Raw genomic sequence first — 51164 nt, forward strand, 5'->3', positions numbered from 1 at the left:
AAAAGCATTTATCTAATGAGGTTCATACAGGTTACTATTTCAACTACACCAAATGAATATTTATGTAGTGAATTCTTTGCAAGCATAATAATTACAGCATCAAATTAAATCTATTAATTACATGCAAAGTTAAAATACGTAACATAGTATTTAAAAGTGTTCTTTAACATGATTATTATATTTTCCATATTAGAATTAAGACTGAAATGTACACAATTTTTATATTTGAATATAACAAAAATTGTAAAAACATTTTACATGTCAGTTTATGAAAAAACACACTTAAGTAAACTTTTGTACAAATTTTGCTCCTTAAGTGAATTACTACAGCAGTTGATTAACATACTTTGCAAAAAATACTAAACATCTATTTGAAAACAAGTATTTGAGAACTACATTCAATTTAATGAAACTTAATTAAAAGTAATTATTACAAGTATATTTACTACAAGTATATTAAATATTAAAAGTATATTTACAAGTATACCTATATAAGGTGGATATTACTACATACATTATTACAGCACTCATTAATAAATATATTAATAAATATATTGGTAACTACTACAAAGAATCAGGTCTAGAAAGACAGGAAATGAATATATTTAAAGTCTATTTTAAAAATATTTTAATGTACTCAAATGTACTCACTTGGAATACTGGTTAAATGTGATTTAATTTTACTTTGAGTGTGAAACATGGAGGTAAATTCATATGCTGTAGTATACTAAAGTTAAATTAAATACTGTATAGTTACAATTGTGTCAATTTAGTACAGTTTAGTTCACTTAATACAACTAATTAATACAACTAAGTTGAGCTTTTGTATTATTTATGTACAAATAAAGAATAATAATAAGCTCCATTTTAGCACATTTTTAGTGTAATGATCATTAGTTTATCAATACCCTGTAGTGCACTGTAGTAAATTAAAGATTAGTATACTCAAGTGTACCTTTTTCATCATGAAAGTAAATTTATGAAAAAAACACACTTAAGTAAACCTTTGCATAACGTGTTAAAAGTGTACCTTAATTACCTGAATTACTACAGCAGTTATTTAAGCTACTTTGCAAAAATATACCAAACATCTACTTAAAAACATGTAGTTAAGAAGTATATTAAATTAAACCAAATTTAATTTAACTTCATGTGTACTTAATGGTAAAGTATTTATTAAAAATATACTTTTTGATAATATTTGAAAAGTATTTTAAAATTGTAATTGCAATTATTTGATTTAAGTATGATATTTTTAAGATGTTTATAAGAAGCACAGACATGCTAGTTCATTTATAGTATATTTAGACAAATCACAGTATATTTTAAATACACTAATGCACTTTTTTTCCACTAGGGTGGTACCGTCGGATACATATTGGTGAGTGCTAACCTTACTGCAAAGTTGTTTTATTGTATGGCCTAGCTGTTCACAGACTATAGTTTGCTGCAGTAAGTATATTGGTAAGCATTATAAATATCTAGGTTATCTGTTTACTCAGTTTAGGTTCTTTGATCCTTTTGCTGTTCTCTGTACCAACGCTCAGAACGTAACCCCTACCAAAATGCCTCGTAAAAACAAAAAAGCCTGTGCAAAAAAAGAACAGTGGAAATCACGTTTTGCTTCAGAAAAACATGTGGTTGATGATGATAGAGCTGTGAGCAGTAACTTTGAATCTGAAGAAACTATTTCAGCGAGCGCCTCAAACAGCAAGTCTAATAACAGGAGCACAGCAGAGGAAGCCAGTGTGTGGTTAAGGAAGCTTCTGACAATGTTAACATGCTGGTTGCATGTTATGAAAGAGGAAGCAATAAGGAAGCAAATGAGATTTCAGTGAGCGCCTCTTTCAGCCAATCTGATTGCAGGTTTTCAGAGTATAGCAGAGGAAGCCAATGTGTGGCTAATTCACTAATGTTTCTAGCCCACCTGCAGGACACAGAACAAATGGACAGTAAAAGTTTAGATTGTGTTTTAACAAAAGGAGACCGATTGTATCGTCTGATACAAAGCAGACTGGAGAAGGAGAAAAGGTTTGTTTCTGTGCATTTGAATTTTGATGAGTTACCGGACACTATTCAATCTGACAGAGGCTCCAACATCGTGAAGAAATCTGATCCTGTGTGGGATGTTACTGCAAGATGCACCTCAAGACTGGGAAGACTTTTTAAATCTATCACTCCAACTTGAAGGTCTTGGAACCAGATATTCACAAGCATTGTTGATTATAGGTGCTTTGTGCGTAAGTGTTTTTCAAGATCGACATGGCCGTTATGGTTTTTTTTATCCACATTCTCGTAATGCCAGTGTTGTGAGGAAAATGGGAAGGCTGTGATGGTTACTTTTCAAACTGTGTCTGATCTGGCAAAGCGACTAATACAGCTCTTCTACTGTTCATTGGAACTAGATGCAGATCAACAATATAATCTCCTACCAGTCTGCTTTGAAACAGTAAGATCTGAAGACCAGGAAGTAAGTGCATCAGAGAGTGAACAAAGTAAGGTTTCGCAACAAGCCTCTTTTCTGTCTAAGGTCACAATTAAACTGAACAAACGTAGACGAGAAAAAATTGCAAAGAAGCTAAAGAGACAGATGTCCAAAGGGAACCAAAAGTCACCCACTGAAACAAGCAAAATAAAACAGCTGAGGAAAAGTGATGCTGGTAAGAATCAATATAGACTATGTTCATCTAAAAAGAGGGCCAGCATCAGAAGCCGATATCTTAATGATCCTGTTTTTCAAATAAGACAAAAACAGTACATTAAGGACCGATACAGAGATGACCCAGTGTTCCAGCAAAAACAAAAAACCCACATGAAGGACCGATACAGAGATGACCCAGCATTCCAGCAAAAACAAAAAAAACCACTTTAAGGACCGATACAGAAATGACCCAGCATTCCAGGAAAAACAAAAAAAAAACACGTTAAGGGTCATTACAGAAATGACCCAGCGTTCCAGGAAAAACAAAAAAAAACACGTTAAGGATCATTACAGAAATGACCCAGCGTTCCAGGAAAAACAAAAAAAACACGTTAAGGATCGTTACAGAAATGACCCAGCGTTCCAGAAAAAACAAAAAAAACAAAAGCTTGACTCAGTCCCAGATGAATTGCAAGGGCTGAATGTACTTGAGAGACACGTCATTGCTAAATTCATACCTTTTGCTAAGATTATCTCACTTCCAAAGGGACAACAGCGTGCAATTCATGGAGCAGTGGTATGTGTTCCATCTGAGGTCGAGTCAACAGTTCAGTGTTTGCCCAGACCATCTTCAGAATCACAATTTCTTAGAGTAAAGCTGAAGCGTCGTTTACAGTACAAAGGACATTTTCAGTTTCAGAATCTGTACATGAACAAGGTAAGAACTGCCTTACTGAAATTAAAAGAAATTCATTCAGAGTACAGAGACATATGTTTAAGAGAGGATGCAGAAGCTGAGTACCTGGAATGTGCACCAGGGGGGCATAATGCAGACAATGTTGACCACAGAAATGAAGATTTCTGTCCAGAGGGTGATTCTGACTCTGGAAACCCACCTGAAGAACAAGAGGTCAGCGTTGCTCAAAACTACGGCATTGCTTTTGATTCCTGTCTGCAGCCAGCCGATGCTGGCCAAGAAATATTGTCATTTGGAGACAATATTTACTCAATTGCCCCAGCAGAAGGAAATCAACCAGTCAGCTTTTTCAAAACTCCCAAATTGGAGTCCATGGCATTTCCTGTGCAGTTTAACACTGGCAGGAACACACTTGATGAATCAGACAGACCCAAAAAGATCTCCCCAAGCAGGTATTTTAATGCAAGGCTGTTCAGTGCTGACAATCGTTTTGCCATGGACACTAATTATATATTCTTTGCACAGTTTGTGACTGAGATGTACCTTGCTATGTCAAGTATGTCCATTCAGCTGCGCAAAGGCAAAGTGTTCACCAAGGATGGATGAAGAATTACAACAAGATTATTGCAAGACCAGCATGAGGTTAAGAAACTCGTTAGACATGGGGAGGCCACAAGATTCATGCAGCCACTAAGAGGGACACCTGCTTTTTGGGAGAAAACAATGAAGGACCTCTTTGCCTGTTTAAGACAATTAGGCTTGCCCACATTTTTTTGCACTTTCAGTGCTGCTGAGATGAGATGGCCAGAAGTTATTGGAGCAATCAAGAGGCAACAGGGAGAAACTGTGAATTTCTCTAAGTTGGACTGGACCACTAAATGTGACATCCTGCGAAGCAACCCCGTGACAGTGATAAGACTATTCGAAAAGAGGGTGGAGGCCCTAATGAAAGATTTGATTTTATCACCTGCTCAACCTATAGGTGAAGTAGTGGACTGGTTTTATAGGGTGGAGTTCCAGGCTAGAGGATCAGGCCATATACATTGCCTTTTTTGGATTAAGGATGCACCAAAGTTTGAGGATGATCCAGATAAAACCGTTGCAGCTTTTATTGATAAGTACATATCCTGTCAGCTGCCTGATGAAAAAACAGACCCTGAATTGTTCAGCATTGTGAAGGAAGTTCAGTCCCACAGCAAAAGTCACACAAAGTCATGCAGAAAAGGAAAGAAACATTGCCGCTTTGGGTTTCCCAAGCCACCAGTGAAGTCTACTTTTATTAGTAGACCAAGGCCATCAGAACATGATGAGCCAAGCCCGAAACAACAGTCAAGAGCCAAGCTTAAACCTGTTTGGGACTTGCTGCATGACCCAGCAGCTTCATTTGGAAGTATTGATGAAATCCTTGCGAAGTGCAATTTAACCTACGACAACTTCCTCCGTTATCTTGAGACGATGACAGATAAAACTGCTGTAATGATGAAACGTGACCCCAAGGACTGTTGGGTCAATGGCTACAATCCGCACTTGTTGAGAGCATGGAATGCAAATATGGACATTCAGTATGTGCTGGATGCCTATAGCTGCATAATGTACATGCTGTCATACATAACTAAGGCAGAGCATGAGATGAGTGACTATCTCAAGCGGATTGTGACAGAATCAAGCCATGACAATTCATCGGACCTTGACCAAATGAAAAAGATCATGCAAGCATACTCCAAAAACCGTGAGGTCAGTGTGCAAGAGGCTGTCACCTGTGTGTGCAGTTTAAAACTCAAGTCTTGCTCACGCAATGTAATCTTCATTCCCACGGACGATGATGCACTGAAGATGAGTCTGCCATTAAAAAATCTGGAAATGAAAGACCCAGATTCAGACCAAGTGTGGATGACTGGCTTGCTAGAAAAGTATAAAGCCAGGCCTCAGACTACTGAATTTGAAATAATGTGCATGGCTGACTTTGCATCAAATTACAGAGTTGTCTATGGAAGAGAAAAGAATAGTAAAAATGTTATCCCGCTTCAAGACAAAATGGGATTTATTCAGAAGAGGACAAGAGGCAAACCTGCAGTCATCAGGTATGCAGGTTTTTCACAGAAGAAGGAGCCTGAAAAGTTTTATGGAACTCTACTGAAGATTTACCTTCCATACAGGAGTGAATGTCAACTTAAGATAGCGCCATTCAATTCTTACCAGTCCTTCTATGTTAGTGCTTGTATCAAGCTCCCTGGTTCAGAGATATTGACATTGTGAAGGATGTTTGATATTGTGAAGGATAACCGGAAACGGCATGAAAATGACAGTGAAGCTATTGACCGTGCAATTGAGGATTTTGTAAAAACTGGACCCATTGAGGACGCATGGGCCAGTTTCGCTCCAAATACAGAGCTCATCCGAATCGAGGCAATTGCAGACCGTCAACCAGTAGATCCAGCTGAAGAAAATGAGCAAGATGATGTGCCAGAGTACAAAAGAAAGGCTGACAAAACAGCTGCACTGCCCAGTAGTAAGCTCTAAGGTCCTTCGACAGATGTATCAATCGCTAAATCAAACACAAGCAGCTGTGTTTTATAAAGTAAGGGACTGGAGCTTACGCCTTGTAAATGGTGAACAGCCTGATCAGTTCTTTTACTTTGTTACTGGTGGAGCTGGCACTGGCAAATCCCATCTCATCAAGTGTATCTACCATGAAGTGACGAAGATTTTGAGAAGATTGCCCACTATAGATGAGCAGGATGGCATATCAAGGCCAACTGTTCTTTTAACGTCTTTCACCGGAACAGCATCGTTTAACATTTCTGGCAACACTTTGCATTCAATATTGAAGCTGCCAAAAAACTTGAAGCCACCATACCAAGGACTTGGAAATTCCTTGGATGAGATGAGGATCATTCTCTCACATGTGCAAATCATGGTTATTGATGAAATATCCATGGTTTCTAAAGAGCTTTTTGCATATGTGGACCTGAGACTTCAACAGGTCAAAGGTAGCAAGAAAACCTTTGGAGGAGTATCAGTGCTTGCCGTTGGAGACTTTTTTCAATTGCCACCAGTGGGAAAGGCTAAGCCATTGTGTGTCTATGAAGACAACACAATGGATATTTGGCAAGATCGCTTTCAGATTATTAGCCTAACAGAAATAATGAGGCAAAAAGAGGACAAAGCATTCGCTGAAATGCTTAATAGGCTTAGAATTAAGAAGAAAGCTGAGCCACTGCTTGATTGTGATAGAGCCCTCCTAGCTTCACGCACTTTTTTCAGCAAGGATGATTGCCCCTCAGATGTGTTACACATCTTTGCCACAAACAAGGAAGTGGATAATCACAACAATAACACCCTGTTTGCCTTTAGTTCTATTGTAATTCGGATTGATGCAGAAAACCATATAAAGGACGATAGAACAGGAAGAATGGTAAGGCAAACAGCTTCATTTCAAGGACGCAAAGGAGATCTACCGGATTCGTTATTGTTGTCAGAGGGTGCACGTGTGGTCATAACACGGAATTTGGATACAGCAGATAGTTTGGTTAATGGGACTTTTGGAAAAGTCTCACGAATCATCAGTAAGACTGACCATAAAGGCAATGCGTATGTGGAGTTAGTTGGATTAGAGCTGGATAACCCTACTGCTGGAGTCAAGAGATGTGGTGCTGACAAAATTGTTTTTATCGAGAGAGTGGAAGAGCGATGCAAGAAAAAGGGACTGGTACGGTGCCAGTTTCCTTTGAAACTTGCATTTGCGTGCACTTCACATAAAGTACAAGGCATGACCTCATCATCAGCCGTGGTATCTCTGAGGCGGGTTTTTGAACCTGGTATGGCTTATGTAGCCCTCAGCAGAACCACCTCATTGCAAGGACTTCACATCATTGACTTCAACAAAAATAAGATTTTCTGTAATGAAGAAGTTTTGTTGTCACTGGAAAACATGGCAAAAGCAAACATTAGCTTTGTCATGCCACTTCTGGTGCATACTAAAAGCACGGTCAATAAAAGCCTAACTGTCATTCATCATAACGTTGAAGGTTTACACTGTCATTTCGATGACATGAGAAAACTGTTATGATTGGGGAAGGAAGGACCCAAGGATGCAGAGGAAGTTGGATAAAGGGTTTTATTTACTAAATAATAAACACAATATACAAGAAAATAAACAGAATAACACAAATAACAAAAAGGGGAAGCGCGAGGCGCGAACCCTGGTCGCTCACCTCCTGGCTGGGAGCTAACGCAGCCTGCCACAGCAGCGCTGAAAGCAAAACCGCTCCCAGCACTAAAGAGGTGAAGCGACCGGGTTCGCGAGGTGGAAAACCTCGCGCTGTTGGCCGGAGAAGGGGGAAAAAACACGGGCTTTTTACAAGCCCGGGTGTTACGGTCGGCAGCAAGGATTGCTGGAACGCAACCGCGTCATTACGCTACAAAACACAGCGGCGCTGTCACCAGCCAAGTTGGCTGGGAAGTGGCCGCTGTAATAGCGCTCCAGACGGCGGAACGCGACGCTGTCACCAGCGGTTTACGCTGGGAGGGGATCGCGTTCCTCTGGGCGCGTTAACAGGATCTCATGGTGGCGGCGGCACGGCGGCTCGACGGCTCGGCGGCAGCGGCCCGACGGCGACCTGAAGGCAGCGACCAGGCGGCGGCGGCGGCACGACAGCGGCGCCTCAAATGGCGGCAGCTTGGTGGCGGCGGCGGCCTGGTGGCGCCCCAATACCGGTGGCCCGGCGGCAGCGGCACAGCGGCGGCGGCACAGTGCGGCGGCACAATCTAGAGATAAAACAAAATAAAAAAACATAAAAGGGCACCGCAGTGCCAAACAAACTGAAAGAAAGAAAAAGGCCAACAAACGCAGAAGATGCGACGGCTGCAGCTCTGCGCCTATCCCTTAAATAGGGGAAGGCACAGGACACAGCTGCAGCGCATTCGCCCTAACGAGCTGGCCAGGTATTTCAGCCAGCTCGTTCACTGCTCTGTAAGGCCTGTGGCGTCAGGGAGAGATGGCACATTCCCCTGACGCCACAGAACCTAACAAAAACATCATGAAATATCTTTGGGAGATATTTTGTGCTTCACTGAAACACACGTTCGGATCAGCTCTTCCACGGGAACTTCAACTGGAAGGATACAGCATGTATAGACGGAACAGGCAAGTGTCTTATAGCAGCTTTCCTCAGTTGGCAAACCAGAAGGGTGGTGGTGTTGCAATATATGCAAAGAACCATCTAAATGCCCAGGTTCTACAATATGTTTTGGGAGTCACTGATATGGAGTTCCTTGCTCTCAAAGTCAGTGATCCAGTACAAGCTGTAGTAGCTGCTATTTATAGACCACCAAGCTACAACAAGGAAAACTTTTTATTAAACCTCAGAAATCTTTTGGATGCCATCGACATGATGGTCGAAGAACTTGTTATCATCTGTGGGGATTTCAATGAAGACTCTACTTCAACCAATGCGAAGCCCATCAATGAATTATTTTCAAGAAGAGGATACACCCAGATGATAAAAGAAGCTACCACAGAAAAAAATACAACTCTGGATCTTATCTTTATCTCACAGCCTGATAAGTGCTTTTCATCAGGATCATTAAAATCATATTACAGCTACCACAGCCCAATATTTGCCATTGTGAAAGATTGTTAAAAATGTTTCACATGTTCCTGATAGGATCTTAAACGGCCACAGCAACGAAAAAACAAAAACTCTTTAAAGTTTAACAACTGAAATTGTTCCTAATGACACTGTAAACGACGCCAGCAACCCAAATAAAAGTGTGAAGAAAAGTTCTGGGAGGGTGGGAAATAGCTTAGGTCAAAATGTTAATACAAAGCTAACCAAAAAAAGAGAAACTCCTGACATGTTGCTGATAGGATCTTAAACGGCCACAGCAACAAAGAATTGCCTCAACAAAATAAGAGAAACTCCTGACATGTTGCTGATAGGATCTTAAACGGCCACAGCAACGTAGAATTGTCTCACTTAAAAAAAAAAAATTTAACCCCGACTCAGGTACAGCATGGGGATTCGAACCCACACCCACCTGCCACGCCCGTATTTTAGCCTCATTCACTTCCATTCATTTTTTGAAAGTTTGAGATATCAACGCTGTTCCAACTCTATATCTTAAAGCCCACTGATGTAACCCAGACTTCGGTACAGCATGGGGATTCGAACCCACGCCCACCTGCCACGCCCGGTTTTCGGCTCCATTCACTTCCATTCATTTTTTGAAAGTTCGAGATATCAACGCCGTTCCAACTCTAAATCATAAAGCCCACTGATGTAACCCCGACTCAGATACAGCATGGGGATTCGAACCCACACCCACCTGCCACGCCCGTATTTTAGCCTCATTCACTTCCATTCATTTTTTGAAAGTTTGAGATATCAACGCTGTTCCAACTCTATATCTTAAAGCCCACTGATGTAACCCCGACTTCGGTACAGCATGGGGATTCGAACCCACGCCCACCTGCCACGCCCGGTTTTCGGCTCCATTCACTTCCATTCATTTTTTGAAAGTTCGAGACATCGACGCCGTTTCAACTCTAAATCGTAAAGCCCACTGATGACACCCCGAGTTGGATAAAGCATTGGGATACGCACAACCGCCCGACCGGCACACGGCAATCACACTCGCATTTTCTCCGGAAATGCACTCTCTAGTTAGTGTGATTGCCTAAAGGCAAGCACACTATTGATATTGTTATTTTCGTTTTCAATAAAATATTACTATTCTGCCCGTTTTTTGTCCGTGCTTCTTCTCCCGCAGTTTTCGAGATATCGACCCCGTTCCAGCGCCAAATCGTCCGGCCCATACAGGAAAAGAGCGCTTGTATACAGCTTTTGGATCGAACCAACACAGTGCCCACAGTGCCCGTTTTAAGGTGCCCGTTTTGCCCCATTGACTCCCATTCATTTTGAAAAAAATTTCGAGCTATCAACGCCGTTCCAACTCTTGATCGACCGGGTCATTAATTAGCGCCCAAATCCAAAAAATCATCTGGATACGCCCATCCGTGTGGCATTTATGCCCGTTTTTGCCCGAATTTTTGGACAAAAATATTGACACCTTTGGCTTTCCACACAACGTCAACGTGATGACGTAGGCGACCTGTTCAGACCGTTCTGAGAGCAGAAAATGGCCGCCGTCAAAAAATCTGACTTATTTTGGTCTGTAACTAAAGTATTAGTGATTTTTAAAATGAAAACACTGCACAGAATGAAATTATAAGCCAGTTAGACTTAGCAGTGAGCGTCATATCGTTCGCGTTGCAACAGAAAAAAAGATATTATATCCGTTAGCTTTAAGGCTAACGAATGCATTAAAATCAATGGGAATGGCTAATATGCTAAAGTAGGGACCGAAGTGTGAGTGCACTCTGCCTGAAAGCTGTAAATGAGACACAGCCGATCATACATTGCGCAATACCATGGCCCCTACAGTGATAATCACATGTAAATGAATGAGTACTGATTTGTAAGCAGTAGAAACGTGCAGAAATGCATTTATTTACAGGTTTGGCTTTTCAAACACACCCAGAGTGAACTTGTGCTCACACCACAGCTTGTGCACAGATACAGTGGCCTGTCTGGGAGAAAGTATTCACACCCCAAGCACCGCACCACTTCTAAACGCATGCGCACCCCCGACCTGCGCACGCCCGCCGACCGCCACACGGCAATCACACTCGCATTTTCTCCGGAAATGCACTCTCTAGTTATTATTATTCTGCCCGTTTTTTGTCCGGCTTTCTTCGTCCGCAATTTTCGAGATATCGACCCCGTTCCAACGCCAAATCGTCCGGCCCATACGGGAATAGACCGCTTGTATACAGGTTTTCGATCCGCCCGCCCGTCCGCCCGTTACGCCCGTTTTTCCGGAAATTTTGTCCCATAGACTTCCATTCATTTTTGAAAAAATGTTGAGATATCGACGCTGTTCCAACTTTAAATCGTCCGGCACGTTATTGAAATAACTTTGTGTTTTTTGCTTTTCGATCCGCCCGCCCGTTCATCCGCCACGCCCGCTTTTTTACAGTTTTTTGGTCCCATTGACTTCCATTCATTTTTTCTGAATGGTTGTTGAATGGTTATTTGTACAACCTTTATTTAACCTATAAGAACCCCATTCACTTCCATTCATTTTTCTAAAGTTTGAGATATCAACGCCGTTCCAACTCTATATCTTAAAGCCCACTGATGTAACCCCGACTTCGGTACAGCATGGGGATTCGAACCCACGCCCACCTGCCACGCCCGGTTTTCGGCTCCATTCACTTCCATTCATTTTTTGAAAGTTCGAGATATCAACGCCGTTCCAACTCTAAATCATAAAGCCCACTGATGTAACCCCGACTCAGATACAGCATGGGGATTCGAACCCACACCCACCTGCCACGCCCGTATTTTAGCCTCATTCACTTCCATTCATTTTTTGAAAGTTTGAGATATCAACGCTGTTCCAACTCTATATCTTAAAGCCCACTGATGTAACCCCGACTTCGGTACAGCATGGGGATTCGAACCCACGCCCACCTGCCACGCCCGGTTTTCGGCTCCATTCACTTCCATTCATTTTTTGAAAGTTCGAGACATCGACGCCGTTTCAACTCTAAATCGTAAAGCCCACTGATGACACCCCGAGTTGGATAAAGCATTGGGATACGCACAACCGCCCGACCGGCACACGGCAATCACACTCGCATTTTCTCCGGAAATGCACTCTCTAGTTAGTGTGATTGCCTAAAGGCAAGCACACTATTGATATTGTTATTTTCGTTTTCAATAAAATATTACTATTCTGCCCGTTTTTTGTCCGTGCTTCTTCTCCCGCAGTTTTCGAGATATCGACCCCGTTCCAGCGCCAAATCGTCCGGCCCATACAGGAAAAGAGCGCTTGTATACAGCTTTTGGATCGAACCAACACAGTGCCCACAGTGCCCGTTTTAAGGTGCCCGTTTTGCCCCATTGACTCCCATTCATTTTGAAAAAATTTTCGAGCTATCAACGCCGTTCCAACTCTTGATCGACCGGGTCATTAATTAGCGCCCAAATCCAAAAAATCATCTGGATACGCCCATCCGTGTGGCATTTATGCCCGTTTTTGCCCGAATTTTTGGACAAAAATATTGACACCTTTGGCTTTCCACACAACGTCAACGTGATGACGTAGGCGACCTGTTCAGACCGTTCTGAGAGCAGAAAATGGCCGCCGTCAAAAAATCTGACTTATTTTGGTCTGTAACTAAAATATTAGTGATTTTTAAGATGAAAACACTGCACTGAATGAAATTATAAGCCAGTTAGACTTAGCAGTGAGCGTCATATCGTTCGCGTTACAACAGAAAAAAAGATATTATATCCGTTAGCTTTAAGGCTAACGAATGCATTAAAATCAATGGGAATGGCTAATATGCTAAAGTAGGGACCGAAGTGTGAGTGCACTCTGCCTGAAAGCTGTAAATGAGACACAGCCGATCATAGATTGCGCAATACCATGGCCCCTACAGTGATAATCACATGTACATGAATGAGTACTGATTTGTAAGCAGTAGAAACGTGCACAAATGCATTTATTTACAGGTTTGGCTTTTCAAACACACCCAGAGTGAACTTGTGCTCACACCACAGCTTGTGCACAGATACAGTGGCCTGTCTGGGAGAAAGTATTCACACCCCACGCACTGCACCACTTCTAAACGCATGCGCCCCCCCGACCTGCGCACGCCCGCCGACCGCCACACGGCAATCACACTCGCATTTTCTCCGGAAATGCACTCTCTAGTTAGTGTGATTGCCTAAAGGCAAGCACACTATTGATATTGTTATTTTCGTTTTCAATAAAATATCACCATTCCACCGGTTTTTTGTCCGGCTTTCTTCGTCCGCAATTTTCGAGATATCGACCCCGTTCCAGCGCCAAATCGTCCGGCCTATACGGGAATGGACTGCTTGTATACAGCTTTTGGATCGAACAAACACTGTGCCCACAGTGCCCGTTTTAAGGTGCCCGTTTTGCCCCCTTGACTCCCATTCATTTTGAAAAAAATTTCGAACTATCAACGCCGTTCCAACTCTTGATCGACCGGGTCATTAATTAGCGCCCAAATCCAAAAAATCATCCGGATACGCCCATCCGTGTGGCATTTATGCCCGTTTTTGCCCGAATTTTTGGACAAAAAATTTGACACCTTTGGCTTTCCACACAACGTCAACGTGATGACGTAGGCGACCTGTTCAGACCGTTCTGAGAGCAGAAAATGGCGGCCGTCAAAAAATCTGACTTATTTTGGTCTGTAACTAAAGTATTAGTGATTTTTAAAATGAAAACACTGCACAGAATGAAATTATAAGCCAGTTAGACTTAGCAGTGAGCGTCATATCGTTCGCGTTGCAACAGAAAAAAAGATATTATATCCGTTAGCTTTAAGGCTAACGAATGCATTAAAATCAATGGGAATGGCTAATATGCTAAAGTAGGGACCGAAGTGTGAGTGCACTCTGCCTGAAAGCTGTAAATGAGACACAGCCGATCATACATTGCGCAATACCATGGCCCCTACAGTGATAATCACATGTAAATGAATGAGTACTGATTTGTAAGCAGTAGAAACGTGCAGAAATGCATTTATTTACAGGTTTGGCTTTTCAAACACACCCAGAGTGAACTTGTGCTCACACCACAGCTTGTGCACAGATACAGTGGCCTGTCTGGGAGAAAGTATTCACACCCCAAGCACCGCACCACTTCTAAACGCATGCGCACCCCCGACCTGCGCACCCCCGACCTGCGCACGCCCGCCGACCGCCACACGGCAATCACACTCGCATTTTCTCCGGAAATGCACTCTCTAGTTATTATTATTCTGCCCGTTTTTTGTCCGGCTTTCTTCGTCCGCAATTTTCGAGATATCGACCCCGTTCCAACGCCAAATCGTCCGGCCCATACGGGAATAGACCGCTTGTATACAGGTTTTCGATCCGCCCGCCCGTCCGCCCGCCACGCCCGTTTTTCCGGAAATTTTGTCCCATAGACTTCCATTCATTTTTGAAAAAATGTTGAGATATCGACGCCGTTCCAACTTTAAATCGTCCGGCACGTTATTGAAATAACTTTGTGTTTTTTGCTTTTCGATCCGCCCGCCCGTTCATCTGCCACGCCCGCTTTTTTACAGTTTTTTGGTCCCATTGACTTCCATTCATTTTTTCTGAATGGTTGTTGAATGGTTATTTGTACAACCTTTATTTAACCTATAAGAACCCCATTCACTTCCATTCATTTTTCTAAAGTTTGAGATATCAACACCGTTCCAACTCTAAATCGTAAAGCCCACTGATGTAACCCCGACATGGGTACAGCATGGGGATTCGAACCCACACCCACCTGCCACGCCCGTTTTTCAGCCCCATTCACTTCCATTCTTTTTTTTAAAGTTCGAGATATCAACGCCGTTCCAACTTTAAATCGTAAAGCCCACTTATGTAACCCCGACATTGGTACAGCATGGGGATTCGAACCCACGCCCACCTGCCACGCCCGTTTTTCGGCTCCATTCACTTCCATTTTTTTTTTGAAAGTTCGAGATATTGACGCCGTTCCAAAAGTAAATCGTAAAGCCCACTGGTGACACCCCGACTTGGGTACAGCATGGGGATTCGAACCCACGCCCACCTGCCACGCCCGTTTTTCTGCTCCATTCACTTCCATTCATTTTTTGAAAGTTCGAGATATCGACGCCGTTCCAACTCGAAATCGTAAAGCCCACTGATGACACCTCGATTTGGGTACAGCATGGGGATTCGAACCCACGCCCACCTGCCACGCCCGTTTTTCGGCTTTATTCACTTCCATTCATTTTTTGAAAATTTGAGATATCGACGCCGTTCCAACTCTATATCGTAAAGCCCACTGATGTAACCCCGACTCAGATACAGCATGGGGATTCGAACCCACGTCCACCTGCCACGCCCGTTTTTCGGCTTCATTCACTTCCATTCATTTTTTAAAAGTTTGAGATATCAACATCGTTCCAACTCTAAATCGTAAAGCCCACTGATGACACACTGACTCAGATACAGCATGGGGATTCGAACCCACACCCACCTGCCACGCCCGTTTTTCGGCTTTATTCACTTCCATTCATTTTTTGAAAATTTGAGATATCAACGCCGTTCCAACTCTATATCGTAAAGCCCACTGATGTAACCCCGACTCAGATACAGCATGGGGATTTGAACCCACGTCCACCTGCCACGCCCGTTTTTCGGCTTCATTCACTTCCATTCATTTTTTAAAAGTTTGAGATATCAACATCGTTCCAACTCTAAATCGTAAAGTCCACTGATGACACCCTGACTCAGATACAGCATGGGGATTCGAACCCACGCCCATCTGCCACGCCCATTTTTGGTCTCATTCAATTCCATTCATTTTTTGAAAGTTCGAGATATCGACGCTGTTCCAATTCTAAATCGTAAATCCCACTGATGACACCCCAAGTTGGATAAAGCATTGGGATACGCGCGCCCGCCAGACGGGCACACGGCAATCACACTCGCATTTTCTCCGGAAATGCACTCTCTAGTTATTTTTATTATTCTGCCCGTTTTTGTCCGGCTTTCTTCTCCCGCAGTTTTCGAGATATCGACCCCGTTCCAACGCCAAATCGTCCGGCCCATACGGGAATAGAGCGCTTGTATACAGGTTTTCGATCCGCCAGCCCGTTCGCCCACCACGCCCGTTTTTCCGAAGATTTTTTCTTATAGACTTCCATTCGTTTTCGAAAAATTGAGATATCGACGCCGTTCCAACTCTAAATCGTCCGGCACGTTATTGACGTCACTTCTTGAAGAAAGGTTTTCGATCGGCCCGCCCGTTCACCGGCCACGCCCACTTTTTTAAGTTTTTTGCCCTTTTTTGCCCCCATTGACTTCCATTCATTTTTTTGAATGGGAATTTCCTATACCGGCCTTCAGCTCAAAACGAGAGCTAGGATTCAGATACAGATAAAGTATTTACACCCCCCAAAAAACCCACTGCAGCTCTATACAGCATTTAGATACGCTCACTTCCCACTGAGGTAACCCCATTCACATACAGCATGGGGATTCGAACCCACGCCCACCTGCCACGCCCATTTTCCGGCTCCATTCACTTCCATTCATTTTTTGAAAGTTTGAGATATCGACGCCGTTCCAACTCTAAATTGTAAAGCCCACTGATGTAACCCCGACATGGGTACAGCATGGGGATTCGAACCAACGCCCACCTGCCACGCCCGTTTTTCTGCTCCATTCACTTCCATTCATTTTTTGAAAGTTCGAGATATCAACATCGTTCCAACTCTAAATTGTAAAGCCCACTGATGTTACCCCGACTTGGGTACAGCATGGGGATTCGAACCCACACCCACCTGCCACGCCCGGTTTTCGGCTCTATTCACTTCCATTCATTTTTTGAAAGTTCGAGATATCAACACCGTTCCAACTCTATATCGTAAAGCCCACTGATGTAACCCCGACTTGGGTAAAGCATGGGGATTCGAACCCACGCCCACCTGCCACGCCCGGTTTTTGGTCCCATTCACTTCTATTCATTTTTTGAAAGTTCGAGATATCGACGCCGTTCCAACTCTAAATCGTGAAGCCCACTGATGTAACCCCGACTCAGATACAGCATGGGGATTCGAACCCACACCAATCTGCCACGCCCGGTTTTTGGTCCCATTCACTTCCATTCATTTTTTTAAAGTTTGAGATATCGACGCCGTTCCAACTCTAAATCGTGAAGCCCACTGATGTAACCCCGACTCAGATACAGCATGGGGATTCGAACCCACGCCCACCTGCCACGCCCGTTTTTCGGCTCCATTCACTTCCATTCATTTTTTGAAAGTTTGAGATGTCGACGCCGTTTCCATATTAAATCTGAAAGTCCACTGATGACACCGTGAGTTGGATAAAACATTGGGATACGCACGCCCGCCCGACCGGCACACGGCAATCACACTCGCATTTTCTTCGGAAATGCACTCTCTAGTTACAAATTGTTCGTTTTTAAAATAACATACATTTCAAAGTTAAAAGAACCATTTGTATCATGATTTAAAATAATATTTATTTATTTATTTTATTAAAACTAGTGCAGAATGAAGCTGCATTTATGTGCATAAATTCAAAATCTTGTTGTGTATGTGTTTATTGTCAAGAGCAGAAAAATAAAGTGCATCTGATAAAAGATGATGAGGAGACTGTCAGCACTACAGAGGAGTAAGAAAAAAATCATAAACATAAACTTAAATCACCTGTATGGAGAATGAACAACAAATCAGTGTAGAAGTGAAATGATTGAAACTGTAGTGTCCATTGTAGAGGTCGATATGCATTTGAAGCATGGAAACCTGTGCTTGTAAAAAAAAATAAACAGCTATTAAATAGCCGCCACCGTAGTGACCACTATGTGTCAGAGGGTTAATATTATTATTAATCATTAACAGAACTGCTACACTTACTGCATCTTTTATCAAATATTTACATTATCATCATCTTCTATATTTAACATCATTAATAATTAATAACTAATTCAATCTATTTTATTGTTAGTTGGTTAAAATGTATGGTGCAAAAATGGGATTATGTACCCCTCAACCCAGGACCTCTACTGTTTGATGTCTTTTTAGGTCTTTTCTGACCATTCAACAAAGTTTCTTTCAAAGCATCTTGTGGTTATGTAGGAAGACGTTCTAACCTTAAGATCTCACTACCGTCTGTAATTTCCCAGTGAAGATCCTTGGAGGTTATCTGGGCTCTTGAGTAATCCTCCTCATGTTCTCCAGGCAGAATCATAACATCTCCAGCTTTAAATTTCTTTCATTACATGTCAGATTTCATTACATGTCATTACTTCTTTCATTACATGTCAGGGGCCTGTGGTAGCCTAGTGGGTAGGGCTTTGGGCTATCAACCGGAAGATTGGCGGTTCAAATCCAGGCTCTGCTATGTAGCCACTGTTGGGTCCTTGAGCAAGACCCTTAACCCTGTCTGCTCCAGGGGCGCCGTAAGTTGGCTGACCCTGCGCTCTGACCCCAGCTTCCAACACCAGCTGGGATATGCGAAGAAAGAATTTCATTGTACTGTACATCTGTATATGTATATATGACAAATAAAGGATATCTTTCTAGATAGTGAACAGCATGCTAATGCATCAAGCTAATACAGGGTTTTCTAAAGAAAAGTCCTCATTGACCCTCACCCTGTTTTGCAGCTCTTAACTCAATCTATCAGATTAATTCAGCTGGTACCAGAATGGACTCTCCAATTTCATTGCTTCAGTACTGACGTATAGAAGGAGGAGATGAAGGTCTATCAGCAGTTAAGGTTTGAGAGTGTTGATCTTGTACAGGAAGTGATGTCATGAGAGAAGATCATAGTTATACAGAAAGCATGTTTACAGATTTGAGCAGTAAGAAGCTGAACAAAGCGTCATATAGAATCCCAGTGTGAAGAGTAGATGGTGTTTATCTCCACTGCTCTTCATCTTCTTCTTCTCATAATTCAACATTTATTAAAATCAGAAGCTGTAGAAGACATCAGACATGATCAGATGTTTCAGTCACCTATCAGACTCAACACAATCAGAACCAGTATACACACTAGCACACACGCATGCATGCACACACACACACACACACACACACACACACACACACACACACACACACACACACAGAGACCACCTGGAACAATGATAGAACATTTTACATGATTCATTGTTCACTAAAGAACCCTGATACAGATGAAGTTTTGCAAATGAGCAGTTCTGATTCCACAATAAGACAGAAATACCACTGCATGTGTGTGTAATGTGTGTGTAATGTGTATGTAATGTGTATGTAATGTGTGCATGTGTATGTAATGTGTATGTAATGTGTGCATGTGTGTGTAATGTGTGTGTAATGTGTATGTAATGTGTATGTAATGTGTGCATGTGTGTGTAATGTGTGTGTAATGTGTATGTAATGTGTATGTAATGTGTGCATGTGTATGTAATGTGTACATGTGTATGTAATGTGTGCAAGTGTGTGTAATGTGTGCATGTGTGTGTAATGTGTACATGTGTATGTAATGTGTGCATGTGTATGTAATGTTTGTGTAATGTGTATGTAATGTGTGCATGTGTATGTAATGTGTGTGTAATGTGTATGTAATGTGTATGTAATGTGTGCATGTGTATGTAATGTGTGTGTAATGTGTATGTAATGTGTGTGTAATGTGTGCATGTGTATGTAATGTTTGTGTAATGTGTATGTAATGTGTGCATGTGTATGTAATGTTTGTGTAATGTGTATGTAATGTGTGCATGTGTATGTAATGTGTGTGTAATGTGTATGTAATGTGTATGTAATGTGTGCATGTGTATGTAATGTGTATGTAATGTGTATGTAATATGTGCATGTGTATGTAATGTTTGTGTAATGTGTATGTAATGTGTGCATGTGTATGTAATGTGTGTGTAATGTGTATGTAATGTGTATGTAATGTGTGCATGTGTATGTAATGTGTGCATGTGTATGTAATGTGTGTGCATGTGTGTGTAATGTGTGCATGTGTGTGTAATGTGTGTGTAATGTGTGCATGTGTGTGTAATGTGTGCATGTGTGTGCAATGTGTGCATGTGTGTGCAATGTGTGCATGTGTGCAATGTGTACAAGTGTGTGTAATGTGTGCATGTGTATGTAATGTGTGAATGTGTGTGTAATGTGTGTGTAATGTGTGCATGTGTGTGTGAATGTGTGTGTAATGTGTATATAATGTGTGCATGTGTATGTAATGTGTGCATGTGTGTGTAATGTGTGCATGTGTATGTAATGTGTAATGTGTGAGTAATGTGTGCATGTGTGTGTAATGTGTACATGTGTATGTAATGTGTGCATGTGTATGTAATGTTTGTGTAATGTGTATGTAATGTGTGCATGTGTATGTAATGTGTGTGTAATGTGTATGTAATGTGTATGTAATGTGTGCATGTGTATGTAATGTGTGTGTAATGTGTATGTAATGTGTGTGTAATGTGTGCATGTGTATGTAATGTTTGTGTAATGTGTATGTAATGTGTGCATGTGTATGTAATGTTTGTGTAATGTGTATGTAATGTGTGCATGTGTATGTAATGTGTGTGTAATGTGTATGTAATGTGTATGTAATGTGTGCATGTGTATGTAATGTGTATGTAATGTGTATGTAATATGTGCATGTGTATGTAATGTTTGTGTAATGTGTATGTAATGTGTGCATGTGTATGTAATGTGTGTGTAATGTGTATGTAATGTGTATGTAATGTGTGCATGTGTATGTAATGTGTGCATGTGTATGTAATGTGTGTGCATGTGTGTGTAATGTGTGCATGTGTGTGTAATGTGTGTGTAATGTGTGCATGTGTGTGTAATGTGTGCATGTGTGTGCAATGTGTGCATGTGTGTGCAATGTGTGCATGTGTGCAATGTGTACAAGTGTGTGTAATGTGTGCATGTGTATGTAATGTGTGAATGTGTGTGTAATGTGTGTGTAATGTGTGCATGTGTGTGTGAATGTGTGTGTAATGTGTATATAATGTGTGCATGTGTATGTAATGTGTGCATGTGTGTGTAATGTGTGCATGTGTATGTAATGTGTAATGTGTAATGTGTGAGTAATGTGTGCATGTGTATGTAATGTGTGTGCATGTGTGTGTAATGTGTGCATGTGTATGTAATGTGTGCATGTGTGTGTAATGTGTGCATGTGTATGTAATGTGTGTGCATGTGTACGTAATGTGTGCATGTGTGTGTAATGTGTGCATGTGTATGTAATGTGTGCATGTGTGTGTAATGTGTGCATGTGTGTGTAATGTGTGTTCAATGTGTGCGTGTGTGTAATGTGTGCATGTGTGTGTGTAGTGTGCATGTGTGTGTAATGTGTGTGTAATGTGTGCATGTGTGTGTAATGTGTGCATGTGTGTAATTTGTGAATGTGTGTGTAATGTGTACGTGTGTGTGTAATGTGTGAATATGTGTGTAATGTGTACATGTGTGTGTGTAATGTGTGCATGTGTGTGTAATGTGTACATGTGTGTGTGTAATGTGTACATGTGTGTGTGTAATGTGTACATGTGTGTGTAATGTGTGTGTAATGTGTGCATGTGTGTAATTTGTGAATGTGTGTGTAATGTGTACATGTGTGTGTAATGTGTGAATATGTGTGTAATGTGTACATGTGTGTGTGTAATGTGTGCATGTGTGTGTAATGTGTACATGTGTGTGTGTAATGTGTACATGTGTGTGTGTAATGTGTACATGTGTGTGTAATGTGTGAATCTGTGTGTAATGTGTGCATGTGTATGTAATGTGTACATGTGTGTGTGTAATGTGTACATGTGTGTGTAATGTGTACATGTGTGTGTGTAATGTGTGCATGTGTTTGTAATGTGCGCGTGTGTGTGTAATGTGTACATGTGTGTGTGTAATGTGTGCATTTGTGTGTAATGTGTGCATTTGTGTGTAATGTGTGCATGTTTGTGTGCTTAGGTGTGTGTGTATATAAAGCAACAGAAACTCACTATAGTTTCTTCAGGTTACATTGTGGATCCTCCTGTAGATCTTTGAGCAGTTTTACTCCTGATTCTCCTGGATAATTTTGGTACAGTTGCAGTTCTCTCAGACGTGATGATGGATTTGATTTCAGAGCTGAAGCCAGAGCAGTAAAACCTTCATCTGTAATAATGCATCTCCTCAACCTGTAGAGGAAAATTAAATAAAAAATTTAATAAAAATCATACATGATCATCCCCCACCTCCATCTCCATTCAGATCCACAACCAGACATCACTGAGAAATCTTCAACATGTAAAACTGTTCTATTATATTTACATTTTACATTTACAGCATTTAGCAGATGCTTTTATCCAGAGCGACTTACACAATGAGCGGAACACGATGAGCAATTGAGGGTTAAGGGCTTTGCTCAGGGACCCAACAGTGGCAACTTGGTGGTGGCGGGGCTTGAACCGGCAACTTTCTGTTTACTAGTCCAGTACCTTAACCACTGAGCTATCACTGGCCCTATTATATTAATGATAAAGTGTTTTATCTTGTGTGGGGAAAATGAGTAAAATATCAAACTCATACACACATCAATAACAGTTTCTGTATGAATGATCTTCTGTATCTACAGTGTGAAAGTGAAGATCTTACTCCAGTATCTCCAGTTTACAGTGTGAATTCTCCAGTCCAGCAGAGAGCAGCTTCACTCCTGAATCTTTCAGTTTATTGTTATCCAGGTCCAGATGTTTCAGACTGGAGGAGTTTAAACTAAGAACTGAGGACAGAACTTCACAACTTTTCTCTGTTAGATCACAACCCCACAACCTGCAGAGAAATAATCAGATCAATCAGATAAATGTAAGACGTCACCCTGCAGCAGAAGATGGAATCCGAATAGCAGATCTGATAATATTACCCAGACTGCAGTGCAGATGAAAGTGAAAGCAGTTAAATTGATGATGCTGAATCAGTAATCATTCTAGCATGAGTGTAAAATGTGATTTCAGACTTAAAGTGGATTCCACATTTTAAAGATTCCAAATGAGGAGTATTTAGTAGATTGTTGTTAGCTGGTAGATCATTTAGCAAAAATCACACTACAACATCTACACATTCAAAACCAAAAACCCTCCCAAACACCAACCAATGAAACCTGGGATTTCAGTTCTAGTTCATTTAATGGTGCTTAACGAATTAATCATGAGAGAAGAGAGGAGGAATTAGATTATCTGCTGTTTTTGTACTGTTTTTTTGTTTGTTTGTTGTCTTAGCTTAGCTTGTTAACAGAGAACAGAACAAATGAGGTTAATCACCACCACACTCCTAATGTATGGTACAGTGGTGCAGCTAGTACTGCATCATTTGTAGTTATTGGGATGTGAACACTGAGTTTTAAGGGTTCATTGAGGGTGGATATCAAATAATAGTGTTCCATTTGTATGTTCATTTTAACTGTAACACTTTTAAACATCTACAATTAACACAAATAATAAAATAAATATATAAGCTTGACAGCCTCCATATTTTTTATCTTCCCACACAAACCACATGAACACAATCGATTCAGGTAAATGAGTTTGATCTCAGCGAAACCTCCTGCTTGACGTGCATTTAAAAGCAGCATCTGTCCAGGGTGTGTTTCCAATTTGTTTCCCCACTACACCTTTGACCTGGATGAACTGGTTAGTGTTTGTTTGTTTATTAGGATTTGTAACATGTTTTACACACACAACTGGTTACACAAAATTTATCAGTTCACAAGTTCTATGTCAAACACAGTCATGGACAATTTAGTGTCTCCACTTTGTCTCCCTTCCATGTTTTTGGTCTGTGGGAGGAAACCGGAGCTCCCAGAGGAAACCCATGCAAACACGAGGAGAACATGCAAACTCCACACAGAAAGGACCCAGACCGCTCCAACTGGGGATCGAACCCTGGACCTTCTTGCTGTGAGGCGACAGTGCTAATGAGGTATTTTTACATCTGTTAATCATTAAATATGGCCCCATTGCTAGGAAAACAAGATTCTATAGAATCATCCCAAACCTGTCATTCGTTTACTCATTTCATGGTGCTCTTTTAGGGTAAACGTAAGGCCATGTTTTCCTTTCTGAGAACTTTAGGTAAATTTTAATAGAACATGTGTTTTGCACGTAGACTCGCGTACACTGTGTGCACAATTATTAGGCAAGTGAGTATTTTGACCATATCATAATTTTTATGCATCTTTTTCAACTCCAAGCTGTATAAACTTGAATGCTTATTGTATTTAAGCACATCAGGTATTGTGTATTTGTGTAATGTGGGAGGGTGTAGCCTAAGGAGATCAACACCCTATATTAAGGTGTGCATAATTATTAGGCAGCTTCTTTTTCTCAGGCAAAATGGGCCAAAAAAGAGATTTAAGTGACTCTGAAAAGTCAAAAATTGTCAAATGTCTTTCAGAGGGATGCAGCACTATTGAAATTGCTAAGATATTGGGCCGTAATCACAGAACCATCAAACGTTTTGTTGCAAATAGTCAACAGGGTCAAAATAAACGTGTTAAGAAAAAAAGATGCAAATTAACTGCCAAAGATTTGAGAAGAATCAAACGTAAAGGTACCAGGAACCATTATCCTCCAGTGCTGTCATATTCCAGAACTGCAACCTAACTGGAGTACCCAGAAGTACAAGGTGTTCAGTGCTCAGAGACATGGCCAAGGTAAGGAAAGCTGAAACCAGACCACCACTGAACAAGACAAATAAGTTAAATCGTCAAGACTGGGCCAAGAAATATCTGAGGACAGATTTTTCAAAAGTTTTATGGACTGATGAGATGAAAGTGACTCTTGACGGACCAGATGGATGGGCCCGTGGCTGGATCAGTAACAGGAACAGAGCTCCTCTTCTACTCAGATGCCAGCAAGGTGGAGGTGGGGTACTGCTATGGGCTGGTATTATTAAAGATAAGCTAGTTGGACCTTTTCGGGTTGAAGATGGACTTAAAATCCACTCCCAAACCTACTGCCAGTTTTTAGAAGACACTTTCTTTAAGCAGTGGTACAGGAAAATGTCTACATCTTTCAAGAAGACCATGATTTTTATGCAGGATAATTCTCAATCGCATGCATCAAAGTACTCCACTGCGTGGCTAGCCAGTAAAGGCCTAAAAAATGAAAGAATAATGACATGGCCCCCTTCCTCACCTGACCTAAACCCTATTGAGAACTTGTGGGCCCTTCTTAAATTGGAGATTTACAGTGAAGGAAAACAATACACCTCTCTGAACAGTGTCTGGGAGGCTGTGGTTGCTGCTGCACAAAAATTTTATCATCAACAGATCAAGAAACTGACAGACTCCATGAATGGAAGGTTTTTGGCTGTTATTAAAAAGAAGGGTGGCTATATTGGTCACTGTTTTTTATTTAAGGTCAGAAATGTTTATTTGTTAATTTTAAGTTGTTTATTTATTATTCTCACTTTAACAGATAAAAATAAACAAGTGAGATGAGAAAATTTTAGTTTTTTTATTTAGTTGCATAATAATTCTGCACACTAATAGTTGCCAAATAATTATGCACACATAGCTATTTTCCTAAGAAAGCCAAAACCTCACTTTCACTTTCTTAAATATTCAGGTTTGAGGTTTATTAACATTTTGAATTGAATAAAACCACAGTAGTTGTTCAATAATAAAATTTATCCTCAAAAATACAACTTGCCTAATAATTGTGCACACAGTGTATATAGGGCCAGTGATAGCTTAGTGGTTAAGGTACTAAACAAAAGGTTGCCGGTTCAAGCCCTGCCACCACCAAGTTGCCACTGTTGGGTCCCTGAGCAAGGCCCTTAACCCTCAATTGCTCATTGTGTAAGTCGCTTTGGATAAAAGCGTCTGCTAAATGCTAAAAAATGTAATGTAATGTATATAAGGAAAAAGTTAAAGCTGTGAGCTCAGAGAAGAATTGGCCAAGCTCTCTCTCAGACAAAGCCGGACTGTCTGACCGATACTGTATTCAACCTGTAATAAACTTCTTAATGGCAAATGAAACGGCTCAGTGTCAACGGCTCTCCTTCATCATCAATACATCATCGCTATGGAAGACACGACACTACCCACCCAACTGGTTAATGTAACTGAGTCAATGAGTCACGATGTAAAAAACTGTGTTAGAGCTAAAATGCTAAGTCAGAGCTAAGTTGCTAATTGAACCACACAAACTGATGATTTCTGGTTAAAATCTTACAGTCTCAGGATCCTAAACCAGCAGTAGATGTTTTCTGGTGCTCACGCTGCTGTGGAATTGATTACAGATGAATATAAACAGGTTACTAGCTTGTAGCTAAAGAACGTTGCAGTCACATCTATAAATATTGCCATATAAAAAGCTAATCCTTACAAAGTAATTATGTTCCTGTATAGAGGAACACTGAGAAGATGAAGATAGCAGTTATGAGTTTTGATTAAAGCTGAATCACATTTTGCTTCATCCATGATCAATTCCTATAGCAGGTTCAACACCAGAAACTCAGGTGCTGCTAGTTTAGGATCTAATCTCATGTAAGTTAGTGAGCTACAGTAAAGAAACAATCATGATAGCATTTAATGAAGTATGAAGACTCCAAAGAGTCCCAAACAAACCATCTACCAAGGTTCAACTTTTAATAAAATGATGCTTCAAAGTGAAACTGATCTTCTGTATCTACAGTGTAAAAGTGAAGATCTTACCTCAGTATCTCCAGTTTACAGTGTGGATTCTCCAGTCCAGCAGAGAGCAGCTTCACTCCTGAATCCTTCAGTTTATTGTTACTCAGGTTCAGATGTTTCAGACTGGAGGAGTTTAAACTGAGAACTGAGGACAGAACTTCACAACTTTTCTCTGTTAGATCACAACCAGCCAACCTGGAGAGAAATAATAGATCAGACTGCATTGCAGATAAAAGTAAAATCAGTTGCATTGATGAATTAAACAATAGCAGGACTGCTCTACTGTACTGATTTACAAAGGGGTGGAGCTTCACATTTCTACACAGTCCAAAATAGTGGAAGCGCTAACAATAGCCATGTAGTGACTGAGAATTAATACAATGTTACCCACTGATTATGAATGACAACTTGATCTTCATCTCCAGACTAAAACATAAGCTGCGTCTGGAATCGCATACTTCCATACTCAATAGTACGTGAAATGAGGTTGTGAGAGCGGTTAGTATGTCCGAATACACAGTATACACAAAGAGGTATGCGAGAAGTACCCGGATGACCTACTTATTGGGCAGCCATGTTTGAGAATGAAAGCGATGCACACTTGCGATCCGCTAATGTATCCCATAATGCAACTGGAGCTGCATAGGCATTCAAAGCAGAATAAGAACCAAGAAAGATAGTGGAAAACAGAGTCCTCTGTTCACAAGTGTAAGTAAAATATATAAAATAAAACATTTTAAAGACGAATAAATAAATATCCAAAAATTTCACGTCATCACGTTCTCACGTCATCACTTGACGTTGGTAAGATGGCGGATGTAGTATGTAGCGGTGTTGTGTGCATACTGCATACTTCTGTACTGAAAGTATGTACCTTTTTACCGGCCAAGTAGTGCATACTTCCTCCAGTCTAGTACATACTCTGTAAGTATGCGATTCCGGACGCAGCTCATGATGAGAGTGACTGTGTGTGTGTGTGTGTGTGTGTGTGAAAAGTGTATGTTCCTACGGATCTGGATCCACCATGGTCCTTTCCAGTATGAAGTGGTTCAATCATTTTATCAAAATTAAATTTACACTCCATAATTACTCACTATATTTTACTTTGTAATTGTTACACTCTCACTGCTGTATTTTGCACATCATAGCTGAACTAATAATTATCAGGAAGCTCTATGTAGAAACTGCCGTCACTAACATTCAGGGTTAGAGGTACAAATACTTCTGCTCCTGCTTTCAGGTGAAATTCTACATTCTGTATAAAACTAGTGCATGAGTCTAAACATGTAATTTACACGTCATGTTCATGTAAACTGAGCTCTGTTTATTCCACGTCTGAATGAAAAAAAAACTTTCCATGCAGTCCCATTGAAGTGGAGAGACGCTCAGCTTCTACGGGCAAATGCATTGACGCTAAGGGAATGTATGATAAGTTTGAGTCAGTCGATTTGTGATAAGTAGCTGATTCTGAACGAACTCGTCTTCGAGATGGATGTGTTCTAACGCATTTGTAGTCAATGAAATGTTAACACAACTGTACATAAAGTGGGGCCAAAAAGTATTTAGTCAGCCACTGATTGTGCAAGTTCTCCTACTTAGAAAGATGAGAGAGGTCTGTAATTTTCATCATAGGTACGCTTCAACTATGAGAGACAAAATGAGAAAAAAAATCCAGGAAATCACATTGTAGCATTTTTTAAGAATTTATTTGTAAATTATGGTGGAAAATAAGTATTTGGTCAATAACAAAAGTTCAACTCAATACTTTGTAACATAACCTTTGTTGGCAATGACAGAGGTCAAACGTTTCCTGTAAGTCTTCACCAGGTTTGCACACACTGTAGCTGGTATTTTGGCCCATTCCTCCATGCAGATCTCCTCTAGAGCAGTGATGTTTTGGGGCTGTCGCTGGGCAACACGGACTTTCAACTCCCTCCACAAATTTTCTATGGGGTTGAGGTCTGGAGACTGGATAGGCCACTCCAGGACCTTGAAATGCTTTTTACGGAGCCACTCCTTCATTGCCTGAGCGGTGTGTTTGGGATCACTGTCATGCTGGAAGACCCAGCCACGTTCCATCTTCAATGCTCTCACTGATGGAAGGAGGTTTTGGCTTAAAATCTCACGATACATGGCCCCGTTCCCTTAACACGGATCAGTCGTCCTGTCCCCTTTGCAGAAAAACAGCCCCAAAGCATGATGTTTCCACCCCCATGCTTCACAGTAGGTATGGTGTTCTTGGGATGCAACTCAGCATTCTTCTTCCTCCAAACACGACGAGTTGAGTTTTTACCAAAAAGTTCCATTTTGGTTTCATCTGACCACATGATATTCTCCCAATCCTCTTCTGGATCATCCATATGCTCTCTGGCAAACTTCAGATGGGCCTGGACATGTACTGGCTTAAGCAGGGGGACACGCCTGGCACTGCAGGATTTGAGTCCCTCTCGGCGTAGTGTGTTACTGATGGTCCCAGCTCTCTGCAGGTCATTCATCAGGTCCCTCCGTGTAGTTCTGGGATTTTTGCTCACCGTTCTCATGATCATTTTGACCCCACGGAATGAGATCTTGCGTGGGGCCCCAGATCGAGGGAGATTATCAATGGTCTTGTATGTCTTCCATTTTCTTACAGTTGCTCCCACAGTTGATTTATTCACACCAACCTGCCTGCCTATTGTAGATTCACTCTTCCCAGCCTGGTGCAGGTCTACAATTTTCTTCCTGGTGTCCTTCGACAGCTCTTTGGTCTTGGCCATGGTTGAGTTTTGAGTCTGACTGTTTGAGGCTGTGGACAGGTGTCTTTTATACAGATAATGAGGTCAAACAGGTGCCATTAATACAGGTAACGAGTGGAGGACAGAAGAGCTTCTTAAAGAAGAAGTTACAGGTCTGTGAGAGCCAGAAATCTTGCTTGTTTGTGGGTGACCAAATACTTATTTTCCACCATAATTTACAAGTAAATTCTTTAAAAATCCTACAATGTGATTTCCTGGATTTTTTGTTCTCATTTTGTCTCTCATAGTTGAAGTGTACCTGTGATGAAAATTACAGACCAATCTCATCTTTCTAAGTAGGAGAACTTGCACAATCAGTGGCTGACTAAATACTTTTTTGCCCCACTGTATTCGACCATTTAATTTTTGACATTTTAGGGGAAGCTGAGCTTTCCTTGCAGTCTTAGAGAAATCGCCACTGATGCTAACATCCTCAGACCTCAGCAAAAGTAAACTAGTGTACTTTACCGCTGAATCACCCGAGTGCCCTGTTCATGCTAACATGAGTGTCTTTATTTAAAAAGATTGTTTATTATTATTACATTTCTCTCTTTATTACTGAACATCATTATTTAGTCCTGATGTATTTGGAGCTCTGTGGTTGATAATTTTCACCATTTCAAATTACATTTTCTACTCAGTATAATCAGCAGATTGCAAGTTAGTAGGTGGTGCAGAAACTGTTAGCATTATATTTACTTAACTAAATTAATGTTAATTTCAGACACATTTTGAGATCCGACTGCAGCACTGTAGTTCTGCACCTTCTCAGTTTCGTACTTTTAACTATTAGTGTTTGTGTGATTAACTTATTAATCAAACATTTATATAATTACACATCAGTCAGATCAATTCACTTTATGCTATCATCCTCAGATCTCAGCAAAAGTGATCTAGTGTACTTTACTGCTGAAACTCCTGAGTCTTTGTCATATTTAGTCCTGATGTTTTTGGTGCTCAGTGGTTGATGATTCCACCTTTTAACATCAGATTTAATACTCAGTAAAATTAGCAAACTGCACGTTAGTAGGTGGTACAAAAATAGTTAGCATTAAAATTTTAATTACTAAATTGAATGTTACTTTTAGACACATTTTAAGATCTGACACTTTTTGTATGGTGAGAACGACATTACCCAGAGTTCTGTGGGTGCGTAATAAGGAAGTGTAAGGAGAGTTCGGAAGCATAATAAACAGAGCTGGATTACAACACTGGTCTCCGAGTGAATTAAATATAAGCTATTTATACACCTCCTTCGCTGTACCTAGACCGAGAAGATAGAAGCTAACCCACGTCCCTGCCGACACGTGGGCAGCATGCCGTATGCATCTTTGTTTTGCATTTAAGTCTCTTTAGCACATGGAATCATGTGCTGCTTTCTGATACTTCTAGCCTCTAATGACATGACTGGTGACTGGTCAGTGCTGGATTTGTCGGCTCGGAAGCAACTTGCCGTTTGCTCAGCAATCGAAACGGCTCTCAATCGCTATGTGTGAACTACTCAACAACTGAGTGCTTGCGCTTGGTGACCAAAGCGAGATTTTTAGCATGTCAGATATCTGAATATCAGTTGCCCAACAGGCAGTGAGTGCTTACAGCATCATTGGCTAACAGCCAAGAACGCAATATACAGTGTGAGTGAAAAAGCAAAGGAGAAGTTATAAACAGGTGGGACAGGGGCGTAATATAGTTTATATCGAAATGCATCAGCACACAAGTTTTACATTATTTCTGACCTTATCATCTCTACAAAGCATAACACCAACGCTGCATTCTAAACAATATTTATTAACCTCCAACTCACTATAGAACAATCCATGCTGCTCACGTAGCCAAATTCACTCAGATTCAATCATTTTTTTGTTCTTGATTTTATGCTTGATATTACCGCACAAACTTTGATCGCTCGCTAGTTGTTGACATGCATTTTTGGACGTGGTATCGCTAAACCTTTCATCACCGTTTGTTTTTAGGAGACCAGAAAAGCTCACTTACAAAATCTAATAAACAAATGTAGGCTCGGGGTGTCAAATTTTTGCACAATAATGTATAAGTTTATCACAAACCAGCAGTGGTGTATAAAGTACCGGAAGGTCATACTTGAGTAAAAGTACAAGTATCTTACCAGAAATTTACTTTGATAGAAGTAAAAGTCACCTTTTAGAATATTACTTGAGTAAAAGTCTAGAAGTATGATGTTTAATGTAAGTATCAAAAGTAATTTGATATTAAATGTACTTAAATATTAAAAGTAGAAGTAAAAGTAAATGCTGTTAGTATAAATGGAAGCGGTCATTTTAAATATAAAGATTGTTCTTTTAAGCCTGTAAACCACCTTAACAATTAACCTGTTTTCTTCCTTTCATCTGAACATGATTTGTGCCAATTCATGATCATAATCAACTGTTGACATCACCTGTTTGAAATCATGACATTATTTAGTTGTTTTTTTAACTTATTACTAGCCCTAAATGTTCCTGTTCCAAAGTTTTTAGAATGTGAGTCAATGTAAATGTAAGAAACACTGCATCTATTTTATTTGCATTTTCTATACTGTCCCATTTTTTTAATTGGGTAGTATATTTCAATAACAAAAAAATAATTTTGGCATAATTAATTTAAAGCAAAACTCAAGAGAGTTTAACAAAACGTGTGGCACTTTTATCCCTTTAATGATCTGTTCAACCATTATTTTAAATCAAAATATTTGAGTAAAATAAGCTGTATTTAAATAATAAGTTTAAACTTAAACTTTTTCACCTGTGAGAAATTCATGTTCATGCCTGGGTGTGGTTAGTGAAATTGAACCCAAGTGACAATTAAATTTGGTTAACTCAGGGGTGGACAAACCTTTTCACTGAAGGGCCACACTGGGTTTTAAAATTTTACAGAAGGGCCGGGCGATAGACTTTAACAAAGCCCTAGTGTTTGGAGTGTGCAAACAAGTGGAATCAACTGAAATGCAAGGTATTAAAGAAAAAAAGGTGAAACAAAATCAGGCTTTAAATTAGGGCTGTGCGATATGACTAAAAAACTCATATCTCGATATGCTTTTGAGAAGTGGCGATATACCATATGATATAACGTAAACTAAAAGTACAATGGCAGGCCACTGCCCGTATTTTACCTTATATTGTTTATGTTCTCTTAAAAACACAAAATACTGTAGTTCAGATACAGTCTGACAGAATTACAGTGTTTATTTTTTGTGATGCATTTGCATTTTGACATTAAACAAACCAGCAGAATCTCACAATCACATTTATGCTGTCGGTTTTACTTCAAATAAATGAGCATAAAAAAAATCACAATATTTGATAAAGCTTTGCTATCAAAATAAAAGCGCTCAGTAAACAGCAGAACCCAGATCAATCACACAGCAGCAGAAAATCATAACCTCTGTGTACCTGATCCGTGTGTTAATCCATCAGGGATACAATCCACTTTTTTCTTCTTGGCAACCATCTTGAATGTTTACAGTATATATAAGATTCATACTCAATTGTTTTTATCCACTAATGAAAACCGTCTTAGATTGTTTATTCTCTCGGCTTTCGTGGTAAAAAGCTGATTCATTCACTAAGCTGTCACTTATCCAACAACCAATGAACATAGAGATTGAAATTCCATCCAGTATCTGAATTTTGGAAGCTCTGATTGGTTTATAGAACTGTTTATCAAGGCATGACCTGGAATCTCTTTAATAAATGAACTGTTTCAAGTTGTATGAGCACGACACCATAATGAAATGAAAGTGTGAACAAAACGAATGAATCTTTACCGTAGATAAGATCTCAGCTCACTGATTCAATTCCAATGAATAATCCATTTGAAAAGAGTTATCTCTGACTTGTTGGCTCAGTGATTCAGTTTGCAAGCGGAGAATTTTGTAAATTCTTAACGGACCAGATCAAACACCCTAACGGGCTGTATGTGGCCCACAGGCCGTAGTTAATTTTTCACACAAGGTCAGGCAGGGCTAAACAGCATTTGTTCTTCAATAAATAAAACTGTTATTTAAACACTGCAAAGTGATGTGAGTCAGAACAAAATCACACTGGTGGTCAGTAAAGTATTTTTAATTTAAATACTCACACAGCTCCTTTTGTTGATTGAATCACTGGCCGCAGTCTTCGAACCCCTTCATCTGACGACATGTATTTCTTCAGGTTAAACTCTTCCAGCTCCTTATCTGAGTTACATAAAGCAACCACCACCGCTGCCCACTGAACAGGAGAAAAATCAACTCCATGTAGACGATTATCACCAGGCTTTTTTAGGGATGTTTGGACTTCAAGCACTAAAAAAGATCATTCAGGTCATTTAGTCAGTGGACTGACTAACTTCATTTAATATTAATATAAAAATGATATACAACTCAGCCGAACACATATCTGGGTGTTCAAGTTTTTCACAAATATGTAATAACCAGCACAGTAAAAAAAAAGGTAGTGGTTGGTTGGGGCTTTGACTCAGTTAATAAACAGATCACAAGTTCATCTCCATGTGCACTGTTTAAACAGAACATTTTCCCAAAAACATTTTGCAACAAACATAAAGGAGAAGATTGTCACTGGGGCTTAGGACAAGACAGAAGGGGCGGACACACACGCAGAGATGCAGACAAACTAAGAATTTATTAGTAACAAAAGCTAATCACAAGAGCTAGTAACATAGCTAGTAACAAGAGCTAAACACAAGAGCTAGTAACATAACTAGTAACGAGAGCTAGTAACATAGCTAGTAATGAGGGCTAAACACAAGAGCTAAACACAAGAGCTAGTAACGTAGCTAGTAACGAGAGCTAAACACAAGAGCTAGTAACATAGCTAGTAACGAGGGCTAAACACAAGAGCTAAACACAAGAGCTAGTAGCGTAGCTAGTAACGAGAGCTAAACATAAGAGCTAGCATAACATGGCTAGTAACAAAGAACTAGCAACATGGCTAGTAACTAAAGCTAGGAACATGGCTAGTAACTAAAGCTAGGAACATGGCTAGTAACAATAGCTAGGAACATGACTAGGAACAATAGCTAGGAACATGACTAAGAACAATAGCTAGGAACATGACTAGGAACAATAGCTAGGAACATGACTAGGAACAATAGCCGGAAACATGACTTGGAAACATGATTTAACCTGAAGAGAGACCAGAGACCTCAGCCATACAGAGCCAAACCTAGCTAAAATAGTTCAATAGTTCCCAGTGTCTGTCTCCTGCTAACCTCTTAAATAGAGGGCAGCTGATTATTTGAACCAATCAGGAACAGGGGTGTGGCAGGAGACAGCGTGTGCTCCCGGAGAGGGGGGCGTGGCACACAAGCTCCAGAGCACACAGAGGCTTCAAGTGTTACAGGAGCGGGGAACAGGGGGAACAGGAGCGCCATCGGAGTGCGCCAACTCGGGAACAGGAGCGCCATCGGAGTGCGCCAACTCGGGAACAGGAGCGCCATCGGGGAGCGCCAACGAGGAAACAGAAGCGCCATCTGGGAGCACCAACATGGAAACAGAAACGTCGTCAGGGGACGCCAACATGGAAACAGAAACGTCGTCAGGGGGCGCCAACGTGAGGACTGGAATCCCATCTAGAAGTGCAGACGTGGACCCTGGCGAAGAGGCATCGGGAGTCAGCTGCATGGAGCCTGGCGAAGAGGCTTCGGGAGTCAGCTGCGTGGAGTCTGGCGAAGAGGCTTCGGGAGTCAACTGTGTGGAGCCTGGCAAAGAGGCTTCGGGAGTCAGCTGCGTGGAGCCTGGCAAAGAGGCTTCGGGAGTCAGCTGCAAGGACCCTTGAGAAGAGGCGTCCGGAGTCAGCTGCGAGGACCCTTGAGAAGAGGCGTCCGGAGTCAGCTGCGAGGACCCTAGATAAACTCCTTGAATCAGCTGTGAGGACCCTGGAGAGGCGTCCAAAGTCAGCTGTGAAAACACTGGAGAAACATCATTAACCAGCTGCGAAAACACTGGAGAGGCGTCCGAAGTCAGCTGTGAAAACACTGGAGAAGCATCGGAAATCAGCTGCTTGGACCCTGAAGAAGCATCCTGAACGAGCTGCTTGAACCCTGAAGGGACGCCTTGAATCAGCTGCTTGAACCCTGGAGGGACGCCTTGAATCAGCTGCTTGAACCCTGGAGGGACGTTTTGAATCAGCTGCTTGGAACCTGAAGAGGTTTCTTGACTCAGCTGCTTGGAACCTGGAGAAGCTTCTTGAATCTGCTGCTTGGAACCTGGAGAAGCTTCTTGAATCAGCTGTTTGGAACCTGAAGAGATTTCTTGACTCAGCTGCTTGGAACCTGGAGAGGCTTCTTGAATCAGCTGCTTTAACCCTGGAGGAGTGTCATGAATCAGCTGCTTGGAACCTGGAGCCGGCAGCAGCAGAGCTGAAGGAGAATTGTCTGTAGTAGACTGTGGCTTGAACTCTGCAGGCTGGAACATAAAGCTTGGAACTTTGACAGGAAACAGAACTGGAGAGGACTTGGAACTGTTCGACTCTGTCTGGGTGGTAGGAGGGCCCGAACGTTCAAACAGACCATTTTTGAAACCCTGACCTGCTGACTGACACCTAGAACCGACAGAGACAGATGAACACGGAACAGGACTAGACAAACTAAAACGCATGGAACCTGACTTAGAGACATAACGGACTTGGACAGACGGACAAGACATGACAGGCTGGCTGACTAAACAAGCATGATCAGACAACCTAGGACTTACTGAACCTGACTTGGACCCAGGACAGATCTGGGCAGACGGACTAGAAACAGGCAAGATCGACGGACTAACAGAATTAACTGGACTACACAAAGTCTCAGACTGACTAGGAGTCATTAAAACAGACGGAACCGGCAGATGACTCACCCGAACTTGAGTACCTGAAACTGGAGCCGGTGAACAAACAGAAAGACCCCTGGAGCCCTTGGGGTCACTACAAGAAGCATCACAAAACAAATGATCCTGACTGGATCCTAATGTGGATGTGGGATGATCACGAGCATAAGTAGCGGGCACTGGCACCCGGACCACATCAGCAGTGGGCCCCGGGGGAAATTCCACCTCCCCAGTGGGCACTGGATGCCGGGTATAAGCTGCAGTGGGCGCTTTGCTGCGTGTAGCGTCTCCAATGGGTATGGGAGGTTGAGTGAACTTCCCTATCCCAAACACATAAGGTTTTTTTTCCTGGAAATTTGGCTCTCATGAGGCCCTCAAAGACTTCAACCGAGTTCAGCTCAGCACCCTTATCAGACCAGAGCTGCCTTGCCCATTCTTGAGCAGCACCCTTCAGCTTTGGCATCATGAACAACACCTTCTGTGTCTCAGTAGGCTGAGGGTCAAGAAGGTCTTGCAGGTAGAGCTGGCTCTGAAGAAGGAAGCCCTCGAACCAAGGGTCACTTCCATCATAGGGTGCTGGCCTACTAAGCGGGAATGTTTGAGGGAACCTCATGGAGCCAAATTCAGGGAAGCCTGGAACATAAACCATCTCGCTGTGTCCTTAAAAGGGGGAACTATGAGCCGCTCAGGTGGCGCAGCGGTAAAAACACGCGCTGCAACCAGAGCTGGATTTCGAAAGTGCGTCGTTTCGAATCCAGCTCTGCTATCAGCCGGTCGAAGGCTGGGCGGCTATATGAACAACGATTGGCCTGTTGTTCAGGTGGGGGGGGGGGGTGGGATTGGAGACCGGAGGGGGTGGGTCTCTCTCTGTCAGAATGCGATTACGACCTCTGCTGGCTGATTAAGAGGCACCTACATAAGAGATGAGGAAAGAGTGCCCTTAGGGTGTGTCTCTCCGCATGCAACGCTAGGTGGCGCCAAACTCATCAGTGTGGGTGGCAAAGATGCATCCGGCTGCTGCCAGTGTTTCGGAGGGGATGTTGGTTAGCTTCGATCTCCTGTCAGGGCAGAGTTCGGCATAGACAGAGAGGAAGCACGATGCAGACTGAACAATTGGATGCGCTAAAGGGGGAGAAAAATGGGAAAAATATTAAAAAAAAAAAAAAAAGAATAAAAAAAAAAAAGGGTGAACTATTATGTCACAGGGGCTTAGGACAAGACAGAAGTGGCGGACACACACGCAGAGATGCAGACAAACTAAGAATTTATTAGTAACAAAAGCTAATCACAAGAGCTAGTAACGAGGGCTAAACACAAGAGCTAGTAACGTAGCTAGTAACGAGAGCTAAACACAAGAGCTAGTAACATAGCTAGTAACGAGGGCTAAACACAAGAGCTAAACACAAGAGCTAGTAGCGTAGCTAGTAACGAGAGCTAAAAATAATAGCTAGCATAACATGGCTAGTAACAAAGAACTAGCAACATGGCTAGTAACTAAAGCTAGGAACATGGCTAGTAACTAAAGCTAGGAACATGGCTAGGAACTAAAGCTAGGAACATGGCTAGGAAATTGTTAGAATTTTTGGAACATAACATCATTATTAAACATCATTATTAAACATAAATTCAATATGGGAAGTTTTACGGCATTTTCCAAGTTTTACGACATTTATGCCGCATGGCCCTTTGTTCAAAATGGCGTCTGCCATGATCTCTTGGCGGAGTTCCTCCAGACCCCCACCTAGGGGGCCTGGGCCTTTTTAGCACGTTTCATTGGCTCCACCAGTAGTGGAGGAGGAGGAGCCTAGTTTAGTTTAAAAGGCCACGAGCCCAGAAGCACGCTCTCTTTTCTTGGCTGGTGATTTTCTAGATGAGAGAGGAACGCCGATCTGCTTAGCTCTGACATATTTTCACAGATCATTCCTTACACTTAATAAAGTGTTTTTGAAGAGTACTTTCTGGATTCTCTGACTGCTTCTTCAGGGCCTCTCGAGAAAAAGATTAGTCGTAACAAACTAAAGCTAGGAACATGGCTAGGAACAATAGCTAGGAACATGACTAGGAACAATAGCTAGGAACATGACTAGGAACAATAGCTAGGAAACATGACTTGGAAACATGACTTGGAAACATGACTTGGAAACATGACTTGGAAACATGACTTGGAAACATGACTTGGAAACATGACTTAACCTGAAGAGAGAAGAGAGAAGAGAGAAGAGAGACGAGAGACGAGAGACGAGAGACGAGAGACCTCAGCCATACAGAGCCAAACCTAGCCAAAATAGTTCAACAGTTCCCAGTGTCTGTCTCCTGCTAACCTCTTAAATAGAGGGCAGCTGAGACCAATTAGTTCAAATGCACCAATCAGGAACAGGGGTGTGGCAGGAGACAGTGTGCTCCCGGAGAGGGGGGCGTGGAACACAAGCTCCAGAGCACAAAGATTAACGATTCTTTAATTTAAATTTTTTTTAAATGAAAGACTAAAAAAAAAGTCATTATCTACATATAAAGGCTTGTGTTTTTAAATATTTATTTGTATGTTCCAACCATTGTAAAGTGTTCTTTAGCTTGGAAAAGGCGCTATATTAAAAAACAGCCAATGATGTCCTGGTATCTGTTTCACAGCTACTTCAGCCTCATTTTAATAGAAATCCTCCCAGTAGTGTGAACAGTGCAGACAATTTTTTTATCCAGTTAGTTCACCTCTGCAGTAATGCAGTGACCAAAAAGCCAAACACAAAAGATTGTAGGAAAACAGAACGGAACTAAAGAACAAAATGGAAAGTACATGTTGAAGCAGCTGGAGAAGAGTTAAACAGATGTATAAGTGCTGTTTTTAACTCTGATATCTAGATAAACAGTAATTATATGTTGTTATTCTCTGTTCTATTTTTTTGGAATGTTTTGTTACAACTAGGGATGCATCAATCCAATTTTTTCCCAACCGAGTACGAGTACAAGTACATGTATTTTTGTACTCGCCGATACCGATACCTATTTAGAATGATGCAATCTGGAGCATTATGGAATAGTGTAGTTTTTAGTGTAAAATAGTGCAGTGGAACAGTTGCTTGGGTTGCCATCACTTGTAAAGAGAAAAAAGAAAACAAAAACACCGCCCAGACATCATTGAGAAAGCTTCTGACAAGCTAACGTAAACGTTCATTAATAAACACACGTAATTTATGTTGTGCACATCATACATGCGATGCGATTCTGCTGATTGAAATATTTACTTTAAAAAGATAATACAGTCCGATCCCATCTGAGTCGATTCTATTGTACATTCGTGGTTCACCTCGGTAAATCGTAAACGACTCTGAGTCGGCTCCCGCTCTGTGGTAATTGTGCACTAGGCACAAGGTATCGGATGTTTAGTATCGGAGCCTCGTTTGCGAGTACGAGTACGAGTTAATGAGCGCGGTATCGGGCCGATACCCGATACTAGTATCGATACTCATGCATCTCTAGTTACAACCTGATGTAAAAATATCAGTTTTCCATAAAACCATTTTTTAAATATTCATTGTTATGTTCCAACTATGATAAATGTCCTTGCGTTTGGGAAAATCACTATATAAATGAAACATACTGTTTTTATTATTTCCAAGAAAAACCAGAAGAAACAAACCAGTGATGTCATGGTATCTGTTTCACAGCTACTTCAGCTTTATTTGAATAGAAATCCTCCCAGTAATAGTGCACTTTTTATCCTGATACAGAGATTTGTGACCAAACAAGCCAAACAGAACTTTTTTTGGAATGTGTTATTGCAGGCCTGAAATGCAGGAATGGATGTTTGTTACTAAATGATGTTGAGCAGATAAAACATAAAATATCTCAGGTTCATCCTGTCTGACATCAAATTAAATTCAAAGTAAATGTCAGACTCTGTAAATCTCCATGCTGTCCCAACTTTTTCTGATTTGGGGCTGTATATACAGTGGGGGAAATAAGTATTTGATACACTGCCGAAGTTTTCCCACCTACAAAGAATGGAGAGGCCTGCAATTTTTATCGTAGGTACACTTCAACTGTGAGAAACAGAATGAAAAAAAAATCCAGATAATCACATTGTATGATTTTTAAATAATTAATTAGCATTTTATTGCATGAAATAAGTATTTGATCACCTACCAACCAGCAAGAATTCTGGCTCTCACAGACCTGTTAGTTTTTCTTTAAGAAGCCCTCCTGTTCGGGCCGCTCAGGTGGCGCAGCGGTAAAGTATGCTAGCGCACCAGAGTTGGGTTTCTAGATACATCGTATCGAAACTCAGCTCTACCTTTCCGACTGGGTTGGGCGGCAGTATGAACAACATTTGGCTGTTGTTCAGGGGCTTAGAGGTAGAGTTGGATCATAGGTCCTCATAACTGGTACAACTGCGGCCCCTGCTGGTTGACTGACGGCGCCTGCACAGGGCTGAGGAATAACATTGAGGGGGGTGTGACCCTCTGTGCGCAGTATCTCTCGGTGTATGAACTCAGCTTGTGCAGGTGAAAAATGCAAGTCTGTACTGATTGCGTGCCGGAGGGGGCGCAAGTCAGTTGAGTGTCATCCTCAGTCGGCGGCAAAAGGGTCGAATCAGTATAGAGGACACAATCAGGGTAATTGGACACGATTAGAATGGGGATAAAAGTTGGGGGGGGAAAGTGGGAAAAAATAGACAATTAAAAAAAAAAAAAAAAAAAAAAAAGAAGCCCTCCTATTCTGCACTCATTACCTGTATTTATTGCACCTGTTTAAACTCGTTACCTGTATAAAAGATGCCTGTCCACACACTCAATCAATCACACTCCAACCTCTTCACCATAGCCAAGACCACAGAGCTGTCTAAGGACACCAGGGACAAAATTGTAGACCTGCACAAGGCTGGGATGGGCTACAGGACAATAGGCAAGCAGCTTGGTGAGAAGGCAACAATTGTTGGCACAATTATTAGAAAATGGAAGAAAGACAAGATGATTGTCATCGTGGGGTAAGGATGATCCTGAGAAAGGTCAGGGATCAGCCCAGAACCACATGGGAGGACCTGGTCAATGACCTGAAGAGAGCTGGGACCACAGTCTCAAAGATTACCGTTAGTAACACACTACGCCGCCATGGATTAAAATCCTGCAGGGCACGCAAGGTCCCCCTGCTCATGCCAGCACATGTCCAGGCCCGTTTGAAGTTTGCCAATGACCATCTGGATGATCCAGAAGAGGCATGGGAGAAGATCATGTGGTCAGATGAGACCAAAATAGAGCTTTTTGGTATCAACTCCACTCACCATGTTGAAGGATATGTACAACCCCAAGAACACCATCCCAACCGTGAAGCATGGGGGTGAAAACATCATAATTTGGGGGTGCTTTTCTGCAAAGGGGACAGGACGACTGCACCGTATTGAAGGGAGGATGGATGGGGTCATGTATCGCAAGATTTTGGCCAACAACCTCCTTCCCTCAGTAAGAGCATTGAGGATGGGTCGTGGCTGGGTCTTCCAGCATGACAATGACCTGAAACACACAGCCAGGGCAACTAAGGAGTGGCTCCGTAAGGTCCTGGAGTGGCCTAGTGGCCAGTCTCCAGACCTGAACCCCATAGAAAATCTTTGGAGGAAGCTGAAACTCAATGTTGCCCAGTGACAGCCCCGAAATCTGAAAGATCTGGAGAAGATCTGTATGGAGGAGTGGGCCAAAATCCCTGCTGCAGTGTGTGAAAACTTGGTCAAGAACTACAGGAAACGTCTGACCTCTGTAAAGGTTTCTGTACCAAATATTCAGTTCTGTTTTTCCATTCATCAAATCAAATACTTATTTCATGCAAGAAAATGCAAATTAAGTATTTAAAAATCATACAATGTGATTTTCTGGAATTTTTCTTTAGATTCTGTCTCTCACAGTTGAAGTGTTCCTACGATAAAAATTACAGGCCTCTCCATTCTTTGTAGGTGGGAAAACTTGCAAAATCGGCAGTGTATCAAATACTTATTTTCCCCACTGTATATTCCATATTGTTAACATATATTAATAATCATGTTTCTAGGTTTCTTTTGTTTGCTTCTGATTCTGTTTTCTCTAACCTGTTGTCTTTGTTTTGAATGTTTTGTTACAATCTAACGTAAAAGTAAAATGAGCTGAACTGAGAGCTCATGTATCAGGTTCACGAACATTAACTTCCAAAATAAAACAAATTTTCTGAATTCACCTTTCTCCATCTGTTAACTAAAATAAGAAAAAAAACAGTAAAACATTTTCTTGTAAAAAAAAAACACAAAAATTTGGTTGAATTAAACTGTAACAATGTGATTAGGCAGAATGTTATGGATCCTTTTCCTTTAAAAACTCATAAAATGTGTAACCACCACCAGCCCTACCCCACAAACCTTCACATGCATTTATGGTGCATTCACATGAGAAGCATTTTGGAGCAAAAATAAAGGGGAACCGTCAAGATTAATGATTTTTAAAAGGGGAAATGTTTTGTAATGCCAGAGCTTTTTAAAAACTATTTTTTCCATAAAACCATTTGTTAAATATTCATTGGTATGTTCCAACTATGATAAATGTCCTTGCATTTGGGAAAATCACTATATAAATTAAACATTAAACATGTTTTTATTATTTCCAAGAAAAACCAGAAGAAACAAGCTTCAGCTTTTTTTTAATAGAAATCCTCCCAGTAATCCCTGGTGAAAAAAAAGTATACTTAAGTATACTAATCTTCAATATGCTAAAGTGCACTAAAGTGTATTATTGTCAAACTAATGATCAATACACTTAAAGAGTGCTAAAATGGAACAACTATTTTTGTACTTAATATACTTTAGTTGTACAAAAATAATACAAAAACTCAACTTTAATTGTATTAAGTGTACTAAACTGTACTAAATTGAGACAATTTTAAGTATATTTAATTCAACTTAAGTATGCTACTGCATGTGTATTTAATTCTGTTTCACATACACTTAAAATGAAGTTGAAGCACATTTAATCAGTATTTCAAGTGCACTTAGAGTACATTAAAAATAGAGTTTAAATATATTTATTTTAGAGCAAAAACATTCTAACACTTCTTTGTAGTTCAGAAAAAGCTGAATTGTATCTGAAACAATCTAATAATTTTTTTTTGTATCTGAAACAAAAAAAAAAAAAGCTGAAACAGGTATCGTTATTTCTTTATATCTTGAGGTGGTGTTCGAACTTCTGGCAGACGCGGGATTCGAACCCCTAACTTTCACATGACAGTTCTTAAGTGTTAGTGTGTTATACCGCTGCGCCACCGGAGCGCTATAAACTAAGTTGTAATACTACCTTATGGATTTAACGCTTTATTGTTCTGGTCACTTTAAAATACACTTGGAATGTAAATTTTAACTCGTTCATTCAAGTACACAATACATTTTTATGTAGTGAATTCTTTGCAAGTATAATCACAGCATCATGTGAAATCCATTAATTACATGCAAAGTAAAAACACATAACATAGTATTAAAAAGTACCTGAATATGTTCTTTGATATGATTAATTTATTTTCCATACTAAAATTAAAGAATAATGAAATATTTTTAAAATAACAAAAATACTATTAACGTTTTACCAAGTAACTTGATGTTAAAAAGTACAAATTGTTTAACATTTTTTGCAGAAATATACCAAACATATATTATGAAAACAAGTATTTGAGTTGTATATTAAATTTAATGAAAGTTAATTTTAACTACAAGTATACTTCATGGTAATTGGCCAGCGATAGCTCAGTGGTTAAGGTACTGGACTAGTAACCAGAAGGTTGCCGGTTCAAGCCCCGCCACCACCAAGTTGCCACTGTTGGGTCCTTGAGCAAGGCCCTTAACCCTCAATTGCTCATCATGTTCCACTCATTGTGTAAGTCGCTTTGGATTAAAGCATCTGCTAAATGCTAAAAATGTAATGTATTTATTAATAGTATAATTATATAAGGTTGGTATTACTACATATGTCATTACAGTGCTCATAAATAAATAAACTGATAAATTTGTATTTGAAGAGAAGTATATTAAATTAAATTAAACTTAAATGTAACTAAAAGTATACTTCATGGTAATGTATTTATTAAAAGTGTACTTTTTGTATATATGATATAGTATGATAAAAGTTTACTTCTCAAAGTATGACATTAATATATTTTTAACATGTTTGAAATAAGTACAGACATTTGCCAGTTTATTTATTGTATACTTAGACAAATCTTAGTATATTTTAAGTACATTTAAGTACACTTTTTTTTCACTAGGGATAGTGCACTAGACCGGCCTGCTTTTTATTCTGTTAGTTCACCTCTGACGATACAGAGATTTGTGACCAAACAAGCCAAACAGAACTTTTTTTGAAATGTGTTGTTGCAGGCCTGAAATGCAGGAATGGATGTTTATTAATAAATGAAGTAATAAATGAAGGTTCATCCTGTCTGACATCAAATTAAATTCAAAGTAAATGTAAGACTCTGTAAATCTCCATGCTGTCCCAACTTTTTCTGATTTGGGGTTGTGTATATATTCCATATTGTTAACATACACAGTGGTGCTTGAAAGTTTGTGAACCCTTTAGAATTTTCTATATTTCTGCATAAATATGACCTAAAACATAATCAGATTTTCACACAAGTCCTAAAAGTAGATAAAGAGAACCCAGTTAAACAAATGAGACAAAAATATTGTACTTGGTCATTTATTTATTGAGGAAAATGATCCAATATTACATATTTGTGAGTGGCAAAAGTATGTGAACCTCTAGGATTCGCAGTTAATTTGAAGGTGAAATTAGAGTCAGGTGTTTTCAATCAATGGGATGATAATCAGGTGTGAATGGGCACCCTGTTTTATTTAAAGGACAGGGATCTATCAAAGTCTGCTCTTCACAACATGTTTGTGGAAGTGTATCATGGCACGAACAAAGGAGATTTCTGAGGACCTCAGAAAAAGAGTTGTTGATGCTCATCAGGCTGGAAAAGGTTACAAAACCATCTCTAAAGAGTTTGGACTCCACCAATCCACAGTCAGACAGATTGTGTACAAGGTCACAAAGGACCCCAGGGTAACTTCTAGGCAACTGAAGGCCTCTCTCACATTGGCTAATGTTAATGTTCATGAGTTCACCATCAGGAGAACACTGAACAACAATGGTGTGCATGGCAGGGTTGCAAGGAGAAAGCCACTGCTCTCCAAAAAGAATATTGCTGCTCGTCTGCAGTTTGCTACAGATCACGTGGACAAGCCAGAAGGCTATTGGAAGAATGTTTTGTGGACGGATGAGACCAAAATAGAACTTTTTGGTTTAAATGAAAAGCGTTATGTTTGGAGAAAGGAAAACACTGCATTCCAGCATAAGAACCCTATCCCATCTGTAAAACATGGTGGTGGTAGTATCGTGGTTTGGGCCTGTTTTGCTGCATCTGGGCCAGGACGGCTCTGAATTCTAAATTATATCAGAGAATTCTTAAGGAAAATGTCAGGACATCTGTCCATAAACTGAATCTCAAGAGAAGGTGGGTCATGCAGCAAGACAATGACCCTAAGCACACAAGTCGTTCTACAAAGAATGGTTAAAGAAGAATAAAGTTAATGTTTTGGAATGGCCAAGTCAAAGTCCTGACCTTAATAAAATCGAAATGTTGTGGAAGGACCTGAAGCGAGCAGTTAATGTGAGGAAACCCACCAACATCCCAGAGTTGAAGCTGTTCTGTACGGAGGAATGGGCTAAAATTCCTCCAAGCAGGACTGATCAACAGTTACTGGACACGTTTAGTTGCAGTTATTGCTGCAAAGGGGGGTGACACCAGATACTGAAAGCAAAGGTTCACATACTTTTGCCACTCACAAATATGTAATATTGGATCATTTTCCTCAATAAATAAATGACCAAGTACAATATTTTTGTCTCATTTGTTTAACTGGGTTCTCTTTATCTACTTTTAGGACTTGTGTGAAAATCTGATAATGTCATGGTTAGATTAGATGGATAAGATAGGATAAGATAGGATAAGATAGGATAAGATAGATAGATAGATAGATACTTTATTGATCCCGAAGGAAATTAGTCCCAGTAGCATTGTACATTAAATCAAATCAAATACACACTATAAAGAAAACAAATTACAACAATATAATTCTAGAAAGTACAAACACTTTTGACAGATTGAATGTAACCTGATTTTTACATGTATCGCATAGCTACAGAGCAGTTACTAATGATGAGAATGGATTGAGTGTAATAAACAAAATAACATAACCGAATGGAATTAAAAGTGCAGGAAGGTGCAGTTCCAAGTATACAGTACACGGTCCAGATTAAATATAGATTAAATATTAAATATAAAGTGATAAGTGACAAGTATTGCACATTGGATTGGGCCAATATAGCCATACCTATACGTACATTAGCATACATATGCATGTGTATGAATATACTTAAGTACACATATATACATGTATATACGCTCAGTCCTTAGTGATCACCCATTGTCCACGAATGCTGGAGTTATAGAGCCTAATGGCTCTGGGGACGAATGATCTTTTTAATCTGTCTGTGGAGCAGCTCAGTGACAGCAGTCTGTCACTGAACATACTCCTCTGTTTTATAATGCAGAAATATAGAAAATTCTAAAGGGTTCACAAACTTTCAAGCACCACTGTATTAATAATCATTTTTCTAGGTTTCTTTTGTTTGCTTCTGATTCTTATTCTGTGTTCTCTAACCTGTTGTCTTTGTTTTGAATGTTTTGTTACAATCTAATGTAAAAGTAGCTGAACTGACAGCTCATGTATCAGGTTCACAAACATTAACTTCCAAAATAAAACAAATTTTCTGAATTCACCTTTCTCAGCGTACTCCTTTCTCCATCTTTTAACTAAAATAATAAGAAAAAAAAAAACAGTAAAACATTTTTATGTAAAAAAAACAAAAACAAAAAATATTTGGTTTAATTAAACTGTAACAATGTGATTAGGCAGAACATTATGGATCTTTTTTCTTTAAAAACGTATAAAATGTTATAAGAGTTTTGGACTCAATGCGGCAAAAGTGCACAGCACCGCCACACTCCATAGGAAACAACGAGACAGACATAGTGGTGGTTTTGCTGCTTCTCATGTGAATGCGCCCTGCTGGCTGAAGTGAAGAAGTTTTCTAACATGAACAGCATAAAAGTAGCATGAAACAATAAAACATTTAAATGTACAATTCAGGATGATTCTCACCTTTCCAACTCATGAAAACTACAAACCCAATTCCTATGATCATGATCAAACTTCCAACTGAAACACAGATAACAGCAGTTTTCCATGCTGAGAAAATCTGATCTGAAACACAAAACAAAGAAATAAAATATAAATACAGTCAGCTCCAAAATTATTGGCACCCCTGGTAAAACATGAAGAAATAAAACTTTTAATTGGAGGAAATTTATTTCAAGAAAACAAAACTTTTAACATAAAAATTGCTTTTAATAATACATTCTTATATATTTTAAAAAATGATAAACTAAATATAATCCATGATTACATTGCACTTTATCTGCAAATCAGGGATTGATGAAAATAATTCACTGTTCCTCCATTAATGGTAAGTTCTAGACCAGTGGTGGGCAAACTACGGCCCGTTGGCCACATAATGATCAGCCCGCTAAGAATGTACAAAGTTCTCCGCTTGCAAACTGAATCACTGAGTCAACGAGTCAGAGACGACTCTTTTCAAATGGATTATTCATTGGAATCAAATCAGGGAGCTGAGCTCTTATCTACGGTAAAGATTCATTCGTTTTGTTCACTCTTTCATTACGGTGTGGTGCTCATACAACTTAATTAAACAGTTTATTTGTTAAACAGATTCCGAGGTCATGCCTTGATAAACAGTTCTATAAACCAATCAGAGCTTCCGAATTCAGATACTGGGTGCAATTTCAATCTCTGTTCATTGGTTGTTGGATAAGTGACAGCTTAGTGAACGAATCAGCTTTTTACTGTGAAAGCCGAGAGAATAAACAATCTAAAGACCGTTTTCATTAGTGGATAAAAACAATTGGGTATGAATCTTATATATTTTTGAAACATTCAAGATGGTTGCCAAGAAGAAAAAAAGTGGATTGTATCCCTGATGGATTAACACACGGATCAGGTACGCAGAGGTTATGATTTTCTGCTGCTGTGTGATTGATCTGGGTTGCAGTTCTGCTGTTTACTGTGCGCTTTCATTTTGCAGTGATAGCAAAGCTTTATCAAATATTGTGATTTTTTTATGCTCATTTATTTGAAGTAAAACCGACAGCATAAATGTGATAGTGAGATTTTGTTGGTTTGTTTAATGTCAAAATGCAAATGCATCACAAAAATAGACACTGTAATTCTGTCAGAATGTATCAGAACTACAGTATTTTGTATTTTTAAGAGAACATAAACAATATAAGGTAAAATACGGGCAGTGGCCTGCCATTGTACTTTAAGAGATATGAGTTTTTTAGTCATATCGCACAGCACTACTTTAAAGCCTAAATTAACTACTTTAAAGCCAGTTAATTCCACTAGTTTGCACACTCCAAACACTACCGACCCCGACCTTTGTTAAAGTCTATCGCCCGGCCCTTCTGTAAAATTTTAAAACCCATTGTGGCCCTTCGGCCAAAAAGTTTGCCCACCCCTGTTCTGGATCCTGCAGCAGTTAACTGTTCACACACCCTCACACGTCCACCTTCATGTTTGACGCTGTGGTTCTTAGAGTCCCAGAATCTAAAAAAATGGCATTGTACATATGTAACCAAACCTAGTTAATAATTTAATGCGTTTAATTGGTTAAATAAGTGACAGTGACAGAAATGTCTAAACACAAGAAATCAGGACAAGGACAATTTTAATGACACTGTACTGTATGTATTGCTGTCATCATCACAGCAAACTTCACAGGCTCCTACAGTTCAATCACTACTTACTAGAGATGATCAACTCAGTCTCCTTCATGTGATGTCTCTGTTGGACTCTGCAGTAGAACCTGCCTGCGTCACCGTTGAGTACAGTGATACGTTGTTGAACACTAAAGAATTCTCCGTCTCTGTGTGTTTCTGTTACTCCACCACTCAGGTTGATTCCCTCATCACCCAGCCACAGAACCTCTGGCTCAGGCCTCCAGTTTTTAGATTCACACAATAGACTGAATCCTCCTGAATGATCAAAGCTCTCCAGAGTTATCAGTGGCTCTGTTCCAACAGCTGTAAATCAAGTTACACATCAAGTATCAGTATTTCCTCTTTCATAAACACAAATACACTATATGGACAAGTATTGGGACACCCCTTCTAATTTTTTAATTAATGCATTAAAATATGCAATATTTTTGTTGTTGTCCACCCAAACAATTCAAATGCCCACATCAGGATAATATCCTAGTAACACCTCTGTCCAACAAGCTTATGATAATGTGTCCAAATACTTTTTTTAAATGTAACAATATTAATCATAAATCAGCTACTATACCTTCAACTTTTACTTGAACAGTGAAATCATCATACCAGGTTTCAGCGACAATGTAACATTTGTATTTCCCCTCATCAGAAACTTGAACATTAGCTAACAGCAGTGAGGCGTCTCCTTTCTCCAGCTTCTCATCAGATAAAGCTGTTCTCCCTTTGTAAGATGGAATTTGCCCTAAATTAATTACTGTGTGATCTGTATAAAGATGTACTAGTGAGTTTTTTGTGTCTGGCCTGAACCACTCCACTCTCATGTCCACTGCACTGGTTTTGGGTTCAATCAAACAAGGCAGAACAAGATCAGAACCAGTAACTGCATATAGAGGAACATCTGGACCAACCAACCGAAAAGTTTCTGCAGAGAGAAAAAATATAAAAACAAACATGAATGTCTTTTCATCACAGTCAGTTCACTCAGTGGCTTGATTTATATCCCATCTTCTAATTCAGTTATTGGTTACTTATTAATATAATGGTGCGATAACCTTCATCCGCTCCCACTTGTGGCAGGAGGGTAAATTGACTTGCTGTAGTCCCAAACAGACTACAACCCCCCACGCCACAGCTTATTCCAGACTATATAAGGAAAGCTCAGAGATCAGAGTGGTGCTAAACATTATACTAATGTTGTTGTAAGGTTTTGATTCTTTTTAGTGCATCAGCCCACAATTACTTTCATGTACACAAGATAATCACAGCACCGAAAATGTCGATTCCTCTTTTGTAAATGGCACACTAAACCATTTTGTCAAGACTGTAGAGCATTTGTCTTCAATGCTCTGCCCTGTAGTATAGACTAATGTCGTATGTGTAAAATGTGATAAAAACATGGATCTGTTGTTTGTTATTTCTTGTTTATTAAATTCTATGTTCTCTGTATTTGCTATATTTTACACAGTGGATTGAATGGGGAACCCACAGCAGCTTTAATTCTTACTTTACCTGAGAAAGCATGATGGAAGAACAGAATCATGAAACAAACACACTTCATTTCTGAAATGAGAAAAAATAAAACAATACATCAGTTTACTTATCCAGACCTTTTGAACTGAATTTTGTATGAAAGAACATACAGGCAATAATACTCTTTCTGCTTAAGAGAGCAGTTCTTGGTTTACTTTCCAAAAAACTCTTGTTCAGTTCAATTGCTACCCTGATTCAATCCAGCAACAATGACATGTTACCCCCTGTGTTCCAGCAGCTTTCCTGTTAATGTGACTTTTTAATTGTTTAAGAACTGAAGACACTAATTGTTGACACTAAATGTTTATTTATTCTTGCTTGATACAAGACTTCAGCTGCTGAACAGCGTCAGCAGGTTAACCTTTAATAAACAAATCTTTAATAAGATTTAATTTGTATTGTTATCAATACCCTAAAGAACAGCAGCTAGCAGAGGGATACACCTAATTTAATACCAAACAGGAAGAAGCAACCACCCTAGACATGATGCAAAAAAACAGTTCAACAATGATAT

General features: G+C 40.2%; 1 protein-coding gene across 4 annotated transcripts; it reads right to left on the reverse strand.

Moving 5' to 3' along the window:
• Window positions 1–17519: 17519 nt before the first annotated feature.
• LOC134307297 (NACHT, LRR and PYD domains-containing protein 14-like) lies at window positions 17520–50676 on the reverse strand. 4 transcript variants are annotated; one of them, XR_010009819.1, is made up of 7 exons: window positions 47045–47398; window positions 33475–33679; window positions 26627–26800; window positions 22567–22740; window positions 21933–22109; window positions 18591–18915; window positions 17520–18440 (listed from the first exon to the last, which is right to left on the reverse strand). XR_010009819.1 is itself a non-coding variant. In XM_062990454.1 (6 exons), the coding sequence occupies exons 2-6, from the start codon at window positions 33534–33536 to the stop codon at window positions 18909–18911; spliced, it is 594 nt and encodes a 197-aa protein (XP_062846524.1). In that variant the 5' UTR covers window positions 33537–33679; window positions 47045–47398; the 3' UTR covers window positions 17520–18908. The 4 variants fall into 4 exon arrangements, 1 of the variants encoding a protein (XP_062846524.1); XR_010009820.1 differs by having other exon boundaries at window positions 17520–17739; window positions 18087–18915; XM_062990454.1 differs by having other exon boundaries at window positions 17520–18915.
• Window positions 50677–51164: the final 488 nt, after the last annotated feature.

This window comes from Trichomycterus rosablanca, unplaced genomic scaffold, assembly GCF_030014385.1.
Source record: "Trichomycterus rosablanca isolate fTriRos1 unplaced genomic scaffold, fTriRos1.hap1 scaffold_266, whole genome shotgun sequence".
In the NCBI taxonomy this organism is placed as follows: Eukaryota; Metazoa; Chordata; class Actinopteri; order Siluriformes; family Trichomycteridae; genus Trichomycterus; species Trichomycterus rosablanca.

Bases quoted from the DNA above. Each gene is read 5' to 3' on its own strand.
- LOC134307297 (XM_062990454.1), bottom strand. From the start codon at position 33,536: ATGTCGTCAGATGAAGGGGTTCGAAGACTGCGGCCAGTGATTCAATCA. The intron at 26,801-33,474 runs GTGAGTATTTAA...ATTTCTCTCCAG, and splicing joins CAATCAACAAAAGGAGCTGT to GTTGGCTGGTTGTGATCTAA. The intron at 22,741-26,626 runs GTAAGATCTTCA...ATTTCTCTGCAG, and splicing joins TGTAAACTGGAGATACTGAG to GTTGTGGGGTTGTGATCTAA.